The 71,336-nt window shown below is 37.2% G+C and overlaps 4 protein-coding genes and 2 long non-coding RNA genes across 9 annotated transcripts in view; 4 read left to right on the top strand and 2 right to left on the bottom strand.

Moving 5' to 3' along the window:
* armc9 (armadillo repeat containing 9) overlaps positions 1-21,005 on the top strand; it is a 23,937-nt gene extending 2,932 nt beyond the window's left edge. The window contains exons 7-26 of one of the 2 annotated variants that reach the window (XM_015050610.1): positions 780-804; positions 1,438-1,595; positions 2,674-2,772; positions 3,815-3,850; positions 5,050-5,084; positions 5,165-5,276; positions 5,700-5,792; positions 6,651-6,741; positions 7,239-7,362; positions 8,131-8,270; positions 8,932-9,008; positions 9,345-9,419; positions 9,732-9,822; positions 10,053-10,105; positions 10,461-10,559; positions 11,396-11,505; positions 11,943-12,109; positions 12,851-12,956; positions 17,126-17,304; positions 20,473-21,005. In XM_015050610.1, coding sequence (XP_014906096.1) covers positions 780-804; positions 1,438-1,595; positions 2,674-2,772; positions 3,815-3,850; positions 5,050-5,084; positions 5,165-5,276; positions 5,700-5,792; positions 6,651-6,741; positions 7,239-7,362; positions 8,131-8,270; positions 8,932-9,008; positions 9,345-9,419; positions 9,732-9,822; positions 10,053-10,105; positions 10,461-10,559; positions 11,396-11,505; positions 11,943-12,109; positions 12,851-12,956; positions 17,126-17,304; positions 20,473-20,495 — 1,893 coding nt within the window. In that variant the 3' untranslated portion in view covers positions 20,496-21,005. The remainder of the gene's footprint in view (positions 1-779; positions 805-1,437; positions 1,596-2,673; positions 2,773-3,814; positions 3,851-5,049; positions 5,085-5,164; positions 5,277-5,699; positions 5,793-6,650; positions 6,742-7,238; positions 7,363-8,130; positions 8,271-8,931; positions 9,009-9,344; positions 9,420-9,731; positions 9,823-10,052; positions 10,106-10,460; positions 10,560-11,395; positions 11,506-11,942; positions 12,110-12,850; positions 12,957-17,125; positions 17,305-20,472) is intronic. The other variant, XM_015050611.1, reaches the window with a different exon arrangement.
* An 8,763-nt stretch (positions 21,006-29,768) lies between these two features.
* On the top strand, positions 29,769-36,057 carry b3gnt7 (UDP-GlcNAc:betaGal beta-1,3-N-acetylglucosaminyltransferase 7). The gene is made up of 2 exons (XM_015050609.1): positions 29,769-29,983; positions 32,341-36,057. Exon 2 carries the CDS (start codon positions 32,342-32,344, stop codon positions 33,593-33,595), a length of 1,254 nt encoding a protein of 417 aa, XP_014906095.1. The 5' UTR covers positions 29,769-29,983; position 32,341; the 3' UTR covers positions 33,596-36,057.
* Positions 36,058-42,891: 6,834 nt separating this feature from the next.
* ncl (nucleolin) lies at positions 42,892-49,695 on the bottom strand. 3 transcript variants are annotated; one of them, XM_015050605.1, is made up of 16 exons: positions 49,523-49,695; positions 48,444-48,539; positions 48,240-48,348; positions 47,614-47,745; positions 46,952-47,311; positions 46,613-46,756; positions 46,376-46,459; positions 46,157-46,280; positions 45,811-45,947; positions 45,570-45,696; positions 45,219-45,355; positions 44,939-45,068; positions 44,465-44,607; positions 44,110-44,236; positions 43,485-43,753; positions 42,892-43,343 (listed from the first exon to the last, which is right to left on the bottom strand). In XM_015050605.1, the coding sequence occupies exons 1-16, from the start codon at positions 49,538-49,540 to the stop codon at positions 43,279-43,281; spliced, it is 2,202 nt and encodes a 733-aa protein (XP_014906091.1). In that variant the 5' UTR covers positions 49,541-49,695; the 3' UTR covers positions 42,892-43,278. The 3 variants fall into 3 exon arrangements, with proteins under 3 accessions (XP_014906091.1, XP_014906092.1, XP_014906093.1); XM_015050606.1 differs by having other exon boundaries at positions 46,376-46,456; XM_015050607.1 differs by having other exon boundaries at positions 46,376-46,461; positions 46,618-46,756.
* A 4,617-nt stretch (positions 49,696-54,312) lies between these two features.
* Positions 54,313-58,164, bottom strand: nppc (natriuretic peptide C). The gene is made up of 3 exons (XM_015050604.1): positions 57,909-58,164; positions 56,696-56,990; positions 54,313-55,330 (listed from the first exon to the last, which is right to left on the bottom strand). Exons 1-2 carry the CDS (start codon positions 57,999-58,001, stop codon positions 56,718-56,720), a joined length of 366 nt encoding a protein of 121 aa, XP_014906090.1. The 5' UTR covers positions 58,002-58,164; the 3' UTR covers positions 54,313-55,330; positions 56,696-56,717.
* A 2,499-nt stretch (positions 58,165-60,663) lies between these two features.
* On the top strand, positions 60,664-62,089 carry LOC106958622 (uncharacterized). Its single transcript, XR_001427187.1, has 2 exons — positions 60,664-60,906; positions 62,051-62,089. It is a non-coding gene; the product is annotated as an uncharacterized LOC106958622 (long non-coding RNA).
* Positions 62,090-62,265: 176 nt separating this feature from the next.
* Positions 62,266-63,685, top strand: LOC106958620 (uncharacterized). The gene is made up of 2 exons (XR_001427186.1): positions 62,266-62,383; positions 62,872-63,685. It is a non-coding gene; the product is annotated as an uncharacterized LOC106958620 (long non-coding RNA).
* Positions 63,686-71,336: the final 7,651 nt, after the last annotated feature.

The raw sequence follows: 71,336 nt of genomic DNA, 5'->3' as shown, positions 1-71,336 counted from the left end.
GGACAAGGAAGAGAAGTAAAAATTGTGACATTTAGTAAACCTGGATAATGCTTAAGCTCTTCCGAAATAAATTGATAAATATATGTTACATAGCTCTTTTATAGTAAAATTTAAAAGAACAGCTAAGATTTTCTTAAAAATACTATAAATTTTAATTAGCAAAAAGTCCACATTTATTTTGAAGAAATCTTGTTTTGGAGGACATTTGCCTAAGAAGAAATAGCAATAAACTATGGACGTTCCCAACTACGACCTTGCACCATGGTTCATGTTTTATTCTTGAATTTGTAATTAGTTTACCATATTTTATTTAGGTCTCATATCATCAAAATAGCAAATAGTTCTGACAAAAAATGTGAAGCTTTTCCAATACCAAACATGCTTTACAAGAGAAAAGAACTTTAAATGCAGGTAGTAGTTTTAAAATGTTGTGTTATAGAAACGCTGGATTAGACCAGTTTGACGACAGAAGGGCGTTTGTTATGCGTGACTGATTCATAGGTAATGTAAGCTTATATTGACTCTATCTTTCGTCTCTTCCCAGCACAAGATATACAAACTATTACTGTACAAACATCTATGAATTTTCTTACTCAAACAGAATGTATTGAGCTTTTTTGACTTTATTTTATCTACTGCTTATGCAAGACGTATATACGTTTAAACTGATTGTATGCATTTACTTCCAGATTAACCACTCAAATAAGAAAATGAAGAAATAAATGCTGCTTAGCTTCTTTACTAGAATCCATGTGTATTCTTTAATAAACATTATGCAGAAGGAGGGCGGAAGAACTACGAAAGGTAAATATTTGTGTCAAATATATTAAAATTTGATATGTCTTTCTGTTTGTGAAAATATGTCCACTGTTGACTGTATATAACTGGTTGGCAGATAATACAGTTTTGAATAGATTTTCAGATTGTCTAAATTTCCGTGTTTAATGACGCTTAACACAAGGAAAGTGTTTCTTTCATGAAAATACCTACTTGCATTAAGGGAGATTATAGAAGGTCTAAAGCTGTGTTTCAAAATTTACAACAAAAAAATCCCATTTACGGTTTTGTTTTGTGTTTCAGTAATAATAACCAAATAGGCATCTGTTGGATTAGAGTTAGTATTTTATCCTCTCAGTCTAGGATTCAAAAGCAACAAAGGTGGATAAACCCTCTGAGGCTTGTACTAATATTTGTTGTATTTGTTTGCAACCATTTTAAATGGTTGTAATGAAAGATTTGAATAGGTAAATACTGACTTAAGTACAATATTTAATTGTGAAATATTTAGTGCAAACAGTTGTTTGATTTAAAAATGATCAATCGGATGTTTTTTATATTCCAACTTATAATAATAGATTTCAGAGGCAATGGCACATTTTTTAATTTGCCCCTGGGGCACATAAACCTCAGTCTGACTGTGTTTGTGTGACCGCACAGAAGCCATGCAGCAGTTGCAACTTCAGCTGGCTGAGTCGGAGCGACGCATCTCCAGCTACGTACGGAAGTGTAACAAGGTCAAAGCTGACTACCATAACCTTATTGGGATCACTGCTGAGCTGGTCGACTCTTTGGAGGCCACTGTCAGTGGAAAAATGGTAGGCTGGGCTGATTGCATGTTTAAAAATGTACTCAACAAAAACATAAACGCCCCATGTCAAATATTGTTGCCATGTGGAGTTAACAACTGTAAATGAGCATTTGCTGACATTTTACTGCGCAAAAGTAATATTTATCTTGATTTGTGTATAATTTTTAATCCAACTTGCTGTCAGTGAGTTGTTTTTTTACTCAGTGCATGGGTGGGACATGTCCACTGGGTGATCAGACAAAACGAGCACAATCCTCGGACTGGGGACAATCAAAAACCTCCCCAAAATGTCAAATTTAGTCACAAGTCTTAATGCCTCAGCTGTCGCAAGTTATGCGGGAGCGTGCCATCGGCATGTTGGATGCAGGGATGTCCACCAGAGCATTAGCTGCACAGCTCAATGCCCATTATCGGACCGTAGGCCGTTTAAGAGTTTGTTTCCAACAGACTGGCACTACTGCAAATCGACCTCATCCTCGTGAGCCGCGTGTGACCACTCCAGCACAAGCTCGCCACATCCGGCTCGTCCGTCTGTGGGATTGGATAAGACCAGCAACACACACAGCTGATGAGACTATTGGTCTGGTCTGCACAACAGACGCATCACACCTAAGACTGTCCGTAACCGCCTACGAGAAGCCAATTTGGTCAAAATCAAATTCCTCAACCTGACCCATATCATGTTCAAAGGACTGTCAATCCGCTACAAATGGCCATACCACGATGTTATCACTGCCAATATGAAGATCAGTAATAAATTATTGAAAATATATTTTGAATTTCTCTATATATTGCGTAACCCTTCATAAAACTCTTATATTTGACACGGGGTGTTTATATTTTTAATCAGTGTACATGCCGCATATACAAACTAAAGACTACACATGATGCTTTGTTTTTTTGTTTTTTTGGGGGTGGGTTTTTTTGCAGTTGCAAAGTAAAGACCAGTACAGAAACAAGTCATTTGTGTTTAATAGTATTTATTTCTAATCCAAATTTTTAAACAAAAACACACATTCCAGTGAGCAGATTTTAACGTAAAAAGGACCTTGTGTATTTTTTTTTATTTTATTTTTTTTTTGCAGATTTCCCCTGAGTATCTGCAGAGTGTGTGCGTTCGCCTATTCAGCAGCCAGATGAGGCAAAGTGCTGTTCAGAGCACGGACTTCACAAGGCCCGGCACTGTAAGAACCACACACAACCACAGCTATTTCTCACGTCCGTTTCTCTCTATTCCACCTCTTTCATCAAAGATTGGAACAAGGCTTTGCGAAGCGCGTCATAAAAGTCACATAGGCGAGGGCTGTCAGTAGTCACGTCAGACAGGGCTGGACGGACTGACGCGGTGTTTGAAAAACACATAAGGATTACTAACTGATATGGTGGGTGTCTCTGTTTGCACACTCCACCGTCAGCGATAAATCAGGATGTATCCGGCAAGTAAGAACCAAGATCCTAGTTTTGCTTTGTACATACAAAAAAACTTCTCGGAAAATTACATATTGAAAATACACAAGCGAGAGCAAAAAGGGAGGAACTGTGTTTGCCTTTCATTGTAACTCACAGCAAGACTTCAAATCAGGCTTAATCTAGACTAGTGTTGGTGCCAATTTACAATCTGTAGTTACGCAGATTATGAAAACGTTGCTGTCCAGTGGATTGTGTGTGGTGCCACGAAAAACTAATGACAGTTTAGAGAGCAGTGCATTACAGTCTAGTACAACAAGTGATGGAGGACTGATGTCACCTATGTGACCATTAAAACCGTTTTACTATGCAGTGGAAGAAAGATGACTGCTGTCAGAGATGCTGATTTTTACGTTGGTTCAGACGCTTTTTGCTATTTTGTTTTCGCAATCCGAGTGCTCCAAAACGTTGAGTTGCAAAGGAGAAAGAGCGATTGGAGTTCAGCGGTTAGCTATCCTTGCCAATACACAGGGCATAATACTGCTCTACGTCCACTTACTAGCATTAACATGATTCCAAATTTACACTGCATTGTTTTAAAAAGACCTGGTTACATGTGGACAAGGTCTTAACCTGCTGTCTCCACTTTAAGCCTTTACAGAAGAGTTTCTATCCTCATAGTGGTGCTTGCAGTCAGTGGTCTTTGACGTGCTGTTGTATTCCTCCTGTGAAATCTTGTGTTTGTATGGTTTGATCTGAACGAGCCTTTTTTTTTTACTGTGTGTGTTTTCTTTGTGTGTGATGCTTTTGTCCACAAAGGGATATTACTCTATGAGTCCGTATGATGATGGCTATGTAAGTTTCATGTTTACATCTTTTTCTTCCATCATCCCTTCTGTCCCTACCGTCCATCTTGCTTGTTCCACTCTGTATCGTCTCCCCTCACATCATAAAATGTAACTGCTCTCTGTCAACATGAATTCATTTCTTTGCCTGACCCCATGCTCAGTTTTTTATATTTTTTTTTCTTCTTTCCATTAGATTGCCCTAGTTTAAAAAGATGTGTCTCTATCTGTCTGCTTAAGGATCCTTTTGTTAGCCCGGTTATGAGGCCATAGTGTCTTTCAGACTCTACCTCAATATTGTGTCCTATTCTTTCACCTCTTGCTTGTGTCTCTTTTAAAAGCAGTTTCAGTTTTATCCTGTTACATTCTTTGGTATTTTTTTTTTAACATGTTAAATAAAAACTTTAATGAGAGTAGCCAACACAAAGTGCATTTTTCCCACAGTCAGGCTGTAAAACACTGCAGATGGCTTTAATTACTGGTAATAAATGGGATGTTTCAGTATCAATGACAGAGTCTGAGGTTTGACATTCATCATTTTCCGGGTCAAGTCGCAGAGAAGAAAGATGGACACAGTTAAAGACTGAATAGCCAGAATGATAATTCATGTGTTTTTAAACGGTCGTTGAATTGGATCATTTGAAGTGATTGTACACAACGGTGAACTCTTCAGGCAATATGGGCAAGGATTATCATTTTTATTGAAAAAAAGCAGAAAAAAACAGTTATTTTAGTGTTCTAATTTCCCTCAGGTTAAATATAAATTTCACGCTGTTTCCACAGACACATTCAGATTGTTTCCTTGTCTTGGGTCATATTATGTTGCTTTTTGTCAAAAGTTTATTCATTATATTTTATTATATATTTGAGCTGAGATGTAACAGCTGTGAGGACACTACCCCACCTGTTTGGTGACGGTTCTTTGCCTGAATGTTGCATACTGCATGGACAATATTACCCACAAGCCCCTTCACTGTGTATATCAGTGTCCAGCATGTTCAGATAAGGCATGATGAATGCATGTATTATATTATACTAACAACTTAGCTGGTGGAAACTACATGAAATGAAGATTACAGGAATAATTTGAACACTTGCATGTTTTATGTTCTGCTTTGTGTAAAGTAAACTAAAATCATGATTATTAGACTGAAACAATAAATGTTCTAAAATATACATCTTGTTTTTTTCATGTACTTCCTGTTTTAGGCCTCGTCCATGCTACGTGCATCTATTGCGCTACAGTAAGTGTTTAATTGTATATTTTTTGTGCAGTTTATTTGGTCAGATCCTAAAATGTAAAAAATAAATCATTGACACGCAGGAGGCCTAAGGAGGTGCCAATGCTGCCTTCTCTGGACTATGACAAACTGAAGAACGACTTGGTTGTCGGCTCCGACAGACTGAAGTGTCTCCTGCTGCAGGCTCTGCGCTGGGTAGGAAGGGTTTTAGGAGATTCTTATATCGTTACTTTGCAGATTAATTTTCATTTCCTTTTTTCAGTTCTCAGAAGCTTGAGTCCATGTTGTTTCTGCTTCGCTGTATCTGTCAAATGATTGCATGCTATTACATTTCTTTTTATCAGCAGGAATGGAACTATTTGAGCCTTCAGCTTAGTCTAGCCTTTTTAATTAATTGCTGATCATCTGCACACATTGAAACTGTCCCCTTGGTAGAAGTAGCAACAGCTCTTCTTCTTAAAGGGATGTTTATTATCATCTTATTACACATTGTAATTTTTGAGCATAACAAAGAGTACCATGAGGGCTTAAGTAGTAACTGAATTAAACATAGCATGATATTTATCTTATTTACATGATGGATGAAGACTTTTTAATCGTTAAATTCTGTTTGTGTAGAGAATAACTCGCTCACTCCCTGGTGAACAGAGGGACACGGTGCTTCAAGCCTACATCAGTAACGACCTGCTGCAACGCTACAGCACCAATAAGGTGGGCCAGCGGTTTCTGTGGAAATGCTTGAATTGGATAGAAATCCTAAAGCAAATGTTTACGATTATAACAAGTCTTAATTGCTTTAGTTAACTTCATGCTCGCTGAAGTTCTGAGCATTTAACACCTGAATCGGGCTTTTATGGTGAACGTTTGACATGCTAACACTAATAAAGGAATATACCATCTGCCCTGTAATTTCACTCTGTACATAAAGAGGACCTAACCTCTTTAAAAAAGCCTGCCCTGTGCAATTCTAAAGTCCAGTTCAGCGTCATGAATCATTTGATGCTCTGTGCTGATTTAAGGTTTGGTGCCTTTTCTGCGTCGCATCTGAGATGATGCGTTTGATGGACGATCAAAAAGTTTTAATGCTTATAATATTTTCCACTATAACTGTACTAATGCTGGTAATTATTAAACTCAATTACTATTTTATTTTTAAATAGCATGCAACTCGGTGTATAAAGAATGTGACCTACAGACAACCTGATCTATTTTGGGAGCTTGTCACTATTTTCTTTTTAATTCTTCTTGATTTAAGATCGTCGTGTTGCCCACCCCTGCATGAAAATGGAATTTGTTTATATTACATTTAAATTAGTAGTAAAAATGCAAACTGAAAACACAAATGCAATACTGCCAGAGGGTGATCAAGTAACAATGCATGCATGCAAACTTTTACCGTCCACTTGAACCTTGAGATGAATGCAAATGTTTTAAGACGCTTGCAGATTATTTAGATGATGTTGACTTTAGAGGAAAAGAAACTCAAAAATGATCAACGATAGTGGTTGCTCGGAAGTTTGTTTTAATCTACATGCAAAGAAATGACTCTGTGTTTTTCCTTTGTCTTAGAAAGCTGTGCTTCATTTGATGAAATCAGCAAACGAGGTTGTCCGTCAATACACTGCCCGCCTCATCAATGCATTTGCTTCCCTTGCAGAGGGTATGTTCCTAATAGCCTTTGGTTTTGCATCTTTATTTCTTGGTAATATGAGTCATAGCCTCGTTAAAGTTTCTTGTGGAAATGTAGATTGATCGAAGACCTCAGGACTGAAACCACTAATAATGCTCTGTAGCAGAATGCAAATGATAAGGAAAAGCAGTTTATAAAGAGGCTGGAGTAAAGTTTTCTGTCTCTGTTACAGGGAAACTTTTAACGATTAGCATATGATCCAGCCAAATCAACCAAGTCATACCAAGTCATACTAATGCCAAGTATGGCATTATAAACACTGTTTTCGTGGAGTTTGTGTTGTTTTCATAGGAGTAAAGACTTACTTGCTTAAGTTTAACAAGTATTTTGTTTTCTGAATTATTGCTGATAGTCGTAATTTAGTTAAACTGAATGTGATTTCATATTTTGTGGAGAAACTTGAAAATGTTCAAGATTACATAAGATAACTTAACTTTTTTTACCGCCTGCTCTATTCATGATTACAGGCCGGATTTACCTCTCCCAAATTCCAATTCTTGTGAAGCTTCTGACAGAAACACTAAGGAGGGAGGAGAAGGACTCGATGACCCGGGAAAATGTTCTGGTTGCCCTTCAGAAGCTCAGTCTTAGGTAAAAATGAGCAGTTTTTTCTCATGGTTACAGCATAATGAAGGTTGTTTCACAATAAACATGTGACTACAACCCTCTATTATAGATTTAAATTTCCATCATACCGCTCAGTCTAGATTCATGATCTGCATCACCTGAAATGATGCACAAGACAATGAGCATCACAATCCTCATGCAGGCTTTTTAAATGCTTTCTATGCTGCAGATATAAGCAAAATTGTGCACCATGCTCAATATGTTATTCATCTCAGATTCTGCTGAGATGCATTCAGTCAATGCGTTTTTCAGATTAGCCTCAAACTGGAGGATCGTTCAGTGTCTCCACTCATATAGTTACATTGCCTCAATTTTATTAAATAAAGGAGAGAAATTGAACAACTATAAAGCCAGTCGGTGACAGATGGATGACAACATGAATGCTTTCAGAGTATAAATTAACCTGCTAAGCTGGCTGACGTAAACACTCAGGTTTTACATCTCTACTGCATAAAGTTAAAATCATGAATGACTCATGAAGAGACGGAAACGGATTTCGGTTTAAAGCGGTCAGGACTGTGGTATCAGCTATGTTATTGTTACTCTGAGGTAAATTTGAATCAAATCATGAATGCAGATAAGACTCATAACACTCTTACCCTAAATAATGAAGATGGTATTTAAAGCAGAATCCAGAAACTCTTTTTTTTTTTTTTTTTTTTATATGAATGTCCTGTTTATTAGAATTTAGGCTTTGCTGATGAGAATGTATAATTGTGGTGCCCTTGTTAGGAGAAGCCAGCAGACAGCCATGATCGAAGATGATCTTATTGGCTGGCTTGTGGATGAGCTGCAGGACTCGGACTGCCTCAGTGACTACACCCTGGAGTATTCTGCAGCTCTGCTTATGAACTTGTGTCTGCGAACCAAAGGTAAGAGAATGAAAAACATAATGTGGGTGAAGATAGTTATTGCATTTCAGATGTTACAAAACTAAACGTAGGTTCATTAAGAGAACGCTAGAGCGTCTAAACGTTACGTTGCTTCATCACTTCTGCATTATGTCGTTTTAGCCAGCTGTTTGTAGTTGTACTGTAGGAATCAACCATTGGTTTTAGTCTTGCTGGTACAGTTTAGATGTTAATCTTAAATTAACCTCTGGAGTTTTAAACAGTAAATTAAATACACAAACAGTAAAAGTGACCTGATGTTAAAGGCGTGTGACCAGTATACGGAGGCCTTTGTCCTGACGTGGCTGTCACAGGTTCGAATCATGTTCCACTGACTTTTGCCGCATGTTTTCCTCCCTCTCCCACGACCTGCCTTCCTGTTTGACCACTGTCAAATGGAGGTCGCTCTAGCCGGAAAAAATAAAAAAAATAATACACAGAGTTGATCACCTTTAAAGTATCGGAGGAATATACTTACCAAAAGGTTTAGTATCCCTGCATCCTACATTTAGAAATACCAAAGTAATTAATCTTGATGGAACTGGATGGAATGGAGTCATTGTTTGACACAGACAAAAAACTGCTGTGATGTAGCGTTCAACAGAATCTGAGCATCTTGTTTTGAATAACTGTCCACTTGTAGGAAAAAGGAAGTGCGCGGAGAACGCCAAGCATGTGCTCAAAGTTCTGACTGACCTCCTCGGACATGAGAACCATGAGGTAATTTACACATCTGTCACCACATGAACACAGACCGTGCAATAAAAAACTCACGGACCATTTTTATATATAACACATACAAGTTATTTTCTGCTGCAATATAGCTTCCATATAAATGAACGAAGTAATCCGTGCCACTGTAGATTTGCTATCAGGCCTAAATAAAGTCTAATGAAGTTATGATGTTAATGTTTCCTGTTTCCCTCTCATTGCATATTTTACTCCACACAAAAAGCTTAATCCATATTTAAATTAGATCCCAAATCAAATTTTCTGGATATCTCTTAAGACAGAGTTTGTGTTTGTGTTTGTTGGTGTCGGTGCGGCCTTCCTCAGATTCGGCCATACGTGAATGGAGCTCTGTACAGTATCCTGTGTATTCCCTCCGTGCGACAGGAAGCCAAAGAGATGGTGAGATAGCAGAAATACCATCGTCTGTTTGGAGAAAAGACTTTGCACGGCCATTTTCCTTCCTAATGTCAGCACATAGACCTTGTGTTTTTGAAAGTATGGAGATGAAAATAGATTTACAATGTAAATTATGGTGCCTAATAACAATCCCTGATTCATTTTTGAAAAAGTACACTTATTATACAGCTCAGAAATGCTGCAAATGTAACAACATCACCACTTAGTTCATACTCACTCTCTTTGAGTGCTTGCATAACTTTTAGCGTTACCCGTGTGTTCACCTTTGAATCTGTCTCTATGCTTTATGTTTAGAGTGTAGAGGAGATTCTTCGTTGTTACAACAGAGAGGAAAACCCGGACCTCAACAGACAAATTGAGTTCATCATTAAGCAGCTCAACTCAGGTTAGTTAACTCAAATACATTTTTACTTTAGATCCGATGGGCAGTTCTACACAAAGTCAACCATTTATGATCAGTGTGGATGGGGCTTTTCCTTCTACGAAAACAATCTCTCAATATTGAGACATAGTTTGCAAAATGTTATTGGTTTTTTTTTTTCTTGTTTGTTTGTTACTCTTCAGTATTTTAGCTGTCGAGGATTTCTTTAAGTCCTTGTGCTATTTTTAACCCAGGTGATGAAGAAGGGCCAGAGTCAGATGATGAGGAAGAAGAGGATGACAATGATGTAAGGCATTTAGATGTATTAATATTTTTACACTTATGTAGCAAAATGAAATTCTTATTGAGAGTGAAAAAGTTTGTTTTCCCACCAAGACCTGGTTAAGAAGGCAGAAAAAAAAAAAAAAAAAAAAATCACTACATTATATGCCTCTCTTCTGATTGTACAAATATCTGAAACCTTATGAAAGACAGAGCAAACACAAATACAAGCCTTGTCTCATAAATACATATTTATATATCAGTAACATTTGGTTCTATGTTAAGGCGGCGGGTGATGTGTGACAGAATGAATGTTTTGGTAAAGTTGTTCTTCAAGATGGCAGTAAACAGATCTTGTTGCTGTGGATACATTTTTACAGGAGGATTTAATGGAAATAGAACTTGATAAAGAGGAAATTCTTCAACCCCAGCAAAGGGAGCTGTCTGGGGAGACCCTGCTCACCACTGAGTATCTTGGGGTAGGAAAATAATGCTCCATAATTTTAAGTTAATTATGCTATTTTCTTTCTCTTTTTTTAACTAGTCTGCCTTTACCTAATGAACAGCGTTTACTTTTGGACTGTTGTACTGCTGGTGCTCAAGGTGCATCGCCTGCTACTGGGACTTTTGACAGTTTGAGTTTTCTTTATAATTATAACCTTTATTTAAATTATGCTGTGTTTTGACATTTTCTTATCAATGTTTTGTTGTTGTTGTTGTTGTTTTAGCCGATATATTCCCTTTGCCAACATCCGTTTTTAAATGTGTGTTCTTTTAACTTAAAGTTAAAATATTTTTGGATGCAGTGAGACACAGATTTTTACGTCAGTGTCTCAAAGTACATGTGCAATGATACTAAAGTTGGGTTTCCACTTCAAAAAGTGGCAAACTGTGGCAGCTATAACTTTTTGGGGGGCAGATTGCATCAACTTCAGTTATTAAACACTGTAATTCATGTTTCTTGGAAATGTGGAATGAATCTTGTTTCAGACTGTAGCAGTTGCAAATACATCAGAAGACTGGAGAACATCCACGTCTAACCCTGATCTGAACTCCAGTTGATCAAGTATACAAATTTAAGTAAATGTCTTCATGTGGTAACTTTACATAGTAACGCTCCTGCAAGCATTACCGTGAGCCAGGCATCACCGTGTGTCAGCAGCAGACATTATTACATGAATGTGTACAAAGAGTCACAGAGGCACTTAGGGTTCTGAATAACTAAAGGTTCAGTGCAGAACAATGTCTTCATCCTCTAATTAATAAAGATATAAAACTGTGGTAAAATGTTTAGCATGTGGCTCTTATGTCGTAGATCATGACAAACATGATGAAAGTAAAGAGGAAGTCAACACCTTTGGCGTGCCCAAACATTGATGAGCCCTTACAACGGCCAGTCACCCCGAGTTCTCATCGAAATGCAGGGTAAGTTCAGTTCATTTATCATAAAACATATTTTTATGGTGTCAGGTCTTTTTTGATTCAAAGTCTTTATTAAAGTTGCCTGACTTCTGGGGTCTTTCTCTTCTGAGGGTCGATTAGTTCACACCAACACAGTCATTTTGTCATGAAATCATTGAGCCATTTTTGCAGTTTGTCTTGCATCTTTTGTTATGCTAAACTGGTAATAAAGCTTCTATTGGCTCAGAAACTGATATAGTGGGTCAAATTAAATATGTTTTCTAAAGCCTGAATTGCATTGTCATACACTGAATACATTTAGAGGTCATTTTGCAATTTAAAAATAAAAGAAATAACCAAAGTTGAGGTTAAATAAGTTTTACACTTTGTCAGTATACATGTTGAGATATTTTTACACTATCTAGAATAGGTAATGTTGTATACGATTGTATTATTTTTAGTGAAAATCATCCCAGCAGTCAGTGTGGTGAGGGCAGAAACAGGGAATACCCCCTAAACAGACAGAGAAGTGAGGAAGGGAGTCTGATCCCCTCCTCATACAACTCTCGACCTCCGACACGTTCTGGCAGCCGACCCAGCACTGCCGACTCCCTTCATCACAGCATGGGTTTGTAATATTTTTTTTTTCTTTTTCCATATTTGATTCACTAATTATTCCATAGCTATAAAAGTATTCCAACTCCAGGGAATAGTAAAATAATCCATCCTTGCCTGTACATTTTGTGGCATGTGTTCATCACATATTTTTAGTCACTGAGTCTTTCTGTATTTTGAGGAAAGATCTAATTTCCCTTCTATCGTATCAGATTTATTTGAAGTGATGCCCGATGTCTTTGGGGAAAATGAGGCACTTCCAGACAAGGAAGTTGCAGCAAATTCCTTGAAATTTTTTCTTCAGGGATACGTTTATCGGCAACCCAAGCACCAAAGGCTTTATGAACTTCTTTTTCTTTCAGGAAGATAGAATAACTGCCAAGCATCAGATTTTTCTCTGTTTGGGAAAATTCAGTCCCAGACTGTCTTTTCTTTTTGTTTGTTTGTTTGTTTATACCAGTGGTCTCAAACTCCAGTCCTCGAGGGCTGATCGCCTGCAAGTTTTAGATGTCTCTCTGCTACAGCACACCTGGCTCCAATCTGACTCATTAGCAGAGCTCTTTTCGCTAGTGAGCCAGTTTTAAAGTGTCACTTGGCAAGGGACACATCTGAAAGTTGCAGCCTTCGAGGAATGCAGTTTGAGACCACTGGTTTATACCAAAACTTTGTCTCAAAATAAAAAAGACAGATGTTTGTTCAAATTCCAATAATGGCTTTATTGATCTCTTACTTTGTCTTGTGTCACAACATTCAGACTCAGAATGCGGACGGTTCTACCAGGACTCAGAGTTAGACCGGACATATGAAGATCAAACCAGAAAAGGACAGTCCCAGGAGGGACACAATGGGCACTCCGTCAGGTAAATGATACCCAAAATTTACTCGCCTGCAGACAGGCGAGTAAACCCCCCCGAAGGAAGGTACGTGAAGGTGAAGGAGCACGCGTTACATTTCGCAGGTGGATGATACGTACACAATATACACTCGCTCTACCCCCCGACCCCCCATACGTGAAAGGTATCTTGCACGTAGCCAGTTTTAAAGGTAAAACTCGCTATATTTACCCCATTATGGGCGCGAGGTCAAGAAGCGTAAGGGCGCTCAAGTGGATGCAAACACATCATCGGCGCGCCGCCCCCTCCAGACGGGGTTTTGACGCCCCCTCTGGTGTAGCGCCCCTATGCGTTGCATACGCTGCATACCCACTTTTTGAGCCACTTGCCTGCAGACTTAGGCCTCTTCCTTTGGTCCATTATGACTAATACTGCATCACTTCTGTTTTGTATCATTGCTAGCCTACAGTAAGTCTGTCAGTGAGCTCACTAGAAGTTACAAACAACTACAGCACTCTGCACATTCATTGACATTCCTGATAAAAATGTGTAAAAAACAAAAAAGTCTGTATGAGAATAATGCGGATGATTTTTGGGGAAGCCGAGGTGGTGTTGCTCAGACGAATGCAGTACTAGTAACCAAAATACCAACCACTGCGTGCACACTAAGCCAGGCTTCCACAGTTTTTTCTAGCCAATTCAAAAAAAATTTAATATCAAGAGTATTAAAATGTTGAGATGACAAATATATCACACACATGTACCACTGCTACTGAATTTACTCAGTTCATTACCCAAACAAAATATTACTTATTCTGAGGCTAATCTATCCAACGACGAAGACGAAGATTCACTCACTTTGCCAAACACGGAGTGGCTCCAACTGCCTCCTACCAAACCGACTTTCTGATTAATTCAACTAATAATTATTTGATCTCTTTGGATTTTAACTGTCATTCCTAGAGGGTGAGGTGATTTTTTTTTTTAATTAAAAAACAGACAAAAAATGAGACTGTGATGTCCTAACAAAAGTATCATATCTTGTCCTGATGCAGTAGCACCCTGTGAATTGTGAGCCCTTCATCTGAATAAACACACTGCTCAAAATGAGTTCATGTTGGTAGAGACACGCATATTACGGTCATGACGAGATGCGACGCTTCACAAACAGCGATTCCCTTCCACACATTTACACTCGCATAATGGCAAACAATAGAATAAAACCTCTAACATCAGAATCTTTCACACTAGATATATTTTCATTGCTTTTCACAGTGAGATTACGTTTCTGAAATAAAAGATAACTGTGCCTTTAAGGCTTCTTCCAGATCTTTACCAGACGTGCAAATAAAACTGAAGGTTTCTGAGTCGAAGGGTTTCATCCCTGCGCTTTCCATTTGGAACTGATGTAAAGCAAACCTAGCAGAGCAGACATCTACAGGGCTCCCTGTATGCCGTGACATGTGTTTCTAAAGGTGTGCGTCTGCAGACAGGCTTGGCAACAGTGCCAGACACCGATGGGTGAGTCAGCACTGCCAAGCCGGTGTGTGAGACTGCGACATGCGTTTAAACAAGCTGCAGCCACAAAGGGACCCATTCAGTCCAGCTTCCCATGCTTCTTCCCTCCTCTAAATCCCAGAGGAACTTGACTCCCAAATACCGCCAAGAGTAATGAGTCCCAGGAAGCCCCTGCTCCCCCATCCCCCAGGAACGTAAAACACCTCCACAATACAGCCTGGCTAAGGTTAAACAGAACAACCTAATTTCATTAGTCTGGATGACAAGTCTTTTATGCTGAGATGAAACAGGCATTCATTTTGGGGAGAATGGAGCCTTAGCAACACAGCAATTTGGCAAGTGCCAGATAAGCAGGTACCTTTTTTTTTTTTTATGTTGTTTTCGCACCAGTAAACACATTTGGCTCTTTCATGTTAAAGTAGTCCTTTAGATGCATTGACAGGCATTAGGTGACACTTTGGGAAAACACTGTTTCCATTTCTTCCTCCAGCGGTCGACTTTATTGGCCACACTTAAGGTCAGAAGGCTAGAAAATCAATGCTACATCTGCCCCTATTCCGCGTCGCTGCTGTGCAGATGGCAAGTATCGCACCTCCACCTATGTTCAGAGATACGATCATGTCACACAATAGGCAGCGCTGGCAGATCATATCAGGGTGGTTGGCGACAGTGTGATTATCGAGAGCAGAAACGAGCATGAAATCCATCTATTCGACATGGTATAGGATTTCTGCACAGGATGTTAGCCATTTGTCTGCAGCCCGATAAAGTGGGAGAACGCTGTGTAACTGGATGCAGAGGAGTTGTTTATTCATTCTGATAACATTTCATTTCATTCCCACTCAATGTTCATTCAAAGGGTATCAGGAAGGATTCCTTATACCTGTTCGATTTCTCACAGGATTTTCACCTGCCTAAAGATGATTTGTGGCGTATCTTTGAGGTAAAACCAGATTTGACACTAGAAGTGGATGAGTGGTGCTTCAGCATCAGGAGATGTGACAGGTTCTTTTTTATTATTTTTTTATTTATTTTTTTTGCTCATATATGTTGCTACACAACTTGGCAGCAAAATAAATATCCATGCAAACTAAAAAAACACCCATTACAGTGCATTGAATTTTTTTTTAATCCTATTGCAGAGTATTTTCTTTATATAGTAAGAATAAGTGTTTTCAACGTCCATCTCAAAACACAATTAAAAATGGAGTTTATGACATGCCAAACGTATCTACAATGAAGATATACTGTATGTTTGTTTTTATTTATACCTTTGTTTGTTTTATTGTGACATAAATACCTGGGGGGAAAAAACTTATAGACTGAGTCTACTGAAATCCAGTTCAAGCAATAATCTGTGATGTTACTTGGATGAAAGCAGCAGATGCAGCTAGGATTTACCAGAACTAAATCCTGTTTTTCATTGAAAAAATATTCTACAGCATCCTGTATTCTGAGTATCATTACACTAAATATAGATTCCCAAGTCTCACCAGGCATCAGTGGAGTATCACCAGAAACTGAGGCTATTGACTGAAAGTGATACTTTTAAATATTAAGGTCAAGAACTTGCCCAAAGTTGATATGTGATACGGTCCTGATTTCTTTTCTTTGTGTCCCCCCATATGAGCTTAAATTTGACTCTGGCTTTATCTTGTGATGCATGAAATCCTCATCAAGGATGAAAGTTTGTCTCTAAACCAAACGAAAGTAGTCATTCTGGATATTTTTTTGAGGTTTTATGCCCGAAAACAAAGTATTTCAAGTTTTGTTCTTGAGTTATTTAGTAAATAATTTTTGTGCTAAAGCTAAAGCTTTTTGTGCTTTAGCTTTAGCTTTGCACAAAAAGCTAAAGGTTTTTATTTTTTTATTTACCAGCACAACCCTGTGTTTTAGCACAGGGTTGGTCTTGATCAATGGTCTTTAAAAGCCTGACCTACCTCATCTTATCAGCAATGTTCTATTTGTGCTAAACCCATTGCTACTTGATTCTGTAGACCTATTAGTAATAATGGGTTTGCTTGGCCAGTGAAACAGTAAAATTCATAGATTTATGACTTACCAAAAAGAAAAAAAAATACTTTTTTCATATCATATCTGGTTTAAACAGCTTTTCTCATTTACTCACGTTGTTTTTGCCTACTCTTAGTTCTTTCTTTCTTAGATTGTCTGAAACGTTTAAGTGTGTCAAAAAAGCAAAACATTTGAAAAGAGGATGGAGTTTTTAAGAGTTTTGAGAGAACCATAATCACACATCTGCTCAGTCAGATCATTTACAGGACAGTTGTGTTGATGAAGGATCTGTCTGTCTTGCATTATATCTCACTTTCTGTATACAAAACGAAGAATGCATTGGTGACCAAAGCAACTCGAATTGCATTGCACTTGTCATGTGACCTACATGTCAGCATTATCCGGCTCATAACTTAGTCCCTCTTTTAAATTATTTTGAAAATAATAGGTTCAAAAACTTTACTGGTAAGTTATTATGTGCTCGCCCTGAGTACATTTAAAATGGCCAAAGTGGTTCATGTCCAAAGTCGTTTATTTGTCAGAAATCCTTTACTTGTGGATCTGGTTCCATAACCACTGACCGTCTTGGTTGGGGTTTTTTTGTTTCTGGACAATTTTTTAATGACCACAAAACTCTGAAAGTCTTTTTGTTCTCTGACCATCAGTGACAGCTACATCCTTGGGTTTGTGAGCTCCTCCAAGATCCCCCGGACACCTGATCCCCCCATTAGCCAGAACAGTGATCACCGGAGTCGTGAACTTGCTCTGGCACCCCGGTTCTCCCAGTCGGAGCCACAGCAGGGCAGTCGGCCTGCCAGCTCCACGGGAGGAGGAGGGAGCGGAGGTAAGCGATAGATATGGGGGACAATCAACACCAGACAGCCAGTGTTAATCAGCCATGTGTTTTCATGCCTACCCCAGTTAATGACTTGTTCTAATCTGCCAGCAAGTTTGGGAGAAACCAAGCCATGATTGAAGGTTCAGTGCCTTTAAAAAAAAAAAAATCAAGCCAATAATAGCTTATATTTTACGCCAATTTAACAGACATAGGCAAGTTTCCTATTCTCAAATATGAGTTTCTTGCCCATTTTGTAGCAAGTATTTCGAACTTTGTCTTTGGACTTTGTCTTTTGGAACTTTGTTCTCAAACTCTTTGCATACAACTCTAGAAATGATTGTTGTGGCAAACTAAGCTCAGCCAATATTAACAAGCAATTCATTTCTTTGACAAATCTAGTCCTTATAAAAAAAACAAAAAACAAAAATACAATGGTCAAGATTGTTCAAATATACAGATCAGAGTTCTCTGCTTAATACACAGTAGTTTTGAAAATGTTTTGACATTACAAAGTTTTACTTAAAACTCTTTCCCAAAAGATTTTTGCCTACAGACATGATGCATAGTGGACCTGCAAAATGCCCGTTCAGCTCTGACATTCGGTGAGAATTAAACAGTAAATAGCCATCTCTCCCTGGTAACTGCGCTGTAAAAGCGTGGCTTCAGATATGGTCTTTAGTTCTTTTACACCTCAGTGTTTGAACTTCCTGGCACAGTCTCATTCTGACAGTCTTCCCTCTCTTAGCCCCCTCCTTCCTGCCTCACACCGCACACTTTCGTGTCTTTCACTGCTCTTCACAAACGACTTTTACTGTAACCACCTGTTCCGGCTCTCATCTGAGTACTATTCATCCAGCACAACAAAAAGTAGTAATTACTGTAAAGTTGTCGAGTCATGCCCCAGTTTCCCTGTTTTCTTGGTTTTCTTTGTCATGTGTGTCTTCAGTTACACAGTTTTTACTCTGTAACAAAATCCTGGATTTCATTGTTTGACAGCTTATGTGCAGTCTTTTGTTATACATGTTTCAGTGTTTGTGTCAAGTCTAAACAGTCAGGTTACAGAAAATAGCCGTTTAGCAGGACAAGTTCTCTCATAATAATCAGACTTGAGCAAATCATAACTAGTGTAAAGTTTTATTATGAATGATAATAACTTTAGCATTATTATTATTATTATTATTATTATTATTATTATTATTATTATTATATTAATAAAAATGCTAAAAGACTAGACTTCTAAGAATAGTCTTTTTATGTACAACATGGTCCTAATGATCATCTATCGGGGATTTCTTTCTTTAGTTTAATTTAGACCAAAATATTATGTCTGTTATTAATTTTAATCTATTTATCAGTTGTTGTTTTTTTAATTGATGGTTTATATAGGGCTGTCATAAAAATAAATAATTTTTTTTGTTGCTCCAGACAATTTTTTTTTTCTCAAGTTTTATCAGAACAATACAGTGACTATCATTGTTATTTTTTTTTTCTTAAATAAGCAAATAGGAAAGTCAAACTGGGTTAAGTTTATATTAAACGAGCAAAGTCAATACTCTGCCCAGCCCAATCAGCTTTATTAGCTTTTCATGTCATATCTCACATAAAGAACTTGAGTCACAGCAGAGAGGATCTGGTGCTCTTAAGCCGTGGCGATAGCATCTTTCCCTGCTTCCATGCATCTTAACTGCATTTCATAAACGATTACCTCGGGCTCTTCCGCCGGCTGACTCTTACCATGAAGCTTGTAATGGCACCTAATGGTCACTCAAAGCCACCGCATCCTCCTGTGAGTGTGTTGCACTTTTGAGGTCTGGCAAGTGTCTGACATCTTATTGCCTCAAGAGGAAATCGCTTACTGTAATCATTGCAGACACACAGGGCAAAAAAAAATTTAAAATAAAGTTTTGTCCAGTTTTGCTGCGAAACCTCTGGAGCTCTCATGTTCAGCAAACCTGTTTATATTAATTAACTTAAATGCCGCCTCTTTGTTTTGTTCAACTCTGGCCTCACTGCAGGGATGGAACACCAAACCACACACGGTGGTTCTGCTAACCCACCTTTTGTATGCACATTAGCTATGACTGACTGATTCGCTCGCTTGCCAAAGGAGAAATAGAGGAAGTGTTTGAGTTACTGAGCAGGCCTGACACTCAGGCAGTGCAAACAAGGAAGGTGAGCCTCTGTCCTCTCCTCATACCGAGATCATTATCCAAGTTAAGACAGGTTGGCAACGCTGGCTGAAAATGGTGACAGGTTCCCCTCCCATTGCCATGCAAACAGATAAGGCAGAGGAAGTACATGTGTATTTGTAAGAACTGTTCATTCCTGTTTTCAGAGAAAACTACCATAAAGACATCAGATCTTGTTTCCTCTCTTGCTCAGACGCGTTCTCTTTATTCCCATAATGAGGCATATAAAATTCATATTGGCGTGACATTAAAGAAGTGCTCTTTGGTGTGTGTTTTTGCTAGCTACTCTTGAAAAGTAAAAAAATAGATATATATTGGATTTTATGTTTATCAACTTGGTGAATGATTAAATAAATTCCCTGTACTTGTATGGTGCTTGATCTTGTCCAGAGTAAACCAAAGCACTTCACACTATCCACACACACATTCACACTCTGATCAGGTCTGGTCTGTCACACCAGCCAAGGCCTATGTCAAGCTGAATATTGCTCTTAAAGTTCAGGTCTTCTGCCAGTGTCTCTCTGCCTCTTTAGTAAAAACTTTTAAATGATGTTGTTGCATTTTCATAATCTGAAACTGAAAAAAAAACATGTGCTGCAGTTCTTCAGTGGTGAATTTTTAGACATATTTATTTTTTTAACTCTGTTAAATGCTCCTTACTGTACATATTGGCAAGATAAACTTTGACCCCTTCCTTGTTTACCACAGTTCCAACTGTTTTAAGTGTTTTAGTTATTGCATTTTCACATTTTTAGCTGTGTTCTTCAATGACTTGAGTAACTTAATTAATAATCTAGAATTTCCTGATGAAGAAATACCATTTACATTTATACTTCAGTATAGTTTTTTTTTTTTTTTTTCCTCCAATGTAAACCTTTGAAAATGTTATATTTAAACACACATGTGAGATTCTCCAAAAAACCAGATTGGATAGATATTGCACCAACCATCCATGCATCCTCTCCTCCTCTTGCTCCTTCTCCAGCCAGGCACTCAAAGAGGAGGTGAGGAGGGAGCTGTCACCATGGGGGGAAGCGTTATCTGTCCAGGAACGTCAGGCTTCCTGTAACATCATCCCCCCCAGGTTGCGATCGGGGTCAGGCCAACAGAGACGGGTAGGGATCGACGGCAGCATTGAGAGGAGCCAGAGGAGTGTGTCAAACAATGTGTAAGATTGTGGCTCTAAATCCCCCCCACACACACACACACACACTCCCCCCCTTCAGCACACACGGCTCTGGCAACGTGATATGATGGCAGACAATAATCACAACAACCAGCGAAGCAACTCAGTGAATCAAGAAGTTTCTGAATTTCTTTGTGTGTTTGTTATCTTGCCGTGGAATAAGTCAAGCAGTGCACATGTTTTGCATTTCAGTTCAGACCAGTAGCATTAATATTCGGAACCACTGAAAATAAGTGATTGTAGGTCCATTTTACAGTCTGGGTTATCATTTCCACTTGTTCTTTTTTTTTCTTTTTGGAGATGAAGAGTCATATCATTCAAACTTAAATAAGAAAAAATAAATAAATACTGTTATTAATAAATACTGAATAAATACTCCATATTGCTTTTTTTTAGGGGGAGGGGTATGGTTACTTTGTCAATCAGTGTTTATTAATTTCATGATTTATTTACAATTGTATTTCATTGTTTATTTCATAATTGTGATTCATTTTGCGACACCTGTAGTTTGTAAAGCTACCTTGCGTATTTTGTGGATTTTTCTTTGTTTGTTTCGAGTGCAGTGAGCTGAGAGGCTGCAAATAAGCCTGCGAAATGCATAAAGCGGCTTATTTTGACATGGTACGTCATGGTATGTGTTGACATACCATGGCGTACCATGTCAACACTTTTTTTTGACATCGTATGTCAAAATAAGTGTTTCAAAATAAAAGCCCTTTTAGAAGTCTGTAAAACTGTGATTGACAAAATAACCTCCTCATTTATTTATTTATTTATTTAAATGTATTTTAAATGTTTTGTTTCATCGGGATGTTTATTTGTTTGATGGAGTATTTTTTTATTGTTTCTCAATAACAGTATTCATTTATTTAATATTGAATGAAGGACTCCTTTTTTCTGAGCTTAATGCATGAATCAGACTTGATCTGTGTCAGGATTTAGAGTAAGACAAAATGCAGTATGTCAGCAATACTCTGATTTTTTTTTATAAGGTTTAAATTATTTGAAATATCTAGCATATATATATATATATATATATATATATATATATATATATATATAATGCTTAAAATTATAAGGAAAAAAACCTCACCTTGTACAAAAGCAGTGACTTCCTCTCATCTGACTCTCTGAGAGATGCACTTATTGTAGTTTGGCTTTTCTCTGATTGCCTGAGTGTTTTAATTGTGTTTAGAACTTTCAATATGATGTTTTTTGGAAAAATTACTTGAATATTTGTGATTTTCTTAAATTCAGCATACTTTACATTGTTCTCCTGCACTATTTCATGTATGGTAATGTGTATATTTATGTTCAGTGCTATGTTTCTGATGTAATATGGTTTTAAATAAATTTGGTACCTGACCTGCTTCTTTGTCTTTGCAGTCTGACTTGCTGGCTACAGTTGCTGTTAAGTTCAGGAAGTTTAGTTATTTAAGCTTTTTTGGTCTCTAAGTCAAAGTTATTTATACTTTATCTTTTGTTGATAAATAATCAAATGGTACCAAAAAGAAAAGACAAATGATATTGATGATTAAAATAAACATTTTGAAAGTCTCAGAGATTCCAGAATCTCCTGCATATAAAAACTGCGTTTTAATATTACCCATAAGTTGCATAGTTCTTGTGTTTTTCATTATAAAATGACAACTTTTCATAGACTTGTGTAACTTTGCCCACCTCTGAAGACATGACAAAGTAAAATATGTGGTTTTAGTGAGCAATATGTGTTTTTGATTTTATTGTTGCGGTCACATGACCTTTATTGTTTTCACTCTACTTAATTGTGAAAGCAGCTTTGTGTAGTGTACAATGTCCGAGATATATTTTTTTCCCCCTTGGGGACAATAAAGTATCTAACTTTCTATTTATCTATAGAATAATAATAATTATTCATTATTTTTAGTTCTTCAAGATGCATTAGTCATTGCTGCCAGATACCTCATCTGCTTCCAGCTGCAAATGTGTATTTACAATGTGCATTGTAAATACACATTTACAATGAGAAATGTGTATTCTCATTGGACGAAAACTAACAGAAGTCTCCTCATATCCTAGAGGCTGAGAGACATTTGACCTGATTCCCATCCTACTCATTGTATATCATGGTGCGACAAACATGTCGTGCATACAGCCTTGTTTGTGAAAGTTACCATTGTCTGTTTAATCACTGCTGTACTCATATTTCAGATAGACCAACCAAGTATGCTGAACGTTTTCTTTTTGTTCCTAGATCCAGGTTAAAACATAGAAGACTGCGAACTTTTGTAGAAGCTGCTCTAAAATTCTGGAATTGAATACCATTGCAGATTTGGATAATTAAAAACTCCGTTTAAAACCCATTTAATTTCACTGACTTTCAAACCTGTTGATGTTGTTCTGTCTGAAACGGCATTCTTTTGTGCTTATAGCTGAATATCACTTTTGTCAGCTCTTGTGTTTATATATAAATTGACTTGCTTGCTCTGACCATACTTATTTGCCTGGTCAGACAAGCAAATATGTAGGTTCTGTTTTTTTATAACAGGCATCTGCCTTATTTAAATCGTATGCACTCATGTCTTGCCCATTTTAAAGACTCATTCAGGGACTGTAACCCCCAACCCCCTCAAGTTGTACTATCATGACCCCATCTGACTTCACTAACTCTTACTCTGAATATTCTACATCAATTCTTAGTATAACTCAATTAATAAACTTCACATTTTTGATGGGTCTGATCATTTTCTGGTGGCTGTTCATCATTAACCAGCTTTCGTCTTTTAACAGCTTGCATGATATGAAGTTCCCAAATGCAAAATTTAATGCAGCACGTGAATATTTCATAGTTCATTTTGTTTTCTCAGATAAAACTCACCTGCTTCGACTCTCATCGCCCCATGCCTCATTAAATGGTGCAGCTGCTTGTTGTTTGATGCTAAGAAAGCGACCACATCCTGTGGTCTTCGCTTTCCCCACCTCACAACTGAATAAAAATCTGAAATACTTCAAATAATACTTTACTCTTTTTGCTCCCTTTGTCGTTATTCATTATGTTTCCATCGGCACACTCATCCATTTCATTGACCACAGGGTTTTGAAAAAAAACTGTACCACTGCTGATGTAATGGCAGTAGTTTCAGTTTAAAATCCTTAATGATTGAGCATTATGTGCTGTCTCGAAAAAAGACATGCACTTCGAACATTTTCATTTAGTCCACATACCACAGTTTAAGAATCAAGAACCTAATGTTTGCTTTTCCAGTTTGAAAAGCAAGTATGTTTCTCATTTACGTCTCTTTCGCTAAAACCTAAACCAACATATTAGTTCTGTCAAATATGGAGGATAAAAAACACCCAGGCTGTCGTGCTTTGGTAGGTCACGTCTGCTGTCCCCCTGAGAGGTGACATGTTCAACAGCTAACATAATAGATGCAGGCTGTGAGGGCCAGCACAATGTGAGGAAACGGGCTACACATGACAGACTGACGCACTTGCTGCCAGGTGGCCGTGGTTTTTAACCCTGAGCTCGAGCCATGCTGAAACCCTCGAGCTCAGAGTGGGACAGAGGGAACAATTATTTTCTCTCTAAATAAAAGCGCAGATGCAGATTAAGAAGGAGTTTACAGATAGAAACATTTCAAGTTAGTTCAAGTTAAAAAGTAGATCAATAAAAAAATCTAAATAGGTGTTAAGGTAGGTTTTTGTTTTTTTTGTTTTTTCGCCAATCAGAACTGCAGAAACTACTCTTGCAAAGCAGGAACATCCTTCACCAAGGAGTCCTGTATGTCACCAGCACCATCCGCAGTCATTGCAGTCATGTTTATCAGTGGACAGGGCTATGTACTGCTGATAAAATGTGACGCCAACAAAGAAGAGGCACTTTTCAGGGTCTGTGTCTTCCAAACTTCCTGTTTCCTTTTGTCCAAACAGATGAATCAGAGTCAGCCGTCACAGCTGCACTTTGTTGTACAGGCACATCTTTTTTCTTTTCTTTTTTTTCTTTTTCTTAGGACATGCTGCGTCCCACTTAGTGTGCAGACTTACAACTTCTTGGGTGCACTGTAGCACTGAAGGTCAAAGGGGCCACTCATCAAACAGCCTCCAGTTTACAGCTGCTTGGCATTCGCTTTTTACATCCCTGACCGCGGGAACGTCCTCACAAACTTTCAAATGAAAGCTTTCCCATTTTCACAGTGTGAAGCTATGTTAGCATGCTTTGGAAAGTCACTAATACACTTGAAAATAAGTTGAAAATAATTTTTATATTTTAAATTACGTATATTTGATGAATCACTGTAACAGAAACTGGATCATTTTAAAGAATGAACAAAAGCAGGTTTCCTTTGGTCATTTTAGCCTAAATAAGTTGGGACATTTTCATGTGTTCCCATAGTTGTGAAGACACCATCCGTCCATCCGTACCTCCACGCCTCCCTCTTTCATTCTCTCTTATTTTTTTTTTCTAAGATCAGGTCACTGAGTTAACTAAAGGGGAAACGCAGATATTTTTCCCCATCAGCATTCTCCTGCTAATTTTGGGGATCCTAAGGCATTTCCAAGCAAGTAGAAATATATAACCCCCCTCATCTTGGAACCTGACTGGAAAATCTCCACCAGAGATGCAATCACCACCAGAGACTGGAATAGCTCCAAATTCCTGCAATGGAGGCGCCAGTCAATCCGTCCACCTCTCACATCTTCCTATCATCAGTTATTAACAAGAAACCAAAGTACCAGGACTCCTCCGCTTGTTACAGAGATGGACCTACAGGTAACATTCCAGCTGTTTTCCCATTGAGAGCCATTTTGTCAAACTTCTTGGAGGTGGCACTAATCCTCTCCAACTCGCACTTGACCCTCTTCAGTATGGACTGGTGCTGGTTGTTTCACCCATTGTCTGCCGGAAGATATGTTGCACTGACATTGCCACAATTGTGATCTTTCATAACTGCTGGGAAAACCAATCATTTAAGAAAGTTTCAATGATCTGCAGTTAACCTCTGTCTACTCACAGTTCAGCATTTGTGGATTCACCTATTCTGGAATTATTCTGTGGAACATAACTCCTAATTATTCGCTGAAAAGCTGCATACTCCAGAATCTTTTCATGGAGCATATCTAAAGTATTCTAAAGGGAACACAGCTAAAATGCTACTTGACACACTTTTAGCTGGCGTTTGCAAAGCAGAAAATCCAGGATCGCCGTTTTTATTCCTTGGTTTTGATTTGCTGTACTCACATGAGAGGAAATAAGAAAATTGATTAGCTTCTGAGGTAGTGACAAGATGGTTTGCTTTGTAATTATTTATGCATATTAAGGCATATTTAGTGTTTGTGCTATTCAAATTGGGAGTTCTGAACAATTTTACGTGGGATCTCAATTATTCACAGATTGTAGCTTTTTGTGGGTGGACGAAATCCCTAATCCCTGCGAATATCGGGGTCTCACTGTACTCATAAGTTAGTCTGCAATAATTAGGTTATGTTTCACCAACAAGTATTATTTACCTGCAGAAGGTCACCTGGAGTTAATTTAGTTTGATGATCAAAGTCTGACATTTCACCATAATATCAACACTTAACTACAAAGATAAACTGATTCACCATGGATAAGTACATGGGTATGTTTTACCAAAAAAAAAAAATAGGAAAAGGACAAAATGGCAACACATGAGAACAAAAATTAAGCTGGGAATTTGCAGAAGAACAAATTTACCCAGAGGCCATGGCTTGAAGGTGCCAATAGAACCACAAGGGGAATTTTAACAGGTATCCGTTTGAGAGTGGTAACACCCAAGAGTTTCTTGGGTGTTACCACATTGGTTTTTCACCTGCATCCATCGCTGCTGGATTTACTCAGAAATACTACACTGGAAGTGCAATTAACGGCAAACATCCAAGTGTTGATGAAAACCACAGGTTCTGTTTGAAAGCGTCACAAAAGCAAGACAAAGAAGCTGATCTCAAGTTTCCACAGCTTCCACAACCAAACTGTTGATATGTTTCAGGTGCTGACTATACATTGACGACACCAAGTTTCCAAAATAGTATTGGTAAATGATTAATAGGTCAAAATCAGTATTCAAAACAAATTAAGCGACAAATGAACAAAAACATTTCTGAGGATCCTTTTTCCCCATAAAACAAATAAATGAAATAAAAATAAACTTGTCAATTTCTTACAAAATCATTGTCAAATGAACCTTCAACCTTCATTCAAGAACAAAAGCTTGAATAACAGGAAGTCCCAATTTACAATGAAAGTTATAAAGCTATATAAGTTTCATGCAACTTAGTGTGCTGAGAAAAAAATCCACCACTTAAGTTTCTGTTTCCTGCTCACAGTCATTCATTTGACACATGATCAAGGTTTATTAGCTGTGAAAACGGCTTTCCAATCATTAACTGCTTTGAAATTGAATCACGATCTCAGTTTTAAAATTCCTGTCTGAGGTGGACACCAGATTGGGTGGCTGAGATAAAAACTAGATGAAAAGTGCATGAAAATATATAATTCATAACTTATATTCTGATCACTTTGTCCAGTACAGGAATCATTTTAATCAGGACACAGTATGATGTAAAGCAAAATAGGTCTGACTTTAATCACTACCTTATTGGAAATGTTTAGAACTTTGGAAGTGAACATTCAGAAATCAGTGTGTTAGTAGTTGTTTGCTTTGTAAGAGGCTGGAAAACTCAGCGTAGTCAAAAAGAAAAAAACAACAACTAAAATTTCCACAATAATCTTGCAATAGCATGTTATAAACTCCTCCTTTACATTGTAATTACATTGAACACTTTCTGAAAATGAAATAAATTAAGTAAAAATTAATTTTCTGCTAGAGATTTTGCGTTAAGAAATTTAATCTTTATTGCGTTAAAAGCACAGTCTTTACAAATTTGAGCTGAATGTGGCAGACAAAATGAAATCCAAATGTGACCTTTGATAATCTGATATTCAGATAGTTTTCTTTGGACTAGAGTCTGTAAGGCCAAATGAAGAAGTCTTTCTCCTGATAAAGCACATGTGTTAACCTTAACGCCTCGTCCCTGAATACACCAGCGGGAGAAGGAGGCGGTCAAGAGAGCTGAGCTTCAGTCAGCTGGTGGACTCTGAGAGTGATTCTGACCCATCCATGGGAAGGGTCATGTTGCAACAAATCCCTCCGCGTTCTTATTGGCTGATGCCTTTGTTTGTCTTCAGTGACTAATTCTTTCTGATCTGCTAAGGAAGTACAAGGAACCTCAATATCCATCACCACTTCTCTCTTCTCCAGAACAGAGAAGAGAGAAGTGGTGAAAAAGAAAAAAAAAATCAAAACGGGAAAAAACATCACCAGCAGCTAACAGGATGCACATGGCCCTGAGAAGGATGGCTGGTTGGATTCAGGAAATGGAGAGAGATGGAAAGGAAGGAGGGATTTTGAATCACAGCTGTTGTTAGACTGAAAAAAAAATCTGTTTTGAAGCAGGGGGAGTTTTTATTGTTCCTCCCCAACACTACAAAAAGATGGAGAGACACTTAGTTATCGAAGTCAGCTGACTTATTTCTACTCAAATAATTCTTTTGAGTGAAGAAACTTTAAATTGGAAAACTGAAAACCACAAACAGATCATGAGCTGCCTTGAATGACTAAAACCAAAATGTGCCATTTATTGATATTGTTGTTTCTGAAACTTTATCATCCTAAATAAAACATTCTGATGTATAGACATAAGCTCTAAACGTGGAGGAGCCGGTGGCAGACACAATCACAATTAACTGTTCTAGTGCAAAAAAAAAAAAAAAAGACTGGCATTTTTTGGCATAGATTTCTTACAGATTTGGCTCCAACCATAAGATGATGAAGCTCTGAAGCACTATATGCAGCTGCTTAGGACCCCTGTTAACCTGGAGTCCCCAAGAGCCCTTGAAATTTCACAGGACAGCATTAAAATGTAGAGGGCTGGCTGTAAAGACACAATGTGTACATGACAGCAGTTTAATGGTTTAATGGCTGAGTGTTTGCTTTGCCGTTGGCTCAGCTCTGATTGCCACTTCAACCTTCAGGTTAGTCCAGTGAGACTACTCACAAAACATGCTAATGAAAGTTGTTTTTTTACTGCAGGTAAAATGTTAACTCCTCTCAACAAAACTGCATGTCGAAAATGTGAACTCTATGGAATCCACTGTTGGTTTACTAAGTAAAGGTCAAATACTGATAATATACAAGTTACCTTCATGGTGCTGTGGCTGACAGACGATGAGCCTGACTGGGAAATTTGGTGTAAAGAACCCCATACAACATTCAGCCAGTTCTGTCACCTATCTAAGAATCTAAGATTTAGTACAATGTACCCTCTCTAACATGCAGTGGTACTAACAACAGCAGAAGCAAATGTAAATGTTGCAAAGCCAGACTAATATAAAAGTGTCTGATTGCATGGCAGCACAGCAGTGGTAACAAGGTGCTGATTTACTATCTTGACATTATATGTATGTTTCCCTCGAAACTGTTCTAAAACACCAATGTGCTGAAGGAGGAAAAGGAAGATTTTCAATAAAATACCTGGCATTATGTTATTTGATTGACTAATTCTGATGCAAGAATGTTTCTGACCTCCTACTCTTGCATGAATGTTACTGTCATACTATTGCTATGGAGATCATTCAACAAGAAAAACCATCAAATAAATAAAGACATTTTTTGCGCAGCTTTTCAGATGAACAGACAAACATAGATAGATAGATAGATAGATAGATAGATAGATAGATAGATAGATAGATAGATAGATAGATAGATAGATAGATAGATAGATGTAGCTGAGTGCATCCCTGAGAGCCATACCAATAACCACCTGCTTAATTTTTTATATATCATGACTATTATCAAGCTCCATGGTGTTTAAAAAGGCTCAGTTTAAGTTAATGTTCCTGGTTTTTAGTTCAGGACTCCACGTCTGCTAATCCCTCTCTGGTTATCTAAACATAACAATGTTTGGTTTGTCTTTAGAGGCTTTAGCATGACTTGTGATTGACTGCCCTGCTTGCGTGGCCGCACTGCTCTTTCACTTGCCACATCCTGCTTCACGTGCTCGCAGCAGAGCCTTTAAAAGCGGCTCAGAGCGCGCGGCACTCCTGAGCTGTGACCGCGCAACGGTGCGCAGACATCAGAGCGCAGAGAAGCGGCTTCGCATGGCACATCTGCTTTCTCTGTAGTTGCACCCTTAATCAGAACCAATTCGCCTCTCACGGATTTTCGGAAACCCTGTTGTATTTTTAGAAATAGTCAATAAAGCTCGGTTGGTCAAGCGATCTCATCGTCTAAAGCAGAAGACAGAACAGGTAAGTTGCCCCCCGCCTCCTCCTTTTTTATGGTAACGTTGTAATCAGTAAATTCACTCGCTTAGAGTCATCGTTATATAGCTGACTTTCTGTAAAATATGTAAAAGATTAATCAAGCCATATTTTGCGGAAATCATTCAGATGAAACTGGGACACCTCATCGTTAGTTAAATAAAACTAAAAACCATTTTATTATTGCACGTATAACATATGAGCAGGTGTTCAGCGTTCTACATTTGATTTAAAAATGAATTTCAAATATCTGTAATTATCAATAAAACTATTTTAAAGTACTTTTATTTTCCTCTTCTTTGCAATTTCAAAAAGCCACATCTGGTTTATTGTTTCAAGATACTTTAATCAGAAAACTAAAGACATCTCTTTAAAGACAGAGCCTCTCATACTTATCTCGGATTTTTATGGGGGGTTTTCTTTTATATGTTTTTCTTTTTTTCTTTTTTTACTTATATATTTCCCAGCTGACATTCAGTAACTGGCTGATAATTAAGAGGCGAGAAGGAGAAAGAATCCCTCAAGGGTAAGGGGGCCCACTGTCTTAGTGGTCGCGAATAGAGGGAGCCCCGGGATGACATTTTGGAAATGTGAGAATCTGCAGCGCATTCCACATGTTCTTCCAGAAGACCTATATACTGGTGTGATTATAAAGACTCCATGCTGAGTTTTCCACTGTGGTAATCTTAATTGTTTTTGTACAAAAGGGGGAAAAATATGTAAAATAGAATGCGTTCTTCAATCTGTCATTGTTTGCTTCTCTCTGTTTTTGTTCTGATTTTGCTCAAATGCACTTTATTCAGGGTTTCGCTGTCTTTGCTGACTTATTACAAAAAGATACTCATAACGGTTTCTTTACATATTATAGTCTAACTTTTGTTTGCTTCAAAAATGTATTCCAAATAAGCAGGAAACTCATAACATGTTTTATTTTCAAGCTGTCAATGCCTTGCAAAAGTATTTATACCCACTGTCACATTACAACCACAAACCTCAATTTGTTTTGTTGAGCAGAGAAATGAATAAATGGTTTTACAACAAAAGATCTGAAAGACAGAGGGAGTCTACAGACATTTTAAGTCTTACAACAGATTCAGTTTGATCTGAACATTTGAGTTTTTCTTATATGTGGATATAATTTGCTCAGTTGTATTCCATTAATGCATTTCTGTACACAGTTTTTTTCCCTTAACTGCTGGGTCCCACATGGCCTGCAAAGGCAATGTCTCTTGGCCTTTTTCAATATTGCCTTTTCTTCTTCTTGATCTTCTTTCATAAAGGCCAGATTTGTGAAGTGCAAAAATAACAGTTGTCATGTCAACATATTCTCCCACCTGAGTTCTGAATCTTTGCAGCTTCTCCAGAGTTACCACAGGCCTCTTGGTCGCTTCTCCAATTAATATCATTGACACACCTTTCATTCTAGGTAGACATGTCTTAGTAGGTTTTGTAGTTTTGCTAATCTTACTGCATTTTTACATGGTGGATTGAACATGTAAAAATGCATATTCAAGGCTTAAGGACATTGTTTTTATGATTGTCTCTGTTAAACAGTCCCAACTTTATCCCTGACCTGTCCAGTATGTTCCTTTGTTTTCATTATGCGATTTAGTAGCTGATGTTCCCTCACAAACCTCTTAAGTTTTCACAGAACAGCTTGTTTATACTGAGATTAAGTTACACACATATGGATTTACTGATCATGGGACAAATGCTTGCATCGAATTGTGTTTAGATAGATCAGATTCATTTGGTTGAACAAATTTTCATGCCACTGTATTCTGTTTTTTCTTAGTAAAAAAAAATTGATAACCATATATAAATTTATTTTCAGCTGATTTATCCTTACTGCTGGTCTATTATACAAAATTAAAAAATAAATAAATAGATAAAGAGGAGTTTATCATTTCAGTGCATGGTGGTACAACCTTGTTGTATAGCAATAAGAAGGTCCTGGATTTGAACCCTGAGCTGGGGCCTTTTGTATGGAGTTTGCATTTTCACCCCTTGCATGCGGTGAGGAGTTAGTCTCTCTAAATTACCTTTAGGTATAGTGTGTGTGGTTATTTGGTCTGCTTGTCTCTGTGTAGCTCTGTGATTGGCACCAGATCCAAGGTGTCCTGAGGCAACCACCACAACCTTTCGTGGATAAGACCATGAGTGGATGAGTGTTTGTGGTTTTAATGTAAAAAAAATGGTATTTAAGCAAGGCATTGTAATCTACACAGACATAAAAAAGTTTGATCCTCTCATTGACTTTGCAAATACTACATTTCAAATCAAAATATACGATTCAATACTGTTAACAAATCCTAACGTTGTATGTGATTTTTGACTTCCTATAGAATGAACAACAGAGATCGCTGGAGAGTGTACAAGAGGGTGTGTGCCATGTTCTTCCTGGCTGTGGTGGCGCTCACCATTGTCCAGAGAGGCAGCATCAACATGGGGACTCCATTTGAGTTAGAGAGGCTGGCTCGTATGCACGCCTCCCCGGCAGATGGACCCAGAGCCCCTCCAGAGGAGGGACCTAGCTTGCACCTGGGGTTAAAGAGCTTCTGGAAGGCTGGCAGGCAGAAGCCAAAGGCCAAAGCCTGGGCCACCACACAGGAGCCCGGGGTTACCGACGACACCAGCCCCGGTAACTGGGACGTGACCAGCTCCAACTGCAGCGCCAACCTCAACCTGTCAAGCCAGGCTTGGTTCCAGGCGCTTGAGGACAACTTCAAGCAATTCATGCTTTATCGCCACTGCCATTTTTTCCCTATGATTCTCAACCACCCAGAGAAGTGCACGGGGGAGATTTATTTGCTCATGGTGATTAAATCGGTGGCCACCCAGCATGACCGCAGAGAAGTCATCCGAAAAACCTGGGGTAAGGAGCAGGTGGTGGACGGGAAGAGGATAAAAACCTTGTTCCTGCTTGGTACGCCTTCAAATGTTGAAGAAAGAGCTAATCATCAAAAACTTGTAGAGTATGAGAACTATATCTATGGAGATCTTCTTCAGTGGGACTTCTTAGACAGTTTCTTCAATCTGACACTTAAAGAGACTCATTTTCTCAAGTGGTTCCACACCTACTGCCCTAGAGTGCAGTATGTCTTCAAGGGGGACGATGATGTCTTTGTAAGTGTGGAGAACATTTTGGAGTTTCTAGAAGGCAGCAGCCATGACAAGAACCTGTTTGTAGGGGATGTGATTTTCAAGGCCAAGCCCATTCGAAAGAAGGAAAACAAATATTACATCCCTCATGCTCTCTATAATAAAACCTACTACCCCCCGTATGCCGGAGGCGGAGGGTTTCTCATGCATGGGACGCTTGCGAGGAGGCTTCACTGGGCCGCAGAGACCCTTGAGATCTACCCCATTGACGATGTATTCTTGGGTATGTGCCTGGAAGCGCTGCAGGTCACGCCTGTAAAACACAATGCCTTCAAGACATTTGGCTTAGTGAAAAACAAAAACAGTAAAATGAACCGGGAGCCCTGTTTCTTCAAAAACATGATAGTAGTGCACAAGCTCCTCCCGTCGGACCTCATGCGCATGTGGCATCTGGTCAACAGTGAACTGAACTGCTCGAAGAAAGTAGAACTCCTATAGCTCCGGGAGAGTTAAAGACGAAACCCTGTAGATGAACTTTACCACAGAGAGCACCAAAGGGAAATGCTGCCAAATGCAGCGAGCAACAAAGCAAACTTCCAAGTAAACTCTCCTTTATGACTCTTTGGAGAGAGTCGAAGAGCGTTTTTAATTTGTCCAAGTAAATTATTGCCATTTTTAAAGGTTCATAAAGAATTGTGGGGTTTATATGTATGTACTGAGAACTCTGTTAGTGTTCATATTCATAGACAGTATCTACCCCAATCACATTTTTAATCTGATAATATGCAGCTGCAGGCTCTGCTGCAAATGTTCAAAAATGGCCTCACTGTGCCACAAGCAATGATAGATGACTTACTCCTCACCCTTTTTGTGGTCCAAACAACAATTCTTCCACTGTCCTCTCTTTTAGATTATTACTAATTATAAACTTAAGTTTCCAAAGCACACACGGTGCATTATCAAAACATGTTTTACTGTATTTGCTGCAACATCGGAAAGCAGTTCAAATCAAGTTTACTTGCATAGCACATTTCAGCAACAACACACAGTTCAAAGTGCTTTACATGGCAAAAACAAAACGCCACGAGCAAAGACAAAAGAAGCTTTATGTTACTGCAGCAAAAGTAAAAAGTTGCAGTGCAGACTAGAATTCATTTGCATCCACTTAATAATCAAAGACAACTCTAAACAAATGGGGGTTTAACTTTGCTTTAGAGCAACTTTGTTCAAGAAAAAAGTATGACTGCATTATGTTTAAGTAAAAGACCCAAATGTTTCATTTGAAATCAAGGTTGCTTTTGCTCCAGCATGCAGCTAGATGCTCTGAGCTGCCTCCTTTTGGGTAATAGAAGCTAAATGCTGGAGTTTCAGATGAGCAAACAACTGCATTAAAACAACAAACCAGTTTCCTAACTTGCATTAATCAATATAGCTACATGGCTTTCTTTCAAGGCAAAACAGTTATGTTGTTATATGTTATAATACAGCTGGACTGGTTTAATGTAAAGTATTTAGTTTTTGTTCAGAGTTTTGTTTGAGTCATTTAAAGCAGGTCAAATAAAACCCAAACAATATTTATTTGAAAAGAAAAAACTAAAAACAATTGTATGAAATTAAATTAAAGTGGTGTGGTGGTGCGTTTGATTTGTTATGAAAATTTCATCACACTTGAGTGTTTTCTAGTGACAAGTTGGAAAACTGGTGGAAATTATTAGGTGGATTGGTGCTAACTATGGGAAACGTAAGACAAAGCTGTGCATTTCTCTCCACTAAAAGTGTTCAAATAATAAAGGAAGTTGTTTAGAGATATGGATTTTACAGCACTAAGTGATCTGTTTGTGTCTCCTTAAACATGGTCTGACTGGTTTAAGGAGAGACAAACTATCAGAGTTGCTCATAGATTTTATACTTTCAGCCTTGACAGAAATGTATTTGTCGTAGAACTCTGGATTATGCAGCTACTTCCGACTTTTTTGAGTTGAAATTATGATTTTTATTTTCATTTTTCCAACTAGGAACTCAGAAAATCCAACTTCTGTGGACAAAGACAGCGCACCATACGGGCGTGATTTATGCTTATGTCAGTCATTGTTAAATGAAAACAGATCAAATATAAAATTAAGAAACGTGAAAGAATAAATTATTTAACAGACCTAAACTCAAATAAATATGTCTTACTTAAGTTAGTGTACTGCGAGCCAAGGTTGTTTTTTGGTTGTACTTGATTTAAAGCAAGAAAAAAAAATGCTTTGAAATTGGCTACTTTTTCAATCGCTATGTTATCTACCCTAAATAATATCTAAATTGGATATATATAGCTGGGTTTACTTTGAATAAATGCAATATTTTAGAGATCATACTGAAATACTTTAAAAAAAAAAAGTCAGAACATTTAAACATTGCTGAGCGCCTTATGTATGTTATTCTGAAACTTCAAAATTGCAGAAATGTCAAAATATTCAGTGTGTCATATTGAGGCATATTCTTTCAATATCAATGGCCACCTTTAGAACATCTGTTGCTTTGGAACATGTCTGGTTTAATCTAGAGGTCTACTGGATATATATATAACTTTAAAAAAAACATCTTTATACCTGTTTCACACATTAAGTCTGTGGATTTAAGTGCTGATATACTTGACATAAATTTATGAAAGGGAGGTGACAATAACACTGTGAATTTCAAACTGTTGCTGGTACGATTGTATGGCATCTGTTGCCCCCCAGTAAAAGAAGGGGGGCAAATGTGGGAGTTCTTGAATTTATTTAAATGTAACAATGTAAACTTCTGTGATTACAACCCCAGGTGGCAGGGGTGTAGTGGGTGGTGATTAAGACTAAGTCATGTAAATGTATGTAATACTGACGCACACGTGTGTATATATTTCTATATACACACATACAATGTATGTACAAGTGATGTTTTCTGTAAATAAACCTTTTCACAATCTTAACGATCAATCTGTCCTACATTGGCTATCTTTGTCTATCAGCTCCTGAAATCTCAGTGCAAGTTCAGATCATATCACCTAATAAAAGGAGATCAGCGTCACTGTGAGTGTTTAGGTTACATAGCAAAACTTACGCCAGAGAAATTACGGACACAAACGTATTTTTAATTCGTCAAACCCGTGCTCAAACCTCTATGTTCATGAAGTTACCAGAGGGAAACGTCTCAGACTTCCGATGTAACATTCTGTCTTGTGTATGCTGAGTGTTCTTGTCTGTATGTCTTTTCAGCAAACTCATGAGTCATGAATGTCAAAGCAGATTTTCATAACAAAAGAAATACCTTCCCCTTCGGGCACAAGTACAAAAGAAGGAACACAGGAATGGGAATATCTTTAGATTGTGTTTCATGAGAGTGCGCTTGTCTAACCAGTAGCTAAAAGTTTATCTCCTTGAACCATCTCTTGTTTTACAGACATGTTAAAATGATTTAGAGTCAAACCTCTGAGCTGATTTATCTCTTTTATTGGATTTTTTAGCGTGGTTTATCAGGTCCAACACTATAAAGTGTGTGCCTATCATGTACTGTGTCTCTATTAAGGCACTGCAAGAATCTTGAATTAGAGAAAAAAGTGAATAAATCTGCAAGAATGTCATTAGTAGTGTGGTTTGAATTTGAATTTGCATTGAGCTAAAGGGATGAGGGTGGAATTTGGTTACAGAAAACATAGAGTAGTAGGCAGTGGGACGAAAGTCAGCTTCTTGCTTGAACACACACAAGCCACAGAGGGTGGTTACTGCGTAAGAGGGCACCATGCTTTAATTTATCTAAAGTTTCTCTGCTTTTTGAGACTCTTTCTTTCTGAGCATGCTGAAGAATAAAAGCACAGTGTGCATGCTTGATATTGCCTGCTCCTCAAATCAGAATCTATTCCTGTCTTAGTTCAACAGGTCTGTTCAAAGATTAGTTAAAAATTAATTTGTATTAATTTTTAACTAATCTTTGTTTTATTTGCTTTTGCGTCACAGAAGTAGAACTAGACAATAAAGATTAACATAAAGCTAATAAGTCATCAGTATTTGCCCTTGAGTTTTATTATCTTATGCATACAGGGTTGCATAAGTGGGCACATCTTTAGACTACTGCATGCTTGACCAAACGTCTGACAGGTTTAGTCTTCATACATTTATACATTTAATCAATTATTGTGAATCAGATGAACCCAAAACAAACTTCAGGTTTTTTACTTTCTGTAATGTTCCCATTTAGCATCCTTTAGCTGACGGCAGAGTTAGCAAAGATGCTACAATGGAGCTCAGTGATCTTAAAAAACATCAGTCAGGTATGCTTTATACATACATTCCATGGCATAATGAAAACAGACATAAATTATGAATGGAAATATGGAAAAACAATGACACCACAAAACTGCATGTGTTCCCTAAAATACTGAAAACACAGAAGGAAAAACTGATCTGGGATGATACTAACAGGCAGGGAGCTGCTGGAATTTCCAACAAGCATTGGACGCATTCTGCTTGGAACAACAATGTGTTGTACACTCAATATGTCTATGGTGACGAGGATGGTTATGAAAAAAAAAAAAAAAAAAAAAAAAAAGAAAAATCATGCTGTCCTGGCTAAAGTTTTGTGAAAGAATGCATCATGGTTTGATGAAAGTACACACAAAGTCATGAGTTATGACTAAAAGACATGTTTGGAACAAAACAAAGAACACCACGCCCACATCGGGGTGGCAGCATCATGTTCTCGGGTTACTTTTTTTTTTTCCAAGTGAAATTGATTTCAACAAAGTGGATGAAATAACGTACAGTTCCAGAAAAAAAAAAGTCAGTTTGACGCAAAGAATTCAAATTGAAAATTAAAAATTAGGAGTTGCTTAGCCAGAGTCTAGAACAAAAACTATGTGAAAATCAATGTGCTGAGCAAAAGATGTCTACACAATTTATTATACTTCAAAAAACTTTTGCATGAGTGGGCAAACATTCCCAGATAAGAAGATAAGGAAAAATGGATGCTGAGATTGAATAATGTTTTCACAAAAAAAAAAAAAAATGTTTCATGGTGTTTCATAGATGAAATGTACAAGATAAATGGAAAGAAATTGAAATGGCTCTCATGTTCTCAACCATATGGTTTTCCATCTCAAATAATTTTTTGTTACAAACTAAATCCATTTATTTATGCATTTTAAGCTAAATTTTTATAATATGGTCTTCAAAGGCATAAAAAATACATTATTCAGGTACAGCACAAAAAAAAATCACTGTATTCGCTCATATTGTAAATATAATGCATAAAATGCTGAACAGTAAACGTGGAAAACAACATTGTTCTTGTATTAACATATTCTAAAACAGAAGCCAAGTCAAAGATGTGTATAAATTAAAATCAATGATAAGCAAATGAAAAGCAATAACAACTGACTCTTTTCTTACCAGCCTTTTCCAAGCATGTGGCAGCTACATTGAAAGCCAATAAACCAGGACAAAAAAAAATAGATAAAAAACCCTGAAAAAATGACTTTTTGCTTCATGATAAAGAAAAAGGAACTCAATTTCAAGCATAAGTGGAATCAGGAAAAGTGACAGAACGGATTCATCAAGCAGCTGTCAGAATGTCCTGTACATTCTGGTGAAAATTTCTCACTCCAGTGATGATGTTTGTCTGTGTCAGCAAGTACACAACCAGCATCCAGGCCAGAGCTTTGTGTTTGCCAGCACTAATTAGAAGGAGCCTTTGATGTCAGTCTGATAGCAAAGTCAGTTGGATGAGGATGCAAACTTTCACAATAGCTCTCCATCATTCTAGAGCACCACGACTGACAGAGCTTTAAACAAGGAATATCATTGTTTATCCTGATCATCACTATGACAGAAGCAAATTAAGAAAGCCATGATTTGTCTACTAACTACAACAAATTGAAAACAAATGGATGTTCTTCTCTATTCCCATTACCATCTGTTAGATTCCATCACACTATATTCAACATTCATTTCAGCTATTAAGTTGGAACTAAAACTGTTATATTTATTAGGATTTTTTTGTAATAGATCAACATTGTTTTCAACTTTCTTTCTTTTTAACCAATAAGAACATGAATAGCACAGCATGCATGTTTTTTTTCCATTTAATCTGATAACCTCAAGTAAAATGTACTGCCTTCAGAAGTCTCTTAATTAGTACATAGAGTTCTTCAGAATGTAATGTAATCTCAGTATAAACACAGCAGTTCTGTGAAGCCGTGAAGGTTTCACAGAACCTTCTGTGAAGGTTTGTTTGGTAACATTAGTGAGCAAACATCACTGTGAACACCAACTAACCAGACAAGGCGAAAGCTATTTCAAGCTTTGAATAATTCAAAGCTTTATTTATTACTGTGCCATACCCTTTTCATCTTCACCCGAAAATGGAAAGAGCATGGCGCACAGTTGCAAACGTAACAAGACATGCTGTTCACCCAAAGTTAAGCTGGGCCTTAATCAGAGAAGTAGCAGGACCCCCAAGAGAAAGGAGATGAAAAAAAAAAAAAAAAAAAAAAAAAACAAACAGCTGAGCTGGTGACAGGTCCAACTGTAGTAAAGTTATATCTGGTTTGTGGACAAATGGTAAAATTAAATTCATTGTTAGACAAAAGCAATTAGAAACTCTGGTTAGAGTTTGTCAAAAGCCAGAAAACATAGAGAAAACATCATCATGTTGTGGGAATACTTTTCTTTAGCGGGAAACAAAAGCTTGCCAGAGTTGATGGACAGAGTAATTTAGAAAGAAAATCTTTAAAGGGTTGCATAAGTCTTTAGGCTTGGGCAGAGGTTCAGTTTTTGTCAAGAGTATAACGTAGCAAAATGTGAGAAGGTTCAAGGATTTTGTAAATATTTTTGCATTTGCACTATTTAGTAATTTGCTAAAAATGCATTTGAATCATCACAGAACTTTCTAATTTATTTCAAATACAGCAAAGAAGCCAGCGGGAAAGTGACTAAAGTGTTGACCTGGACGCAGCGTCTCTAGGTGAAACAGAAAAGAATGGACACAGGTTATAGTAGACCTCTGTCAGTGATACAGAGGAGGCAGCAGATCTCTAAATGGAGTTATTCATTGGTGCCATCATCAGGGTCTCTGCCCAGGCACCTTCAGCAACAAAGATCCCTGTTCATCTGCGTGGCTGACTTCTGCAGCTGTCCCCTGTCCTATGGTATTACTGACATGACAGACCTGCCAAGAGCTCTGGGTCAACACTACCTATCTAATGTCAACCTCTTTTCCTAGAAACATGAAGGTAGGAGTGGCGATGCAACTTTTCCTCAAAAGTAAAAAGGTTATTAAAGTCACGAGACATAAACTACTTGCACACCAAGAGGCTATGTCTCAGAGGCTGTTACAAGAGATGCGCTGGGAAGCTAGCATACATTTGATTTGGCAGATTAACAAATCTTATGGACTAATACAACTGATATAACTTTGATATCACACACTAGTGCTGAACGTTGTTCATGATTTAGACAACTACTACCTGCAGGGTTCATTGTTGATTTTCCCCCTAGCACCTTCATAAGGTTGTACATATTTAGAAGTAACATCGTGGCAAAGTTGTGTTTTCTCAGAGCCTTGGCTTGTTGTACTTAGATGTTCCAGTGTAGACCTACAGGCCAAAACATGCAATTAATTAAATCAGTCACTTTAATCTGCTCTTAGGTTTATTCCTGTGATAAATTGGGAAAAAAAAAAATCTGTTTAGAGTTCATCTATTTAACGCTGGAAATAGGCACAGAGACACCAAGTACAGAAAATGGATGGATGTTTCCTAAAACAAGGTTCTTAACTCTTTTGCGCCATCTCCTGGTTAATATAATTATCCGCTTGTAGCAGAAAGTACTTCAAAGCTCCTTTTGCATTGAATTTCTGCATAAATGAATCCTGATAGTCAGCATGAGGGGTCAGAAAGCTTATCTAAAATCTAATCTTACTTTTAACTTCTTAGTCACTTTTATTGTAAATCGATTGGAGCCGTATATACTGCCAGGCTTCATAAATATAATAAATCATGGGAGATGCACAGAAATGTGCTCATCCTCAGGCAATCAGCTTCATGTTGGAACTGCAACTTGGCACCACCATGGCAAGCAGTTAAATTCTTCATTAATGAAAACAATTCACTCCCTTTTTGTGTTATACTATAATCTGAACTTCTCCCCTATGTCAAAAATTAAAGATAAATATAATTTTCTTCAACACTGTTTTTCATAAGAATCATCTTTTAGCTGCCTAGTGCCTCCCCAATATACAGTTCTTTATGACTGAGCAATCTTTTAGTCTACCCTTTTAATTTTAATTCCTGAAATCAGGTAAACCCCTCCTCCATAAAACATAGTTAATGTATAATTTATAGAAACCTTTGACTCAACCAAACTCATAGAACCAAGAACTTTAAGGAGGTCCATTTCAAAAGGTTGTATACTGTTCCAACAACTTTTCCAGCACCGTTTCCCAAAATAGTGAAGGAAACCTGTGATCCCCCACCCCCCACTAACAGTTGTGCTTACAAGTTAGAAATTAAAATAAATTGGGGTGTGTCAAAAAAAAAACATTAACCCATGAGGATTCCTACATGTTTCTAGAGTCCAATCAGGTTTTAAAGATAAAAACTCAAAATGTAGACAAAGGGAATTCAGGAAAGGAATTGTAAATGGACATTTAAAAAGTACCAGCAAGGTGGAGAAGAAATATTGGAGAAACAAATATGATACAATGAAACAAAGTTTAAGACCCAAGCAAAAAAATAAAAAAAATAAAAAAAAGGGAAGCAGAACAAGAAAAGTAAATAAATCATATTAAGTAAATGAAAAGCAAGGCATAAAGGACATAACAGGAGAATATGGCCAAGGACAAAAAGGTGCATGGAAAGAAGTATGAAAGGAAGGAGATTGTGGACAAATATGAAGTAGTAAATAAAAAATGAATCAAGTTAATAGATTAACTATCCTATCCTGAAGTGAATGAGTCACTTCAGGATAGGAAACTAGAAACCACAAGTCTTTCTAAATTATTTAAATGGTACAGTTGTGGATTTAGCCCAAAAATGGAAAAGCACTGACCCATGAAATCAGAAACTTTCCATTTTAGTCCAAAATATGTGGAAATTATGTGCTCGTCTTAAAGTCACGACATGAAACATTTTCAAAAAATTTACAAATCCTTTACTACAATTAATAGTTTATTAGTTTTATTATAACCTTGCATGTTTAGCATATTAAGTGCATAAAAAAGGATCTCTAATTTTAAAAAAATTGTGGCCCATGTTTACTTTTAACTAGACATTTTTGATGTTAACAGAATAAAATTTAATTTTCTTTGATACTTGTCCAGTCCTGTAAATCATTTGCATTAACTTCCATACATCAGACTCTGGAGAAACCCATCTACGTAAACCTTTGGATATTTAATATTTTAAGAACAATCATGTTATTTAGAGGATCCTCCCCCTAAATGTGTTGATTAGTATTTGAAGAGGCATCTAACAAAACTTTTCTGAACATCAACTGTAAAGGTATTTTATGACTGCCCAGTTGTACAACCATTAAATTTCAGACAGACTGCAGATTTAATTTTGATGACATTAAAAAGACTGCCCTATGAGGTTTTATTTCAAGAGAAAATCTTGAGATGGAGAAAAAAAATCAATACATGTTTTGTTACACAGTGGCCTTGCATCCATAACTTACTTATCCCCAAAGAACCGTGACAGATACTCAGCGAACCATGAAAATACAAATCATTTCACAGTAAAACTTAACTAATGAAAACTAAAACAAAATAAAAGCAGATACAAGTGTAAATTCTTTTTTACAAAAAGGTAAAATGAAAACATACAAACTGTTTAAATTTACACAATATATCTGACAAAACAAGCTTTTTGTTACACAAACTTGCTTTTCAGATATTCCATATTACTCCTTCTGAAAAAACCTTAGGAGGAAAAGAGGTGCAGGTCTGCATTTGGGACATTCAGTTCTCACATGTAGCACATAAGCTGAAAAGGTCTGAAGTACCATTCTGGCACAGGAGGGTAGAGTAGGTGAGGGAGGTCTAGAAAGGGCTTAAAATGCCCCTTTACAGTTAAATATAACTATGACATTTTCTGGAATGTCCAAAGGCTCTGAAAACCGATGAAGCCAGAGTCCATTGAAAAACATAAAAAATAGACCAAAGATTTAGTCATCAAACTTGATTTTCTTCCCCTGGGGTTTTGCTCCAAATCCGCCGCCACCTCTTCCACCTAAAATGAGGAGAGAGCAAACATTTTACCACCAAGCATCATTAAAATGAAACCTCATCAAGCAGATAAATTCAAGATCCAAGTATGAAATCAACATGACAACCTTGCAATCTCTCCTTAGTAAATATTCCTAAAGATTACCTCCAAAGCCTCCACGTCCGCCGCCGCGTCCACCCCTTCCTCCTCTGCCGCCGCCGCCACCGCGACCGCCGAACCCACCGAATCCACCACGGCCTCCACGGAAACCTCCTCGTCCTCCGCCGCCGCCACCTCTGCCTCCACGGAAGCCGCCATCACCCTTTGGCTTGGCGTAGTCCAGAGTCACTTTGCTGCCATCTATTTCACTATCCTCCATGGCCTCCTTTGCTGCCTTGCAATCACTCTCATTATCAAAGTCCACGAAACCAAAACTGTTGAGAGAGTCCTTGGGTTACTGATAAAATCATCACAAAACCATAGACTATGAGACTTGCTCAACTTTAGGGCTCACAGTGTTTTAATAAACAATGAGGAAACCCAACATTCAATAACTTGAGCTACATTTTAAAAGTTGTGAGAAACCATTTCGACTCTTTTTAAATTTCAATCAGGGAAAATAGAACTGTCTCACAACAGACATGGACAACTTCCACCTAGAAAGCTGTCTGTTTAACTGTGATTTCACTCTGCTTCTCATGCGAATCCTTACACTGTCACTATTAGACAGATAGGTGCTCACGAGAAGCATCCAATAGCCGTGGAGAACGTCTGTTTCTATTAAACGTACCCTTTTGATGCGCCGGTGTCTCTGTCTGTAACTATTCTGGCTGCCACAGACCCCTCAAAGGAGTCCTTGAGAGACTGATCTGTTGTGTCTTCGGAAAGACCCTTGACAAAAAGAGTTTTTGTTGGACCTTGGAGAAGAAGGGGGGGGAAAAAAAGTAGTGTTAATTATTTTGTCCTTAAAAACAACAGTTCTAAGAAGCTTAAGCCCACTCTATAAGACCAGATCAGGACTTGACTATCTTAGAATCTTCAAGAAATTTCAGGAGATCAAGTTTTCATCATATCTGGCCAGGCCAATTGTGTGAGAGGAAAATGAAAAGTTAAGACAAATATAAAAATGAAGTGTAGATATGTACCTGAGTTTCCTCTACCTCCATCTCTTCCACCGCTGCTCTGGCTAAACTCCAGCCGGACGGAGCGACCTTCTATTTCTGTGTGGTTGAGGTTTTCCAAAGCTTCCTTGGCATCTTCTGCGTTTTCAAATTCTACAAAAGCAAAGCTAAAAAAAAAAAAAAAAAAAAAAACCTTAGAAAAAAAAATTTGACACAAATGTGAAAGAAAAATAAACAAAAAGTGCCGACAACTACAATAACAATCCATGTTGAAAATTACAAAAGCATTGACTTGTAGCACAGTAGACATTGTCAATACCCATATAGAAATAGGGCAAAGCCAGTTCTGACTGTGCATTGCCTCTGCTTCTCGTGCGAATCCATGTATAATCATAGATCAGATTAACAGGAGCTCATGAGAAGGTGTGCTCAAATTATTATTGTAGGAAAGCTCTTTAAGCATGGAGGTTCAGTAAAAGTTGTCACAGCAATGCTTACCCTTTAGGCCGTCCATCTCTTTGAGGAATCCTTACAGAGACGGCTTTCTCAAAAGTGGATTGCAGCACTTCCTCTGTGGCACTGAAGGAGAGATTATTCACCACCAATGTTTTGCTGGCAGCGCCACCTGCTGCATGACAAGAGCAAAGTGGTGAGATGAATACAGTTGAGAACATTTCCCTTTACATTGTTGAATATGAATATTTTGCATATTGCAAACCAGCTGCACCATAAATAAGATGGACACATTTAATCTGGTATGATTTTTTTTAAAGCTTACCAGATGCCCTTGCTCCTTTTTGGCTCTTGTCTCCAACATAGTCAACAATGATGGATCTCCCCTGCAGCTCAGCTCCCTGCGCTTCCTCCAGCATCTTCTCTGCCTCAGCCTCAGTTTTGAACTCAACATAGGCAATGCTGTGAAAAAAAAAAAAATTACTTTGCAGACCAGACATGTGGTGATAATATTGCTTCACGACGTACACTTTAAATGTATAAAATACAACAAGCCACTGCAATTAAATCTTTGTTTCCAAGATTTTTGGCCAGTCACATTTTAGAACTCAAGATACTTACATAAAAAAAAAACACAACATTATACTTATTATAATTATGAAAAACTATGGCTTACCCTCTGTTTGAACCAGTTTGGCCTTGTGGTAACCGAACGTCAACCGCACTTTCAAACATCTCTTTCAGGTCATCGATTGTTGCAGAGTAAGGAAGGTTTTTTACAAACAGTGTCCGAGCATCTCTCTCTGAAAAACATGTATTATTAGAAACAGAAAAAAAAAAAAAAAAAAAAAAGCCCAAAAAAGTAATATAGCTACGAAACCCACATAATAAAGGTTATAAGAAGGTAGAATTGTTACCTTTCTTGCCCTCTTGTGAGCTCTCTTTGCTGCGAGCTTTATCCAGCTTCACCTCCTGACCCATGAATTTCTTGCCGTTGAGCTCCAGTGCTCTGTTGAGATCGTCCTCATTTGCAAAGTCTACATAGCCAAATCTCCTACCAAGGTAAAAGACACATGTCACTTTTAACACTGTCCAAAACAAGAGAATGTCTTCCATTTAATAAATTCTCTTTGGTAAAACATTCAGGCCACAAAACCGAAATCTTCAATGTGCCCAAGTTTAAAATGTGCAAGCTTTAATCTGACACAATATACTGCCAGTTCATTCCACAAAAAGCACAAATGACTCAAAATAGCTGCTTACTTTGACATTCCAAGCCGGACGTCAGTGATCTCGATGTTGTTTTTTGAGAAGAACTTTCTCAGCCCATCTTTGATCTCTTCAAAATCTTTGTTGCAGTTCAAATTTCCAACAAATAAACTGAGCCCTAAAAAAAAGTAACAAGTTTCATTATTTTATGTGAAGCAGCATTCGATGTGAAGCAGAAATTTAGTTCACATTTTCAATAAAATCCTTCCTTACCTTCACCATCTGACTTTACTTTCTTAGCAGGTGGTGTCTCCTTCTTGCCTTCTGCTTTTCTCTTTGCAGGTTTTACTGGGGCGTCTGTGGAGGAAGGAAAGAATTTTAAACTTGATGGCACAAAAAATAAATATTTAAAAAGAAGAAAAAGAAAACTGGAGGCAAATCTAGAGCCCACAGAACCAAATACAGGTTTTATTCTTCAGCAGGGAAGAAAATATGTGTTCTTAAACTCACCCTCTTCTTCTTCCTCATCGTCTTCCTCATCGTCATCATCATCATCCTCCTCCTCTTCTGACTCCTCCTTTGCTTTGACCATGCCAGCTTTCTTTGCCTTTGTGGCTGCAGGAGCTGGAGCGGTATCCATCTCTTCCTCAGAGTCTGCAGAATGTAAACATTAAGTCTTATTTCATTGTGGAAAAATCCCCAAAAAACAAACATGACCAAAAGCAATTAACCTGCATCAGATATATGAAAAGGTGACATCATACATGATCAGTATTAAGTCCCTTGTAATCATCACAACAATGTAGTAATGTACAGATTTAATATTAAAGCAAACAGGCCTGGTCTTACCATCTTCGTCATCATCTTCCTCAGACGACTCTTCAGCAGGCTGTCCTTTAGCTGCTGGTTTTGCTGATTGCTTGGCTGCTTGGGTCTTCTTGGGTGGTGGGGCCTCTTCTTCTGACTCGTCATCTTCCTCGTCGTCATCATCATCAGAGGACTCTTTAGCAGCAGCCTTGGTTGGTGCCTTTGCTGCAGGCTTAGCAGGAGCACCCTTTTTAGGGGGCGGAGCCTCCTCCTCAGAATCCTCTTCATCAGAAGACTCCTTTGCAGGTTTAGTCTTCACTGCGGGCTTGGCAGGACCCTTGGCAGGCTTTGCAGCTGCCTTGGCTCCTTTCTTGGGAGGTGGCGCCTCTTCTTCAGACTCATCTGTTCAGAAAATAATCTAGGTGTTAATATTAATCGTAGCTGTACAAGGTAAAGATTCTAAGATGCAAATGTAAACAGTGTCACAGCGATTGAGGATAGAACCGGCAGACAATTAAATACGCACCGGCACCGAAGACATAGCGCTGCCTTTGCTTTTCCTCCGTACATAACACACATGAGTACTGAACAAACCCATGCATGCCAAGAAATGGAGGGTGTAGGGACAATTTTGACAAAATTTCCAAGTCCTACGTATACGTGCACAACAAAGTTACATTTGCTTTAACTCCACCACCACATACCGTCATCGTCTTCATCATCATCTGACTCCTCGGCTTTGGCTGCGGCTGCCTTAGCTGTCGTTTTTGCCTTTGCAGGTGCAGTTTTTGCAGGCGCCTTTTTTGGTGGTGGCGCCTCTTCCTCGGATGACTCTTCTGTAGATTGTCAAACCATGGCACATTTTTAGACAACGGTTTCAGATTAAATCCCCTTATAAAAACAACCTGCAATGCTTTGTTAAACACTGGAAAAATTACAAAAACACTTTAATGGTAAGATTAAGCATCCATAGTACAAGTGTGTCCGAAAACGGCTACAAATCCTGTTTTCAAAAATGTCCAAAACAATTCCATCAACTGATTTTAAAACAGTAGGGGTGATAAAGACGATCCTAAAATTTTGAGATTTTTTCCAAGAAAATTTCATAGTATTGTGAAAGTGTAACAAACTGATTCTTAGCCTCAACTTCAATAACTGAGTTTGTGTATTTTAAATATGTGAACACTAAAACTGGAGGCAAAATAGTGTTTTAGGCTGATGGGTAACAGACATAAAAAAGAAATTTATGCTATTTTTGTACTTTAGGGTTTTCGGTGTTACGATTACCTATTGAGTGAAAAAAAAAATACTGAGATGTTCAAAGCAATACCTGAATCGTCGTCTTCATCACTTTCAGCCTTCTTAGCAGTCACACCATTCTTGACAGCTTTTGCAGTTTTTGCTGGAGTTGCTTTCTTTGTAACCTTAGCTGGAGGAGCCTAATGGCAAAATAGAAACATGTCAAAATTATTTCACTCCAATAAATTAAAAATGTAAAAGAAAAAAAGAAAACCGAAATCATAGTGGAAAGTACCTCTTCCTCTTCGCTGCTGTCCTCCTCGCTAGAGTCCTCTTCTTCCTCCACCTGTTTAGGTGGGGGGGCTTTTTTCTTTTGAGCTTGATTTGCTGCCTGAAAATGAAACAATAGCACATTTTGATGAATAATTAAAAAAAAAAAAAACTACTGAAAGTACTGCCATACATTTGTCTTAGTAAAAGAATCAACTTGAAATACAAATACCTTATTCACAATGGAAAACAGTTCTTCAATTGTATGTACAACTTTCAGATTATCAAATAAAAATATAAACTGGTGCCCAAAAATTATGTTAAATAGACCATGATAATGTTAATTATATCAAATAAAACAATCAAGCGTCACGTTATCCGCGTTGGAACGCTGTAATACACACTCGGTTTTGGTTGCTCGCCTCGTGTGTCACTCAGCGTACACCCACCCACGTGGGACTCATGAGGCAGGCCAGCTAACATATGGGCTAAGCTTAAATCAAATGGGTTAATAGATTTTTAGGAGCAATAAATTACACAAAAAACAAAGCTACTACACACAATCTCTAGAAAAGCAAATATAAATTTAATTTAATTTGCAAGCTGTGGGGGGAAAAATGCTGCTGAAAACGCGACCAAAGCTACAGCTAGCTTGAGCTAGCATAGCGCATGCTTCCAAGTATACAGGTAAAACAAAAAAGTTCAATATTAGTCTCAATTTACGGCTTAGTTGTTGAAATTAACCTTTATCGAAGACTAAAAGATACTGCACAAACAGAGACGCGCGAGAACCATGGTGGAAAGCTGACTACAGTTAGCAGGCCGAGCTAGGCCACATCCACGGCTATTTCGACAGAGGATCAACGTTATTTACGGAAAAAATAAACCGAACACGAGCAGTTAGGCGACTTGCAAAAACTTCTTCATAACCCATTGATTCACTTTAGCACATTAGCCCATATTTCTATTGTGAATTAGCGTGTAATTTTCTTAAAAACGCAACAACTTTAGCGTAAGGGCCTCGTGCGTAAACAGATTAATCTACCACAAGCGCGCGCTCATACAACGCAATCTAAAAAGATTTAAAAAAACACTTTATCTTACCTTTGCTAACTTCACCATGATTACTGCTGTTGTGTGTTTCAATGAAACACTGGAATCTCGATGTGTAAAGACGGATAACTAAACTGCTAGTACATGCACGTGGTTGTGTCTGCTCGAAGGAACATTGAACTGGAAAAAGACAGATAGGTCGCAGCCGCGGCTTCTCTCCTGCTCTACGCTATGACGCCGACCCGCCCACATACCTGCATCAACCAATCACAAGCTGTAGTGTTCCCATCGTGCGTGGGCGTTGCGTATGACGTACAATTTACTCAAACGCAGAGAGAAGTGAAATCTTTTGCACGATTTCAAGTTTTTCTTTGTGTAACATCAAAATTATCGCGTTGCGTTGCGAATCTGTTCAAAATACGCACTTTCAAATATTAGCAGAGTTCTACTGATGGTGTAACAGTGCTAAAGTTTTAAAATCCAGTTTGCTAAACTACACAAAACGTCGTTTAAACCTATGCAGCTGTTTTAACCACGTGGATTTAACCATCTGCTATGGACCGTCATTACACGTGGTGTACGCCTACTGTGGAGAAAACACTGATCTCATTCTTCGAGTTGTATTTCGTTTTTTGAAACGTTTATTTTATCTTTAATTCGGTTAAAAAATGTGAGCGTTGTTAAGGGACAAAACATATTAAAAAGTTGAAGAACAGCATCAAAGGTAATCAAGTGTCTGCCTGACTATCATCGCCAGCGGCCATGAGTCAAATGTCTACATTAGATTTTTTTTTTGTTACTTTTCTTTTATGCTAGTACAAATACTTTAAAACAGGTATAAAAAACTGATTTGGCATTTGACAGCATGGAAATTTATTAATACTTTGAAATATGTGTTTATTTAAGCTGATCAAAAATGTGAATGTAAGTCAACTCATTTAAGTTACTACACAGTGTCTTTACATTTGTCAAAAATATTAAAATAATACTATGATTAATCAAAATATGATTTGCCTTTGAGGTATTTTCAAATATTATTTCAGAATTTGGAATTTCTCTCCATCTTAATCTGAATTAGCCAACTTATTACTGAAATCAAATTATCAATATTCTTTATAAACAAATTTGTTTGGTTGCTATCCCTTATGGCTGATACCATTTTTGTTGCAGAAATATTTAAAAATTCCTTCATGTGATACATATTAGCTGTATACAACCGAGACAGGTGCAAAACTTAAAGTATTGTCTCAACTGGTCCACTATTTTATTAACTTGTCCAGATGGAATGACAACTGCAGATTGAGGGCCGTCTGTGACAGTTTGCAGCTGTCTACGTTAAGCGCACACATCCTGTACATTAAAGGTGGTGATAGTTGTAATTCAAAACTTTTGAGTTAGACAAAGTTTCTATGTAAGACTGAAACATGAACATTTAGCCAGAACTATTATGAAATGGATTAGACCAAAGCATACGTGTTAGAATGAACCAGATAAAGTCCAGTCCTAAAACAGACTGAGAGCCTGTGGTAAGATATCCATCCAAATTGACTGAGTAGTCTCTAAATGTGCAAGTCTGTATAGCATAAGCTAATTGTACACCACATCTTTTTTGTCTAGATATTTGTTGGTTAAGATGTTTTACAAACCACTGCCTTTTGCTCTGTCTGTTAGTCTGTATAAAATAAAACACATTCAGGTTTGCTTAAGTAAAATGACTCAATGTTAACTTTTGGTAGGTGTAGGGGCAACTTTATTCCTGGAATTTCAAAGAGCATTCAGAAAGATTTTTAATTATAAAGCTTATCCTGTTTCAAAAGGCCGTGCTTGTTTTCAATGACTCCAAAAAGTCTGTAGCCCTCCAGAATAATTACAGTGACGTCATGACCTAGATTAGCTCCTTCTATTTAGTGCTGTTGGTGGTGGAAGCAATCTGTGTGATACCAACCAAGTAACTTTTATTTTGTTGAATCACTGGAGATGTCACAGCACATCGGAGTAATTAACACTGAACACCACACAGAGGCAGCATTGCATTTTACATCTTTCACTCAAACTAATCTGAGTCATAGCTAAGGATGTGCTTTTCTTTATCTTTTGTAACTTTTGTATTAAAGATTAAGAAATATATATAGCAAGTTATATATATTAAGTTTTCATTCTCTAATTTTACAAATATACTGGCTATTGTAAAAACGCTGATCCAAACTCATTTGGATTTTTTTCATTATCTTTGCCGCTTTCTGTGCCAGTAAACCATATGCAAGTTTTCTGACATCAGAGACATTGAGAAACCATCTCAGAGTATAAAGACGTCATTCCAATGCTACAGAGACACATTAACAGAACCAAACCTCACTAGAGCTCCTAAGATAAATCTAGAGGGCATACAAGACTGCGCCCTCTTTTCAAAGCACTTCCCCTTACACTTGTGTTGCTCTGGTGGATTAAATCAAGTGAACCCAACAAATGAAGGCATTAGTGAGAAAAATAGATGCACCCCAAAGGTTTCTATGCGTCTCCCTTCTTTATCGCAAACAGACGCATTATTTCTGGGCAGCCACCCAAATTACTCATTGGGAGATTTAAACTTGGAAAATCATGTCACTGTTCCTCTATATTGTCAATGACGTTTTCCATTGACCATCGCTAATGGAGCTAAGTTCTAAGATTGTTGATTGCCTGAATCACATTCTAGCAACAGCATCAAATTTGCTGCAGATATTCATTCAGCCCAAGACGACAAAGAAAATTAATTGTGACGACAAAAAGAGAAGAGTTGTACCCACAGGTAATAAATTCTATACTGGAGTTTATTATGGGATTTAGAGTTAATTAATTTGCCTCTTGTGTGGAAAAAAAATGCTCTCACACTGTGTCCAAATTGCACATTTCTTGCAAAGTTTCTCATTTGAAAATATTTTAGGAATCTGAGAAAAACACTTTACACTTTCTGTTAAATGGTATTTACCTTTTCTAGGTTATATGCATAGAAATATATGACATGATTTAACTGTGTAACATTTTGCTTGAAATTAAATCGTCCTGATAAAAGCATGTAGTTTTTATATTGAAGATGGGTGTTTTTTGGTTCGTCACTATTCTATTCTCCAGCTCCCTCTAGTGGAGGTGACATGATAGAACACAATATCACAGACATTGACCAAAGAGCCTCTTTAATAGGTACACATTGCAAGTACAAAGTAGGACCCTCTTCTGTTCTGACAGGTGCTGATTCTTTTGTGATATAAAAACCGAACAAGGTATTGGGAAAATTCCTCAAAGATTTTGGTTTGTATTGATACAATAGCATCACGCAGTTGCAGCAGACCTGTTGGCTGAACGTCTGTGATGTTTGAATCTCCTGTTCCACCGCATCACAAAGGTGTCAGATTGAGGTCTGATGACTGTGGAGGCCATTGGAATACAGTGTACTCATGTTTATGTTATTTGAGCTTTGTGACATGGTGCGCTTCATGATGCTTACTCTGTTCTTCAATAACAATCTTCATAATATCTACTTGCCTAAAGACATAGAGTTGGTGCCACATGATTGTCTTATTTGTTTTATGACTTGACTAGTAAATGTGTACCTATTAAAGTGACTAATGAGTGCAATTTTTTTGTGGTATAATGAAAAGCATTTTTTAAAGAAAAAAATAGGTTCAATACAAAATACAATTATAATCTGAAACATTTAATCATGGTTTCAGAGTTATAATTTTGTTAATTAAAATTGGTCGACGATAATGTTCAGGTCAGAACCTTTTGGAAATAATTTATTCAATTTCTTTTACAAAAATTTACTTCCAGTAACATCTAAATCTGATCGTTTCACAAGACTGAAACTACCCTTCTCAGAGACTTATACTGCAGCTCATTTATTTTCACATTTTTCCTATAAACACTTTCATAGACTTGATTTTATATCTTTCCATGTTATTTTATTTCTTTGATTATTTGCTTCTTTGAACATTGCACTTATTTCGTAAGTTTTGAATACCTCGTGGAAATGTTTTTTGTTCCCTCCTCCCCTCCTTTTTCCCACCTCTACCTTGGAAAAAAAATTTTGGGACAAGTGCCACAAAAATAGAGACATTAATCATTATTACCACCATTATATAACTTGACGTTGCAGCAGTAAAGATTTGGTTTGGATCCAAGTTCCAAACATTGCAGCAATTAAAACTTAGAAACTTAGTTCTTCGTCTTTTCTACCCAATAAACCTACCGACGCCAAATACATTCCCCTAAATATCCCTAAAAGTTAATGATAAGCTGAGTTAAAAGGCAGGGTGGAGTATTCTTTAGTAAGAATAAAGATTTGGGATCACACTAGTTGGCTTTTTATTCATGCTGCTACATGATATTGCTAATATATATTTTTCTGAGGTTGCAATCTTCTAGTTATGACAGCCAGCATAACTTTTTTTTTTATCTCTGAGGTATCTGTGATGGGCAAAATTTGCTTCAAGGATAGTTTAAGTGTGTGTGTTTTTTCTGAGGGTTCAGGTGAATTTGTTTTTTACAAAACACGTGACAAAGATAAAGGAACATCCAATAGTTGAGTCCTGTTGATCCAGATCACAATTCTTAAGGTAGTTTAGCAATTTTTGTAGCTAAAAGTAAAAAATCTACCGTAGATGTTAAAAGATTGTGACGATACATCACAATCTTGCATGCTGAATGCAAGAAAGGATGAACCAAAAATGTTGAAAGAGGCAAAAATGTTTTAGTGTGGGATGCATAACACCAGGGTTCAAATGATTCTTGAAAATTCTGGAATAGTATGGAATTTAATGTTATCTTTTTCCAATTTTGAGAAAGATAAAAGTGAACATGGGTTAAACTAGAACTTTGGCCTTTAATCCTTTTTCCAGTACGATAAAGGATAAGAATTTGAATTTGTGAAAAGTCAGTGAGTTTTACATCTATTTAGCTAACATACTTTGGTCCATAGTACATTTGCCTTTTGTTCAATAACGGTTGGAGAAAGGCACCAACACCCTCTCAACGCTGAAAGAATTTCGCAAGTATAGAAAATGCATGGGTGGATGGACAAAAACTAACTTGTCTAATTATTATAAAACATGAGTTAAGATAGGTACCAAAAAGGGAGTAAAATAGCCCTTACACTGCAGAAACTAACTTTAGGATTATCTTGTTTAATGCTTATTTAATCACTGATAGTAAAAATAAAAAAAAAATAGTGAAATGTTTCCTACTTGTTGTTCAGCTTATTGATGTTCTTCACTAAATGTCTAATTGTTCTTTCACAACATTAGTGAGACACAAGACGCCCAGAAAGGATGGCATGTGCACATGGAAGTTCATTTTTATCATATTTTTTTTCTTAAAACATTCACAACTATATAAGACAAAAGTAAAAGGAAACAAAACAGAATTGACCTGCAGTTTGCATCCATTTTCAAAAATGTTACATAAATAACACTCAGATTTATAAATATCTCTTTTATAAACATATAAATATTTTAAACATAAATACATTAACGCAGGAGTGAATGAAGTACTTGAATGTACAGTAGCAGCAGCAGCAGCAACAATGTACAGCTCTTGCGGTTTTTAGTTTTTACACCATTGTCCACAACGTCATACTATGCATCTCTGTATTTGTAGACCATTTTGTATGGCATACATTGATGAATATATACCTGCATATTTACTATTTATATATTCATATTTATTTATATAAAGTGATGAGGCTTCTGCAGCATTGTCTTCTCAGTCTTTGCCCAACGCTGGCTGTGGGCTCGTTCGTACCGAAAATCATATCAGTTGGTCATTTTTCGCTCAGGTGGCAACACAGTCAGCCTATGTTGTCCAAACCCATCGTCCAAAGACCTAGAAAAGGAAGAGAAACAGGAGAGAAAATCTTATAAGCACTGTCAGAGGCTGGTTCGTCAACACGTTATCATTTATCCTGTAATTTTAAGTGGCTATTCATCAGCTGCTCATCATCCTGGGGATTTCCAAACATGCTTGTTGGTTTTAATCTCCATAAAACGATCTTACTCTGGTCTCTTGAACTGGGAATACATTACAAACTTTCACATTTCTGGGTGTTAACCAGTGACCAACACTTCCAAGTTAGTCATAAACTCTCACGTCCCCACGCTGGATCTCACTGTTTCACCACAACCACAAAAAGGCCCCAGCCCTTAGGACTAATTGTGTGTCACCTTAGCTTCCACATTACTTCATTCACAAACACAGCCCCTTCCCTGCTTTTGGTCAAAACACTTGGGTTTGGAGAAAATGGCTTTCCCAGAAAGAATCTGACCACTGCAGGGTGCTTCGTTTTCAAGACAGTGCATGGATGTGTACGTGCTCGTCCACATCGCCACTTCCTTCCTCCATCCCTCCTTGTCGTCTCCACTTCCTAAACATGATGTATGCCGCTGTTTTTCCAAATGAAACAGATGGGATCGTTCACGATTATGAGTAGAAACAAGAGAGTGGACTTCCTAAGCACCCACAGGATTGCACCCTATATGTCACTCTAGTTTAAGGGAGTTTTTCGGCAAACAGTTTGCGTCCTCGAAGAAAGCATCGCAGTGGTTGAAAATGTATTATTTTAATAACTTGATACATTATCTTTTTTGGTTCCTTTGGGGCTTAAAATCTTCCTATGTTCCAGGTGGTTTAATAACAAGGATTTAATCACACAGTTATGACACAATAACACACTTGAGAGTGACTCCTGACATGCAACTAATTTCTGAATTAAACTGGAATTCATTGCAAAATGCAAGTATCATCATGCCCATTTGTTCTAGACTCTGTTATTGCATAAGATCAGAACATACTGCCTTATGAACCATGTGAATTCAGACATCATGTATTATCCTGACATATATATATATATATATATATATATATATATATATATATATATATATATATATATATATATATATATATATATATATATAGGACATTGTCTGACCTTGTAGAACATACTTACTTTTTCTCCCAGGTATGAACACTTCTAATAGTTTCTTATGTTTTTCCTCAGTGTACTTTCTGAGTTAATGGAAGTGTCCTAAAACACTATTTCAACATTAAACATGTTATCGTTTTCTTGTCTTTTTGTCGTATATTTGGACATTTATTCAAAACTATTCCAGATTTTCCTCATTGTTTCTATCTGGGAGGTTACTCCGGTTCCGTCTAAGTGTAAAAAGCAGGGATGCCCCATGAACTCACCGTCTCTTCGCAGCTCCGAGCCCTAGCAGCCCATCCCGCTGATGGTCCCTATCCTGTCCATCTTGTGTCCGAAACAACCACTCCGTGACGTGGAGCCCGCCTTCTTGTTTCCCGACTTGTGCCTCCTCGCTGCGGGCTGGTCGTTGAGGAGACGTGCCCACATCCCTCTGGCCCGGGTATCCATGCGTAAATCTCGCAGTAACCTCATCCGAGAGCGCACTGCATCTATCCTTCGCTCCCTCTCATCTGACTCCAGGATCTCCGCTAGTTCCTCACCCAGCAAACTTCGGAGTGACTGTGAGATGAACAAGATAGATGAGCAATGCATCCCTCCGGCAAATGTTCTTCTTCTTTTTTTTTTTTTTCCAAACCTCTTATAACTTTAACAACAAGAATATATACTGCTTGTTCGGGCAGAGGTTACATATTTTTACACCATTTGAGGTAAGCCTCAATACAGTATAATATTCAAATAAACGGCGAGCATTAGAGGGAATATTTCAACATTTTATACCCTTCGGGAATAACGGCTTCAAATTCCACCCCAAAAGAGAATATTGCAGTTATTAGATTAGAGGTTAATTGAATCACAGCTAGTCTATAAATCTCCCCTGTCGCATATAAGTGCTACTTTAATTTTTCTTAAGTGACACTGCGTTCTAATAAAACTACCAGACTGGGAAGCAGGTGCATATGAACGGTATTTAGTCTGGACTTTGGTATCCACTTCACCCTGGTTATTTATTTATTTGTTAATAACGGATATATGACTGCATAACTTATCTAGTTAGTGTAGTCCTTTGCCACTATTATAATTTGATTTTACGCACACAACAGATTCCAACAGATACATTTTCAAGTCGGGAATAAATGTAAAAGGAACCATCGGTACCTGCTGATGACTAAATTGTGAAATACCATTTAACACCTCTTTAAATTGCTATCTTCTAAATAAAATGCTGACAAATTATGTTACAGAATAAAATATTATTTTAGTACAACAAAAAGAAACTGCTTTAACGCAAAAAGCTTGGGCAAGTTTTAGCTTATTAACAAAGAGAAAACAAAGCTTTTCCAGAATGACAAACGTGAACTAAATTAATATCTGACGCATTTTTTTGTTTGTTTGTTTGTTTTTTGGACTCAAATAAAAAAAGCAACTGTTCATGCATAAATGCAACACCAAGCATCATTTGAGATACAACCGGCTTACCTTCTGTTGCGCTTGAGTTAAAGGTCTTGCTCCCATCTTTTCTGAAAGCAGGCTGACCAAAAGTCCACAAGCAACCAAGTAGGACAAGTTCATTTTGTCAAGTCTTACAGGGATTCCTCTCCTCTTCTTCTTCTTCTTCTTCTTCTTCTTCTTCTTCTTTAGGAAGATGGAAGGTCGGTTTAGTCAGTCAGCCACTGAACAGGATTGAACGCGTCCTTCACCCCAACGCTTCTGAACTGCTCTTCTAATTTTGCGCATCAGTCCTAGGCTCTTTATAGCCAGCCCTCAATGATGTCACGACAACCTGCGTAATGGTCCTCCTTCAAGCCAATTCTTTGTTTTCGCTACCTGCCTCCGAGCACGTCATGTCAGGGTTTAATTAAATGATACAATGTTCTGGTCATCGAGGCTTTACAGGAAATGATATATCGTCTATCCCCTGTCAAAAAAAAATCCCCCTACTTCTAACTTTTGAGCCCCTAGCCGAATTGGTACTAAATAAGATTAAAGACGTCCTGGTGAAGGACCCATGAAAATGCAACAATGATTATAAAAAGTTCCAACAAAAAAACCCCCAAAACAAAACAAAAAATTTACACAGGCACAAAGAATAAAACGCTAAATTTTCCGCTAGAATTTAAGTATTAAGTCTTTTTCAGTGACTTTAGTAGATACATTTAAAGACTTGTGCACTAAAGGCAAATCATCTGAGCAAATTTAAACTTCTTGGATAGGAAAATACAAAGTTATATGATTTCACAAAGAAAAAAAGGACAAAGTACAAACAAAAAACTGTTACAACACACAAGGCATCTCTACATAAAGAAGAGTAGGCTAATGACATCACCATCAAAGGCATCTGTTTCAATAACCTTGAGGGAGAGTTAAAATAAAAGAAGGTTTAGACTAAACAGCAGATAATCGCAGATGTGATTTTCAGGTTTTCTTGCTCAGAAAGTCAAAGACATACTTTTTTGTCACCTCTACTAGGGCTCTTTAGAAAATAACCAGATAACATGCAAAAATACATTTATTTTCCAGTCTTATGTTTATTTATATGATTAAGGCAGACAATTAGGATAGATTCTCATCAAGTATCTATCCTAATTGCTTCGGCTTACAGTGTGGTAGCAGTGATGAAAGATTAGTAAAGATGTCCTTATCAACGTTGAGATAAGAGTTGTGATAGAGTTGTTAATGCAGTTTTGTTCAGATTTTCTCTACCTCACAGGCCCAGAGATTAAAAGTTAAGAGTTTTGTCATAAAACCATCTGATGTGCTATTAAGAAATTCACTGGAGAATATTTTAAAGGCAAGATGATAAATACCGTCATCTCTTCACCCCACCATCTGCTTTAACAGATCTCAATCACATTTTAATGGCAGCATGAAGGACACTGAATCCATATCATGGATGTTTGTCTGAAATATTGTAATTAATCTTTCATAAAAAAACAAAAAACAAAACAAACAAAAAAACATGAATGGTTAAAGCAGAGACTTTGAAGTTAGATTGTTTTACAGTGGTAGCACAGAAGCACATCTGTTAAGAGCCAATACCAGTCTTTTGAATAGACATGCTTGTAAATTTAGCTTCCTAATGAAATCAACAAGTTAGAGACGGAATTCGTACATTCTAAACACGTCATAGTAAAGTTTTATTTGAGGGGTGGGGCTGTGAGTTTGACAGCTAAGGAATGAAAAAAAAAAATCTAAATTTTGCAACTTCAATTTATTTGAGTGTGTATTAATGAAGCTGTGCAGGTACAAAGTGACAAGAGGAACAGGAGTGTCAGGCAGCAACCGGTTTGGAACACACAGTGGCAGCATTTGCTGTGTTGACAGGGGAAAGTTCTATGTAGCCAAATGTTTGGTGGGTAAGCATCAATGAATGAAACTTGGTAAAAACTGAGCAGATCAAACAAAAAAAAATCCAAGTAAAGCAGAGAAATTGCAGAACATTTGTGTGCAGTCATTTTAAGTGTGTTTATGCATCTGCTGAAACTAAATAAAAAGGTCATAAAATATATTGTTCTCTGTTTAATCTCCCCCAAAAGTCTGTTACATGTATATAGCCTAAATTAAATAGCTTCAAATTAAACTCAATTATTAGCAATGGCACTCCAATGTTTTTGCTGTGAATAACTAATGAATAAACTAGAACAGCAATTAGCACTAAAATCAGAATTACTTTAATTATATTCATCCAGTGTTAACAACTGATTTCATTTGTTTAGGGTTCAGGGCTGTTTTCCTGATTATATTACACAATGAGTAGAATGCTTTTGGTTCATCATTATTAATACATACAAGGGAAAAATAACATTTGTCATCATTCAGCAGTATTTATCATTCATAAATACTGCAAAAAAGAAGTTAACATAGCAACTCTGCATCAAATGGTTCTATAGAAAATTTCAGTTAGACTTCTCACAAAAAGTAAATACACATCAAAATCAAAAAGGTCATGGGAGGCAGATCTTTTAGCTATCAGGTTTCTCTGCTGTGGAACCAGCTCCCAGTTTTAGTCCACTAGTCTACTTTTCGGGCTAGATTTAAAACTTTCATTTTTTATGACACTCAATTATACTAGCTTAGTTTATTCTGGGGTATATCAGTAGATGTACTGATATGTTGATGTGAAGCAGTAATTTGTTCAGTGGCTAATGGAAAGACTGTTATGCTGCCATCTGCTGTGCCTTCTGAGTACTGCAGTTGTACTATTCCTTTCTGAAGAGAATAGAAAAAACACGTTGAAAGGCCTAAGGTCCCCAGTGCGTCGTTAAAAAAGTTCTGTTAGAAACGTTTTTGAGTCAAACAAACAGAATTGCGGGATTCACAATGAATGACAAGATGAATATCGACAAGCTGAACGGACCAGAGGACTATTGTACATAGAACGGAGAGTGATATATATGCTAATTCCGGATGCTAACTCACAAACTCGGGCAGAAATCGAGAAACAGGGATACGAGTATTTTCCATATTAGTGCTGAATGTGAGTACTCTACAATCAATTGTATTTAATAACAAGCTACCAAACTCCGGTACTATATTGTTTCACTGACAATTGTCCAATGGACACTCAATGGACAGAGTGTCCAATGAGTGTCACTGGACACTCATTGTCCAATGAGTGTGGACACATAGTTGCAAGACTGAGATCAGATAATAGAGGGGAGTACATTTCAAGTGAGTTTTAAACAATATCTGAAGGCTCCAGGTATCTACCATGACATGTCTGTACATCATACGCCTCAGCAAAATTGAGTTGCAGTAAGAAAAAACAGGACGAAGCAGCGAGACGCATATTGTCTCATGCTAAGCTACCAAAGATGTACTGGGGTGAAGCACTAGCAACAGCAGCCTACATACAAAACAGATTGCCAACATCTGTTCTGAAGCAAGAGACACCCTACCAACAATGGGCTGGCAAAAAACCCGACGTGAGTCAGGTTAGTGTTTGGTTGTGTTGCTTAAGCACATGTCCCAGACGCTGAAAAACGAAAACTAGACAAGAAAGCTGTGAAGTTCAGGTTTGAGAATATACAGACAATGCTAAAGGTTATTGTCTGATCGATGAAGAAAAGAGAAGAATTCTGATTCCAAAAATGTAGTCTTTAATGAATCAGACTTTGACTGGAAACATGAGGTGGACATTTCCTGTCCAGAGAAAGAGGTGACTACCATCTCAGAAGAAAAGGAAACAAGTGATGATGACATCATTGTCTATGAAACTCTTAAAAGAGGAAGAGGAATTAGAAGAGCTCCAAAGAGATATGGATATGACGAGTTCACAGAAATGGTGACTGTTGATCATTGTTCTAATGTTGGTTCTGTAACAGAACCAATCACACTGAAAGAAGTATTAAAGAGTCCAAGTGTAAAAGAATGGGAAGAAGCATCAGTTTCTAGTGACTGCTAGAAAATTAAACCTGGGTTCTAGTGAAACTACCAAAGGGCAAAGAGGTCATCGGGTCATTGGGTTCAAAGTCAAGCATCAAAGTGATTGAGAAGGAGAGAGATACAAGTGCAGACTTGTTGCCAAAGGTTACTCACAACTTTATGGTGCTCATGCAGTTGAAACATTTTCACCTGTGGCAAGTTTTAGCTCAATACGTATACTGTACTTTGCCATCCAGAATAACCGACAACACTGCATTCTTAAATGGACACCTGGACAAAAGAAATATACATGGAACAACCTGAGGGACATATCAAACCAGGTCAGTAGCATCTTGTGTTCAAGCTAAAAAATAAATCAATGGACTAAAACAGTCTGTCTCCTCATTGTTGGAACAAAGAGTTCACAAAATTCATGACGGATCTTGAATTTAAACAAAGCACTTCGGATCCCTGGGTGTTTGTGAGAGAAGAGTACATCCCCGGAAGAGCAAGGCGAATCCAGCAACTAGGAAACAACAATACCTCACAAGCCTAGGAAAGCCGCCTACCGGATGGTGAAGAAATGCCAGGTAAGCTTTGAGCCTTCACATTTACCACGTCTTTGAGGTAATCGGCTCTCCGGAATGGCATGTGGCTAACCCAACAGTTCAGTAGGGACATGAGAGAAAAAGTGGAAGCCTCAATTCCTTTTTCCCAAACCATATCCAAAATGTAGATCCATTGACGTTTTAATGTCCAAAAGTGCTTAATGAACATAAACTGTTGAGGCACTGTAACAGCATAAATACACAAATAAAGCAAAAATAAGAAAGTAAAGAAAGCGAGTCAGATGGCGTGCCAGGTACCCTGGTGCCATCTTGATTGAAGTATTGGTTTGACGTTACTAGATTCTCATACATCTGAATGACAAATTGATGCTTTTGTTCATATTTGCAGCAAGTACAAGTTAAATTTGGTCCGCATAATTCTCTTTGAAACGTACTTGCTATGCAGCAAGTATATTAGGTTCACATTTTGTCCAAAAATGGTCTCAAGTCTTTATTCTTTTTTCTTACAGTGAAGGGACAAATGCCAAATGGCAGAAGAAGGAGAATCTTCACTAACGAGCTCCAGAACAAAATGAAGCTTCCTCGTCTTCACTAACGTGAAGGTAAAGTACCGGTAGTGAAAATGCTCACTCTGTTGGTGGAGCCACTTCATATCTAGCAAATTCATTTTTGACCTCTATTTTCATCAGCTTCAGCTTCTGTTCATATTTTTTTTTTCAGCCAAACATTTTTTCTTGATTACTAATTAGTTTATTTAAAATCTTAACAAGTGTGTGACACATTCTTCCTTAATACCACAGCTTCTATGTCACAGGTTTGTGCTTTGTAATTACACGATTTTCCCAATGACATCACACAGCTTGCCGGCGAGTACTGATGCTTTTGCCTGTTATTCATCATTCTTGATCTGTCTTAACTAAAATAAATACTCTTATGTGCTAACTTACAGTTAGTGATTTTTAGCTGTCATGTGGTTGAATTTAAATTAGATTTGCTAACTTACTTTAATTGTGCATTAATGCAAGCTTACAGAAGGACAAGACCCTTCAATTAGTGTGTATGGGAGAGTTCAGTGTCTTGGTTTCTCCTTTGGTGTTTGTGTTAGTAAAGCTACAAGCCTGTTATGGCCCTATAAATAACAGTTTTATTGCATGTGGAATTTTAATGCCTTTTACAAAACTGCTCTGACGGATTTCACATCTGCCATAACATGCTTGAACCTAATGGAAAAGGATGGATACAGTTAAAGCCAGATTTTTTCAAATGCCATGTAAGGGACACAATCTTTTTCTTCCTTGCTGTCTGACATTAAATCAGATGAAATAGCTCTGTTTCAAAAATAATACAAAATAGTTTTTTTAAATGACTTTGGAGTGACTTAATGTCACTCCAAAGTAGTGGCTTTTTAAGCTTCAGATAGGTAAGTTCATAAGCTTTGGGTTAAATAAAGGCACACCTGTGGAGTGTTTTAGGACCTTTTCTTTAAAAAAAAAAAGTTGTATTGTTGACAGAAATAGAGAAAGAAAATCCTAAATATTTCTTAGTGAGATTCTTTAAATGATCTATACTAGTCATTTTTACATCTCAATAAGTTAACTTAATTTTCAAGTCAGTAACATGCCAACAAATAAAGTGTGCATGCCAAAACTAATGCTGGCGTAACAGCATGTGAGGTGAGTTATCCAAAATTGATGGAAACTTTCATAATATTGTTTCACTGTTCATGTTAGAAGAATGAAATAACCACAAGTGGAATACAGTCATATGAACAATATAGTTTTATTGTTTCTTCCAAAGCATGCACTAGTGTCTTTATTGTAATTCCATAACCAAAACATACTAATGAGCTTTGAGGAGACAGAGAGATGACGAATGAAGAAAAAGCTGAACGATGAACTGGAAAAAGCATAGTCACTTCAAAGCACATAGGATGAGAAAAGGATCGGTTTTAATTGTTAGTTATGTGTTACCCCTTATTTCTGCTTAAAAATAATTCCAAACATTCCACAGGACAAATGTTACAATTTTAATTTGAAAAGTATTCCAATCTTTTAATTGGTAAATGTGGGTTTGCACATATTTAACTGTGTGCCCAAAATAACATACACACACAAAAAAGAATTCATAATTGTTTAATGTCTTAGTAAGAAAAGATTTCAGTGCCTACATAAATAAAAATAAAAGAGGCTTTGGGGTAATAACCTGTTGTTACAGAGATTTATTTTGTTATTTGAACCATGAGGATTGTTTAGTTATTTGTTTAGTGAATTTATTTTACAGCAGAAATAACTGGAAATGCGCATGGACAAGGTACAGATGTCACCAATGTTTGGACAGGTAATTTGTCTGAAGAATTCTAATACTTCATACATTATTTAGTTAACAACAAAACATTTATGTTTGAATTGAGTAAAAACACTGAAAATCACTTAAATGAAAAAAAAATACAATGTCAGGCAAACAACTGAGCACAAGATTTGTATAGATGACTTTGAAACACATTTATAAAAGGAGCAGTGAAAAATAAAGTTTTTATGTGTCAATATGCAAGTAGCTGTGGGGTTTTATAATTGGGATAAAATTGCATATCCAGCGTTAAGTTACTTTAAAAATATGAGACTCTCAAGATCTAAACTCTATTTTATGAATGAAACTAGACTGGCATAAATCCAATAATGAAAATTGATCTGCACACACTGAGATTATATTTAAAGAAACAAAAGAATTGACATGAGATCATCTGTGCCAGTCTGAAATGAACTCAAAATTTCTTTATCATGTGGCATTGCATCAGGAACTTTATAATTTCTAGGCAACATTTTTTGCTGTATTGAACAAAGGAGAAATCAAAATCTACTCTAAAAGAAAAGTCCATGTCTACTTAGGGCAAAAAGCCATTTACACTGAATGATCATCTTTGAAGAAGCATATTTTGCTAACTGAATGGTAGTTTTTGAAGGAAATTTTTGCTCATTTTAGCAAGACAGTGCCAACAACTTTAGCATATCATATGGACATTGCTCTAAACACATGTAAAGGTGTGCAAATTATTTCATTTTTTTTTTTTTAATGGTCATCTATTTTGCAACCCAAACTGTACTAAAGCCATGAAAGTGAAAAATATTCACTTTTAGGAGCAGACAGCTCTGTGTTTACTGTAATACCACACATTTGTGATGACTGGAACAGATTTTTAGCCACTGTAAGGTTGGCCACTTATTCAGCCAATGTGGAATAATCCATACTTGGGGTTTGGGTGGCGTACGCTGTGACAAAGCCACATGGAAACAGGACTGTGCAGCACAAATATATAACCACATAATAAGCTTGCAAGTAATTTGCTTGTGAATGGCGAGTCCTTAAGCTAATGTCACTGCACTAAAACACTGACACGCTAATGCAATGTTTCCCTGATTAATTTGAGACCCATATTCCCCAGTGTGTGATTTAGGTGCAAATAGTTTGAAAAATAGCAGTGAGTCACTTATAATATTGATCATTTATGAGCTCAACAGAACCTTACACTTTGTGTTGCAGTTGTTTCAAAATGCTGAAAGTGTTAAACAAATCCAGTGACGAAGGGTACATCAAACATGGAAACTCAACCCAGTGATAGGGTGTTGAGTTTGCGCTAAGCTAAACTTATGCCTCTCCTGCAGAATGCTACAAAAGGTTAAGCATAGATGTTAGCTGTTCTGAGAAGAACGAAACCTACTGAGCTACTGTAAGGAAGGAAGATCTCATAAAAGTGACATGTGGCTGTCTGTGAAGTAAACCCAAAGAGCAAAGCAATTACTAGACTGCAAGATCTGGACTGACTGTTTTTAAAGTTTAAAAACAGAATCACTTAACACAGAGGGGTGTAATACAATTACTTGCAACTGAAAAGTCTTTTGAAGTCATTCCTGTCGTAATGTCTGAGGACAAGCTGCATGCATGGACTGACACAACCAAACATCAGCTGAACTGAAAAAGCAGGGCTGCAGACACTTTATGTGAGGTCACCACTTTGTTCCGCTTAAAGAGCAACAAGGAATGTGTCAGCACAACCACAAAGGCTAGTTGTTTCTTAAAATGCAGCTGCTTAAAATGGTTTAATTTGCTAAATAAACTGATTGAAAATGAATGTTATATTATGAATAGTTGTCTTTATCTTACAGTGTTGTCGCAGATCGTCCTACCATTATTTTCAAAGTCAGAACATTTTAGTGTGCATGTCATGATCTTGGATGTTTGGTTTGAGTTTTCTTTGGTTTTGTATTCTGACTATTTGTTTAATTTATGTTCAATCTAAATCTTATTGATTACTTGGCTCTGCTGTATTTAGCTTAGTTATTCTTGCTTTTACTTTGATCACTGTTTTGCCTTGGTTAATATTATTTATTTCCTCCCCAGCCCCTATCTTGTTTGTTAGTCGCCTTCCCTCAGCCTGCCTGTCTGGTCTCCTCTGTCAGCTGCATCATTTCTCAATCAGCCACCTGCCACTTGTCATCTTCTTCTTCTTTTTCTTGAAATTTATTGGCGGTTGGCAAGAAACGTTAACCACTTATCATCTAATCAAGTTCCCAGTAGTAAGGCTCCTCTTTCTCCTTCAATCACTTCTGGATTATTACAGATTTTGTCATGAGATCTGCTCTCCAAGCTGTGTTCAGACATCTATATATAAATACATTCTATGATGTTCAAAGCAAATCAGTGTGTGAGAAATGAAAAAAACAACAACAAAAATACAACAACATTACTTAAGAATAGTATCCATATACAATTTGCTGAAATAGCACTTAAATGTGCCAGGAGCTTAACTGTGAGTGAGTCATTTCAAAGCAGAGAGAACCCCTTTAATGTGACCTAAAGCTTTTGCTTTAGGTTGACAAGATACAAACATCAGCAGCAGAAGCAAGATTTGAGTTTATTAAAAACTATAGAAATGTCAAGTCAAATATATGTTTGATAAAGTACGATAGTCCTGCAGAAACTCCTGGTGGGGCAACATATCTAACGATGTCAAGAAAAAAAAGATTATTGCAGCATCTGAATTGACAAGGAGCTGATGCAGAATAAATTTCATGTGTGAATTTAAAGTGCTTCCAAACATATATGCCATAATTTTAATGATCTAATGGAGCGAGATTCTGCTTTAGCAAATGCCTTTTCTTAAGTTGTTCTGGTATTGGAGATAAAAAAAAAAAGTCTCTATTGGGACAGCCCTTAGAAATTTTACCAGACCTCATTTAAATGGTTTGTTTGGGTAAGCTTGGCATGTTTACCTAAAACATGCAAGTTTTGGGTAAACCTGCATGTATTCAAATGTTTTTGCCAATGCTGCATTATTCTAACTGTTCACAAGTGAGTAAATAACCAAAAGAATAAATGTGATTATATTTTGCTGCAGCTCTGTATGCAAGTTTTTTATGTTGTAATTATACAGAAAAATTTACAAAGAAATGTATAGAACCTAAATTAACATTTTTACTAACACACCTCCGGTGGTGTCATGTTAACAACAACGGGCTGCAAGCCACGGGAGTTAGAATTAGTGACTATTCTGGCTGACTGGAAATGATGGCTTTTCTTTTCACCCTAACCAGTATTTAGAAGTCATTGCAACAGCTTGGAGCTGTTGCTTGCTCAACAGCAGAATTTCAAACAAGATCAAACATTTGACAACAGACATGGTGACCAACTGAGGTCTAGCCCAAATAGGACAAACCAAACCAGTCTGGCGATGGGGTTTTTACAATAACTTTCACTTTCAATGTCCATGTGCATCCCATTTAGTGGCTGATCTTTGACGTCAAGTTAGAGTAGACCTGCGCAGAGCCCACGCAGGTCTATAATGAGCAAAAGAGTGTTAAGCAAAATACAGACTTTTCATATTTACAATATTTGTGATTTGCATTTTTTGTGCCTTGGTAGAGTGAGTGTTTAAATGTCTGAAATTGGTTCATAAACTAATTTTGCCTCAACCACCATGCATGTGTTTAATCTTGTACGACCCTGCAGATGCAATACTATTCGAATCAGTTTATTATATTTGAATTGTGTTATTTACATATAGGAATGCCTTATTTACCTCTCAATGGCCACACACAAAGGAACATCTAATTGAAACAGCAGAGGACCACAATCTTTTTCCATCAAACAGAAACATTTTGGCTGAAGACCGGAGAAAGAGAGAAACGTCATAGTCGGGTAACTAAATGCAGTCTTTTTTTTAAAAAACTACTAAGTCTTTACATACAATTTATTTAGAAAAGCCTAGTCCAAATATTTTAAAAGACTAACCATGGAAAATAAAAGATAGCATTACATCTACCAAGATATTCATGGGGAATAACTCTTTTTTTGATAAAATACATCTCTTTAAATCAATAATATACATAAAATACTCCATTTGTTTTTAAATAATCAGTATTTGGCGACATATTTGTGACATAAATATGTTTCACTGCCTTGTATTACTAACCAGAGTCAGTCTGCTCATTGGACATTAATGTAGTTATCAAATCCCACTGGTTTTTCTGCTTGCAAAATGACATGATGGCTAACGGTGATTTCCGAGGTCGAGTTGCGACTGCAATGAGGCATATACATTCAGAGAAGTGTTGATCAAACCAGGAACAAGAGTGTTGGTAAGCAGTGAAAACCAGGTATGTGGACATGGTAAAAAATGAAGCTGATAAAAGAAACAAAATTAAATTTTCTCATTACCAACAAATCTGCAGGACTGATAACTTTAGCAACAGGAAGTAGAAAAACAAATCAATAGGGAAAAAGAACTCAACGTCAGATAACTGGACAGTTCAGCTTTCATCCCAAGCTGTCATTAGTGGTGCAGTGTTTTATACATTTTTAAAATGTTAATAGTGTGCAGCTCTACATGATTCAGTGTCAGAGATATGTGTGGCTTTGTACATTATAGGGAAGATAAACAATTCACAAGGCATTTAGTGGTTACTTCTTACTATGGCAACCATCAGTAACTATAAGAGTTCATTTTGCTCATTTTTATCCGAGGTGTTGTAGAGATCAGCTGCACCACCAACTGGTTGCAAACTAAAGCATTCATTTATATAAACAGTAGCCAACCTATAATAACTCATTATCTACTGCGAACTGTGGTTGTTGTTTGGTTAGCTTTATCCTCACATACCCTCCCCTCTAGGCATGCACACAGTGATTTATTGTTTGCTTCAAATATCAATTATAACATGGGTGCCATCTACCAGTGTTGACATGATTCCAGACGCTGTTCTTGCTATCATTTTCTTTTCTGCGGGACCCCGTAGGCCTTAAAACTGTGATGTGGCATTTTGTTGACAAAATGATAACTGGTAGATAATAATCTTTCATTCCTAAAAAAGTAATGGAGTTTTTTTTTCTTTGCTTTTGATGTGTATGATAGTCCCCACAATGATTATTTTTGTTGCTCAACATTTGCTAGTTCAGTTTAAACTCTTGCATACTCTGACTTGCTGCTTTCTCTTAGAAATAAGAGCAGAGAAGATCTTTGATTATTTGGTTCCAACTCAATCCCTGTCTGTGCTCTTACATGTCGGTCTTTAGGAAGATTACAGTAATGGCATTATGGTAATACTTTACATACAGTATACATGGCAGTAAAGCCAGAGCATGTTAATACTAGTGACTAAACATAATTCTTGAAAGAATTCTTCTCTATAGGGTTATCAGTGTCAAAATATATGCTGTATGAATTATCTCAATTTGCTAACTTAATACTGTAATAATGCATTTTTGAAATATTCTATTATTTAACTTTAAAAAGTGGTTACTATGATAAAGTCTGACATGCACATCTCTATTTTAATTTAACACAATATTCTTAATGTAAAAACTATGTCATTCTTAAAATTATATTATTTGCAAGAATAGTTTGTCCACAATATTGGTCTCTTCTAGAGTCTGAAGAAAGTCTAGCAAAGGAGGGCTTGAATGTTTCTCAAGTTTGCTTCTGGTTGGTTGATTAGGGCTTTGTGATGACTCCCAAAGAAACACAAGCTAACACTATCTGAGCCAGTATAAACTTTATCATCAAGTGGGCTGATAAAAACTTCTTGGATATTGGCCTTAATAAATCATCTTGTTTGTATCATGACATATCCAGTTTTTTGTGTGAAACTCCTGATATTGTTTTAATTTTACTTATGAGATGTGCTTGGCATAGGTGATAACTTTTTTTTTAAGTGCCACATGCTTCCGAATCCAATGTGAGGTACAACCAGTCTTTTCAGGTGTGACCTCTGAGTGGAACTAAAGTTGGATGTTGGAATAATCAGAGCCCACTTTGTATAATGTAATAATGGGAGAGCTTAGAATATTTTGCATTTCGCTAAACTCCTGAGAGCCCAAAGACCATTTTAATAAAAATAGTCTTTTATATATATATCTTATATGTTTAAGAAATTAAATATTTTCTTCCTGTTACATTAAAGTAGTATTAATCACCTATTCATTATTATTTTCCCTTTTATTTAATTAAACTAGTAGGAAACAGACCTTGGTCTGACTGATAATAATGCATGAATATATTAATTACTTTTTGGAAGTGTTTTTAGAGAGTAATAATTTTAGTGATGCAAAACAAATTTTCACGCTTTACATTTGCAACTGGAAACAAAATACTAATTTCCCCACACATTTTAATAGATTATGAGGACTGAGTTATTAATGCACATTAAAATTGTTGTTACTGTGCAATTGTTGCCGTTAATGTTTTCAGAATTGTTCTTAAACTGACTTATGTCACGGAGGGTTAATTCCTTTTGATGGACAACACAATGGTGTCAGGAATGTAATTTTTGAGTTTCTTTGACATGCAATGAATCATAATGCTTTTCAGTGAAACTACTAATCCTGTATTTATTTAAGATAAAACTGTTTTGTATTATATTATTGATAAACATCCATTTTAGATGAAAATTAAAAAAAATCCTGTACTTTTTGGTGATGGAGT

This window comes from Poecilia latipinna, unplaced genomic scaffold, assembly GCF_001443285.1.
Source record: "Poecilia latipinna isolate Pla-1442-1.1 unplaced genomic scaffold, P_latipinna-1.0 Scaffold1001, whole genome shotgun sequence".
In the NCBI taxonomy this organism is placed as follows: domain Eukaryota; kingdom Metazoa; phylum Chordata; class Actinopteri; order Cyprinodontiformes; family Poeciliidae; genus Poecilia; species Poecilia latipinna.
Note: the sequence above shows the minus strand (reverse complement) of the source record. Positions and strands in the feature narration are given on the sequence as shown.

Bases quoted from the DNA above. Each gene is read 5' to 3' on its own strand.
- ncl (XM_015050605.1), bottom strand. The intron at 45,697-45,810 runs GTAACAATTCTA...CATGTTTTTCAG, and splicing joins CTCACAAGAGGGCAAGAAAG to AGAGAGATGCTCGGACACTG. The intron at 43,754-44,109 runs GTACGTTTAATA...CTCTCTCAACAG, and splicing joins GACACCGGCGCATCAAAAGG to TTTTGGTTTCGTGGACTTTG.
- b3gnt7 (XM_015050609.1), top strand. From the start codon at position 32,342: ATGAACAACAGAGATCGCTGGAGAGTGTACAAGAGGGTGTGTGCCATG.
- nppc (XM_015050604.1), bottom strand. From the start codon at position 58,001: ATGAACTTGTCCTACTTGGTTGCTTGTGGACTTTTGGTCAGCCTGCTT. The intron at 56,991-57,908 runs GTAAGCCGGTTG...TTCATCTCACAG, and splicing joins TAACTCAAGCGCAACAGAAG to TCACTCCGAAGTTTGCTGGG.